This window comes from Semicossyphus pulcher, unplaced genomic scaffold (assembly GCF_022749685.1).
Source record: "Semicossyphus pulcher isolate SPU_LCO1_2020_fin unplaced genomic scaffold, fSemPul1.0.p SCAF_2, whole genome shotgun sequence".
NCBI classification, from domain to species: domain Eukaryota; kingdom Metazoa; phylum Chordata; class Actinopteri; order Labriformes; family Labridae; genus Semicossyphus; species Semicossyphus pulcher.
In genome coordinates this window covers 21,794,559-21,860,277 of record NW_027211693.1, presented here as the reverse complement: position 1 = coordinate 21,860,277, position 65,719 = coordinate 21,794,559, and the positions used below count along the sequence as shown (strand labels likewise).

Genomic DNA, 65,719 nt, shown 5'->3' with positions numbered 1-65,719 from the left:
TGTCTGACAGCCAGTGTGAATGATGAATAGAGGTGTTTAGGCAGATAGTCCTTGATTCAGTGTAATGCAGAAGGTGTCATCACTTCAGTAGTTTCTGAATTTTTCATCACTCAGTTCCTGGTTATAATTCTTGAAATGAGCACCTAGTTGTGGTGAAGAGGGAGGGACCTCCAACTGAAGGAAATAAAACATTAAAAAACCACTGGGGTTTTTTGTTTGGTTATTTGAGTGACAGAAGTCTCCAGAACCTTGACTGATATAACCTGTGTTGCAGGGAACCTGCAGAAGCAGTGGGGACTCGGTTTTCTTTGTGTGTACATGATTCAGAGATGTGGCCTTGAGACTTGGGGACTTGGACTCATGTCAACTTGAGTCACTGTTCTGATGACTTGCGACTTGACGGAAAATAAATGACTTGAGACTCGACTTGGACTTGAGGCACGATTTGGATGACTTGAGTGTGTTCATAAGTTTGAATGTTGTAAAATTCACTGTTGTCAAATTTCTGTCTAACTATCAAGTATGTACGCAGCGCAAACTGGGAATCATGATTGGACGACTCAAAAAGCTCCCCAGTATGTGATTGTCATGATTGGATGACTGGCTGTCAGTCAAACTCCTCGCTATGGCAACACGCAACATCAAAGACCCTCGCTACCTGATGTTTTTTTCCCCAAAGAGAAGCCTCGTCAGTCGTGCTCATTACTGCTCAGAGCAGACCATCATCACAGCTGCGTCTGTGCCAAGATGATACAGATACATTTCACTGTCATACTTTTTGTACAGTTTATATAAATTGGCCAATAATATCATTATTAGACGCGCTACTAACACCTTGTCTTTTCTCTTTATAAAGACCGGATACTACAGGTAAGAGTGCTGTGTCTTGGGTGGAAAAAAGCGACTAGACTTGACTTGCCCATGAAAAAATGACTCAAGACTTGGAGCAAATGAATTGAGACTTGGAATTTGAGTAAAGATGACTTGGTCATGGTTTTTGTATGATTTAAACTTGTTGAATAAAGCAAAAAGAAATGCCAAGTATAGAGAAAAGAGAAACAACAGAAAATGAAAGACTGTTCTCTGCTTTTTTATACATGAGACAGAATGCAAGAATGAAGGAAGTTAAAGTCCCTTGGCAGCACCTTTGGCCTTCCCCTGCTTGATACAGTTTGCTTCCTTGTCGTCTCTGAATATGACCTGGACTCTGAACATTTCTGACTTTAGTGGTCTGAGTAGTTAAACTAGTTTTATGTTGATATAGAATTATTATTCTACAGCAAACTCCTCCTAAATGATGACCAGGAGAGCAGCTTTACAAGTCACAGGAAACAGATACACCCTGATAGACGGTCTATCTCACATGAGATCTCACTCCCGACTGTTGGAATGAGATCATGAGTTAGAAAAACATCAGTTTATACAGAGAAGACACAACTATTGCTTTGACTAATAAATGCTTAAAGCAGATCTATTTATCATTAAGTGGGATACATCAGTCATAAACTCGTTTCAGCTGCATAAACAGGTAACAGAACAAAGATTCATCTGACACTGACGTCACACACTTACTGTAACTTTTACCCTTATCACTGCAATAACTTCTACTGCTTCTCTGTGCTAAGGTCTCAGCAAAGCTCAGATCTGATGCCAGGCATATTCAGAGCAGCAATAAATGATATAAACTCATTTATCTGGAAAGGTTTACAGGGATTTATTGCTTTCACACTACATGCTTATGTGCACAGAGCAGATACTGAGGCAGATTATATTCTTGTATAATCTACGGTTTCATTATCGAAACTGTTTTTGTTGGAATATTAGAGTCGGACACGGTTTGAGACAGCTTATCTCACTTTCTTCCTGTGTCTCATCTTACGGGAAGCTCTTCTCCTCACCTGAAGTACCTTGAACACATCTTGAGTTTCACATGTGATGACCTCTCTCTTCGTGTGTGTAATTATGTGTTTAGGTGTGCTGGGGATGTGCGTGAGTGAGAAGCAGTGACAGAAGCCAAAGAACCACATTCCCCTCCTGGCTTAAAGGATTAATACGTTTAATTGGGTGTGCACCATGACTTTGTTATCCGATGAGATCCACCCCAAAGATCAAAGGTTCCTTAACTACTACAGTGATATAAAATGATGGGCAAGCGGCGAAGTTTGGCACGGCTAATCGAGGAATTTCAGGGAGTTTCGACATTTTAATTCATCTTTACTTTCAGCTCTTGAGCCTTTCATATCTTACTTGTAGTTGTCCAGGTTGTTGTGGTTTAACTTGATTGCTAAGTCAGTGATTCATCCTCTCTAATTAGCGTGTCCATATTATAATTGAACATCCGGTCTTTATGTCTTTATGGCAGGGACAGCATGTCATATTTGTGAGGATACACCCTGAAACACGGGTGCTGTGTGAATGACAGCTGCGACAGTGTTACTACTTCTGGCACTCACATTACATAAACACAAATCTATTAATTGCTGACATTCGTGCAAGAAAAACTTATAAACCATTAATTACAAGCATCAGATGCAATATGCAAATGCAAGGCGTTGGCAGCAGTTGTTGCACGGTTCTCACCTGAATGTTAACACAGGTGTGAAGAGTGAACGAGGAGGTATAAACTGGGCAGTAGATATCGAGGTAGTTCAACTTTGGCTGTATTCCATAAGGACACATTACAGCCTGGACTACGTGATTTAGATTATGAATTATTATGCCCTTTGGCCAGTTGCGCAACACGTGTCACGGGTATTAAATTCATCCCTCGTCCAAGACATGAATCATCTCTCACACTAGTAGGTTTCATTTTCACTCACTTACGCATGCAGTGTGAGAAACGAGCATGTATGTTCTACTTTGACTAGAGAACCGTTTGAGTTCTGAATGTGTCAACCGGATGTGGATCAAGTCAGTTGAGCACCTCCAGCTGACTGCTCAGACCTTGTGGTAGGGGATCTCCCCTTTCACATCTGCTTCATGTTAGAGCCTGGGGGCCGCTACAGAGAGGCCCAACAATACACGCTGCCTCTCTCTCTCTCTCTCTCTCTCTCTGTGTCAGTGGGGGGGATGGCAGGAGAATACCGGATGAAGAGACAGAGGCTGGAAACTGGGGAATATAGATCAGGTGACAGTTTTAGCTCAATTATCTGTAGATTTTTTCCACCCCCAAAAGAGACCAAATCTTAATATACAGACAGAAACATACATGAGAGGCAGAACCAGGAAGGATGCACATCGAGCAAACACAAAAAGATGTATGAATCATATAGTCTAAGAAGTGCACTGCCCTGATTTTTTAACATCATCATTCGGTACTTCTGTTTTTTTCTTTTGTTTTTGTTGGCGAGGTTACGTGCACAGTGGTGCTAAACACAGAGGACTACCATTTCAAGATGACAGTGCTTCTTAGTAACACAGCCACCTATGAAACCATCACATGAGATCCAACTAGCAGCTATAAGAAAAAGGGTTTCCTACATCTACCTGACGCTTGACAATATAATCGACAGAACACTTTACTGCCGTTTGTATCCTGCTGAAGCCATTCCCTGTGGACTCCCATAAGTTCACCAGGAAGGAGCTCCACTCAGACCCAACATCAGCAGCATCAACATATCCAAACACCTATCTACAATCCTAGCCCCCATGGTGAGTAGCACTCCATGAACTCCCAGGATTTTACCAACAAGGTAAGGAACGTCATAGAAGATTCCGACGAGACCTTAGTCTCCTGTGATGTTACCTCCCTTTTCACTGGCATTCCCACCTAGGAGGCAGTCAAGACAATCAAGGAGCGTCTGCTACAGGACACAACCCTACCTAACAGAACCACTCTGACACCGGACCACATCTGTGCCATGCTGGACCTCCGTTTGAACACCACATACTTTCAGTTCAACGAGGGCTTCTACAGACAGAAGCATGGATGTGCTATAGGCTCACCCGTGTCTCCAATAGTGGCTAATATCTACATGGGGGAAGCAGAGAGAAAAGCTCTAACTTCCTTCACAGGAGCTACCCCAAGCCATTGGTTTAGATATGTGGATGACCCCTGGGTCAAAATCCAATCTAAGGGAGTGGAAGCCTTCACTGTACACATCAACGCAGTAGACAACAATTTACCAGAGAAGACGTGAGAGGAAACAGCCTGGCCTTCTTGGACTGTGCCGTGCACATTGACGAGGACAGAAGCCTCAACATTGAAGTTTACAGGAAACCCACCCACACATGCCACCTGCTTTTTGATTCCCAACACCCACTAGAACACACGCTAGGAGTCGATAGAACCCTACACCATAGGGCTGAAAACATACCCACCAGGACAGAGGGGAAGAAGAAGGAACAGGAACATCTCAGGGAGGAACTTCAGATGTGTGGCTACTCAAACTGGGCCTTTCAACGCAAAGAAACACAACTCAAACAGGAAGGGAGAGAACGACAAACGCCACAGCATTGTTATTCCCTACCTGTCTGGAGTATCTGAGAAACTCAGAAGGATTTTCAACAAACAAAATATTCCGGTACACTTCAAACCATCGAACAAACACAGACAGAAGCTTGTCCACCCAAAGGACACACACCTACACATAGGCGCGATGCTATGCTCCGTCTGTAACTTCTGCGACTCCTTGTCATCTCAGTTACAAATTCCGCCCGTCTCCGTCCGAGCAGTGCTTGAACATCGCTCAAAATTTGTCTCCGCCGAGTTTGATAAACAGACTGAATGAGTAATAGATACAATAGAGGCCCAACCACAAGCTCCACAGTTTACTAACCCTGTTTTGGCCACATTTGTGACGTCAGACGGTGACACAGCAGAAAAGAGACTGATACTCCACTGGAAATGGGAAAAGAGACACTTGGCATTCATTACCAGGTCTTCCCGGTTCTGAAAAACCTGCATCAACATGCTAAATTTCACTGGAAAAGAGGTACAAGTTATGCTGAAAACCATCTCTTAACAGAGGTGTAGGCCTAAAACACCACCTATCACCCACTTACAATGCAGTGTTGAACTATCTACCAAAATTCTCGACGAGCTGGGTATTTGAGCTTGCTGTCTCTCCCATAATATGTATATTGTCCTGTACATGGCAGGTGCCAAACAAAACAGATCTAAAATGACAGTAACTTTGTGTGGTTGTGTGTTGCCCGGTGTTGTTATGTGCGTAATGGGAAGACCGCCTTTGTGCACGCACTGTTTGCGTGTGTAGGCAGGGGCCCGTGGCGAGTTTGTGTCCAGGGCCCGTGGTCATGATAATCGGTCTATGACTAGGTCAACAGCTCAGGATAACAACTCACCCTTGATTACACATCTATTAGCATACTAATGACCTATAGGCTTATATTTCACGCTCCGTCCACCAGTCAGTTAAGAACTGAGGAAGCCTTTGGGGTGAGAGGTGAAACGTCCTCAAGAACGTCAAGAACCTAGTCCAGTTGCCTTTTGGATTAAGCTTAGAATAGCTATGACCTGGATGACTGAACCTTCACAGACAAACCTGTTACATCCGTCTGATAGTTTCACATCAGCAACAGAGAGACCCAAACTGACAGATATAGAGCTCAGGAAAAAGAAAGGATAATGTTTTTAGCAAATACTCTACGCCTGTGAGCTTTCAAATGTTACACAGAAGTTTCAATATATGTGTTACTTCCTCTACTTTGAGTCTCAAACATTTGCACATACATTCCCTCCTCACCGCAGCAGCACAAAGATCCAAACACTTTCTGCAGGGGCTCTTCGGGGACACGGCGAAGCTGTTACACAGAATTTATGAGGTACAGCAGTGTGTTATTGCGTAACACACATACGCGCACACAGATTTGATTTGTGTGTGACCCACATCTGCGTTAACGGCCGTCACACTGTAACCCTAAACCCCAGGTAGTGGGCATGATTGATGTTTACTTTCACAGGATACAGTACCTGAACACAGCTATCAGCGTAAGCTAAGGCCCCTGTCCCCCCTCCCTCTCCACCCTCCTCTCAGCTCGGCGGGTTCACCTCCGGGCCAGCTCACTGTGAATCAGCCCCAGATGTGGTTCTGGAGTCAGACGGCACAGCATACGACAACAGTGAACCCGCCCAGCAGCAAACGTCAAAAAGGGACCCCCTTCGAGTCCCTCGTCAGGTCTTGTCACCAGCTGTTTGTCATCGTGTGAATGACTAGATTAAGTCTGAAAAACACCACATTAGTCAAGGCGGTGGCTGCTGACGCTTGCTACACAGACAAGCAGAGAGTTTAAAGGATAAGATAAAACCTGGAAGCTGCAACTCCAGTAATAAAGTCTTTCTCTTGTAGATGGTATCTTATCACAGCAGCTTCCTTAGCGTGATTTTCTTGGTAGATTATAACATCTCATGCTCAGATGATTTTCGAGAAAGCCAACAATGTTCCTCACAGAAGCCTTTAAAAGCGTTTATTGCCACTTTTCTGTAGCCGGGCCCAGAATCTGCTGTTATCTGTTCTTGAATTTATGCACTGATGAGAGATTTTTCCAGCTTTTTTCAGGAGTCACCCTGACATAAAGTGCCTCCACTACTCCTACATGTATCAGATAAAAGTTTCCAAAATGTTTATGCAAACTTGACCTTTATTAAGTGCACATTTAAACATGCTATCAGTAACACACAGAACAGGACCACAGGAGCATGATGATCTGAAAAATATGTTGCGAAACTGGCACTGTTGCTTGTGTTTTTGTAGCCACATCATGGTGGTTCGGCCAAAATTGGCACGTCACAGTTGTGTCATAGGGGCGTGTGGAATTTAAAATAAACTCAGCTGATTAAAAGTCATTGCTTTCTGGTTGTCAAGGAAGGAATTTGGTGCGACTGGTCGGGTGAGTGTGCCGTGTCAGATTGCAGGAGAGGCCACGGTGTTTGTTTGGTGCTTGGTGGTCACTCTGGCAGGGTGGTGCTTGCCATTGCACATCTGTGAGTGAGCTCAATGATCTGTGTGGGATCAGAGCAGAAGAGGGGGCAGGGAGCTGAGAAAAGGGGGGGGGCTGCGCAACCACGTCATGTCGGACCCATAGAGAGAGAGAGCCATCTGTATTATGTCATGGCTGCCGGGGCACTCCACCCTTTGCTCTCTGTTTCCCCGTTCCATGTCTCTCTCCCTCCCAGACTCCCCCACCCACTCTTACGCTCGCCTTGCTTTATTGCTGTGGGTGTTTTTGGCTCATAGTCGCTGACACAGACATCCCTGCCCAGGTGTTTATGTACCATGGTGCATTATTCTAAAAGAAATGGAACCCAGGGCTGAAAAATCTCCATCTGTGTTTGTACTTTTACCAAAAACTTTTCCTCATCCTGTGTTTTCTTTCAGTCTTTCATCTTGTGTCCATCTGTCCATCACTTTATTTTCCTTTAATCACCGTCCACCTCTCCCGTTTGCCTGACAGCTCTTTGTCTAAACTTGCCTGTCTCATTTGATGTCCACCTTCACTCTGGTAGCACCACCTGAAAACCAGACGTGGACACCCAACAGCCTGTAATTACATGAAGGGGTGCTCTCTGTAGAAGCTCCGGCTAATTTCTGAATAAATGAAGGTCAAAGTTGAAAGTTTTATGACAAAGGAATTGAAGGTTTGCCTCAAGTCGAGGCCTTGCTTCTGTAAACTTAAATGACAACTCATTACTGACTTAGAGAGTACATATAGCACATACAGTATATTCAAATAGTATCTGCATCCTGGTATGTTACTGGAAGTAGCAAAATGAGGCCTACAGGCACACCCTGTCATAAATCCACCACACACACACACACTCACACACACAATAGTCAGCTTCAGACAATAACTGCTGAGAGCTAACAAGGGCTGTAAAGTGTTTCAGTAATGGCTAAGCCCACAGGGGAGGGACTCTGCTCCACTGTCTCTACCTGCTGGCTCTTTGTGTGACAGCCTGGATGTTTGCTTTGATGTGGAGCGAGCAGCTTGGGTAGTTCATAATCTCCAGCTAACGTGTGGTATTATACGCAATATAATAGTTCTGACAACAGTAGTAGAACATCATTAAATCAGTGTGTGCAGTGGATGGATTAGTCAACACAGAGGATCATATAATCCTGGTTCTTCCCACCTCCCCGGGCTTCAGGTCTGTGTGGCAGAACTAATTTCCTGATTATCTCGAACAGCTAAATATGATAGCTGCTACATCGTCCGATTTCAGCAAACATGCTTCTGTTTTAAAATGAAAAGAGAGATAAAAGACGCAATAAAACAGGCATACAGTCAAACTAGTGACGAGCATTAAACATATTTTGGAACAATGTTTTACCGCCATCTTCTGGCCAAACACTGTTGCTACAAGTTGGTGTAAAATTATTGACATCACCATTTGGATGAAATTGCACGCTCGTGTGTTGATGTCATGGCGATGGAAAAATTAGGTTGGTGCCACTTCCTTTTTCGATAAAAAATAATCACATCTACATATCTTATTGTCTTTGATATATTATATCGATGTGTATGTCTACATTAATTAAGCTGGTACCTCTGAATCACACAGCAGACTTTTATTTCACTGGTTGATGATAAATTAAAACATAAATGTACATGATAAAAACACCCGACAACATGTAGACACAGGGTGCAAGAGAGTGTTTGGGTTGCTTAGCAACAAAAGTTCAGTTTCAGTTAAGTTGTGGAACTAGTTGAGTTGGTGGAGCAAAAGGTAATCTGTTTTTGATTGTTACTGTTTACTACTATTTGCCGCTTGTGTAACTGTAGTATAACAGCAATATCACACTCGAGGTTGTGATGCGTTACGTAATATCAGCTGTGATGATATTCAGTACATCACCCTCTCTGTGTGATATTGCTTAAAGGGGGGTATTGTGCTGTTTCACATTTTAAAACGTATATACAATGTTACAATGTTGGATGTCCAGACTAAATGTGAGTGAAGTTTCAAATCTGTAGGTAAAAGTGTGTTGGAGTAATCCCCAGGCTTTTCAGTTCAGTCTGCAGGCTGTTTTTTCTACACACTGCACTTTGTGAGTCATAGCAGGCTTCAGAGCGCTGGCCAAACCGAAGAAAGTGGGCTTGTAGGGGCGGGGTTTCCTAAAGGGACAGAGCTGATTGAGTCGTTTCAGGCAGAGGCTGTATGAGACCTGAGTTTTTTTTTAACTGTAAATTATGCTAAGCTACTCCACAGGGTGAAATATGAAGCTTGAAATTAGCATGACACCCCGTTAAATGAATGCCCATTTCATAATGCCTGGGTCAAGGCAGAGTCCCTGATTTGTTCAGCAAGTCAACTATAAAAAGGGAAATTAAATGGCAGTTCAGTGTCATTATTCAGCTCCATATGTTCACATTTCCCTGTGTTTGCATTAGAAAAGAACTCAAGAGAGATGTTGTTGCTTGTAAGTATCAGATTTATTTACAGATATAAGTGGGAGACATCTCCCTTGTGCAATTACTTACTGGAATTCATCAACTTATCAATCAATTATTATTCATCAATATAACAGCAGGGATTTCTCTATTTTGACACAAAAAATGCAGAATTCAAAATGCAAAACTTCAATGTGTTATGTTTTTATGGCAAAGCAAAACTGTGGTGCAATATAAAAATGAGATGAAACCAAGAAACTAACAACTATTTAGAATGAACAATGTTGATTTAAAGCAAACAATCTGAGAATACTTAAGTTGAAATAATAATAATTAAAAAAAAAATCACTTCAGGTCACCAGTCACACTCTCTCACACTATGTAAAATAAGATACTCTTGCACATAAAAAAATCTGAATTTAAATGGCAAAAAGGCCAAAGTTTAGGCACAATATCAGTCATACCACACTATACTCTGCATGCTAACACAGAGAAGCACTACACAACTACAAACCTGTGAGCTTATTTAAAATAAAAAGAAATTATAATACAAATGAGACTGAGCATTAAGAGTTAAAATATCTGGTCAGTACTAATGTGAAAGGACTGACGAGATATTTCAATAGCTTTAATCTCATGCCATCTCTGACAACGGAAGGGGACAGCAAGGCGATGCACGTCAATGCACCAATAACATGACAGAACAATTATACAAAGCAGTACCATCTGTAGGGATGACAAATTAAGTTACTTCATGTTTGTTTTATTTGGACCACTGAACTGAAGAGATAAAGAGATGTTGTGGACCAACAGAAATGAGGAGCAGTTGATCTGAGTGGATCAGCTGGGAGGAGTAACAGTGCGAGGATTTCTCTGGGGCTGGTGATCTAACACTATAGGTGGTCGTCATTACTCTCAAGTTTCAGTGAATGTGCAGGGAGGTGGAGGGAACAGACAAAGACAGACAAACAGATCAGTAACCAGAGAGGAGGAAACATTTAGGGTGTGGTGCAGAGGTGGAACTACAGCACCGGTCTGGCTTCAGAAACCCGAAGGTGTTAAAACATTCATGTCCCGAGGTTTGAGTTTGTGTGGCCGTGGGGGAACCCGCTTGGCCTCAATGCCAGAGATTTCGATTTTGGGGGGCATGAAGTGGGCGGGGTCGTCCACCTTAAAGTTGACCTGGGGGTTGGAGCCATCGATGGTAGTGGACTTCTGCAGGCCGAAATAGGACTGCAGTGAGAAGCCTGCAGGAGAGAGGAGGAAGTGATCAGTGACATAAATGTACCAGCTAAAGGGTGCAGCTTCACGGTCATGATTTTAAAGAGAATATAGGTGTGCTCCAGGACCATGTGACATCACTATTGGGTGTGGTCAGAGGTGAAAGGAGAAGGTTTCAGAAAACATGAGTTGGAGACTTGTTTGTCTAATGTTAGCCTTCGTGCTTAAGCAACATAACACCTCTGCAGTAATACGTAGGCTCACTCTTGTGTCTGGAATTTGGCTGGAGGGCGTCTTTTGTGTGGATCACATAATATGGCTTCAGCACCATGACACGAGAAAAATCCCACTGATTTCAAAAGCTCTACAGTTACAACCAGAGTTCAACTGTGGCAGTGAAACCAATTATTATCAACAGTGATTATAGATGGGGTACGTAAATTATTTGAGAAGTATTTTCAGTCATATTTGTTGAAATTCTACTGTAATCTGTTATTTAAGTCCTCTGACAAAAGACAAAGAAAATCATGGCATGTGTCTCTGTCCCAGGCCAGTAATGAGTCCTTCCAATTGTTCATTAAAACCTAATCTTGGATCCTATCAGCTTTAGTCTGATGACGATATAGCCTCTGGGGACAACAGTGAACATGCCGGGCATTTAGCCAGCATTTAGCCAGCAGTTAGCTATAAATTTCCGTGTGCTGCATTGTTTACAGAAAAAGAAACAATTTTTCTTGTGATTGACTTTAATCAATTAATTTAATGTTTTTGCTGATGCACATTTGTATAAAGTAAAAATGCACCTTTGTCAGGTCTGTTTTCAACAAAATTACTTTTAAAATGCTCGTTTGTTGAACAGAGATCAAATCATTTCTGATGCATTCGAGGAAATCGGGAAATCTGAACGCTGAATGGCTTTCGTGACACAGCGTCAAGGGAATTTATCTCAAGTTGTATTTTAGATTTAGAACGGATTGTTAGCTGAACGTTCTTCAGATATCTGTTTATAGACAAATAAGAAAGCAAATCATTGTCAGATGACCGCTGTCGGGAGCCGGGATGTCGTTAAGGGGCATTAAGTTCCACCTGTTTTTGCTCTCCACGCGGACTGTTTTTCCACACTTGCCATCCCCAAAAGCCACATCCCTGCCTACAGATTCTACATTTCTATGCAGAGTCTGTAAATAGAGATTAATTAAGACCAAATGGAAACTCTCTCTAATGTACTCTTCCTGCACCAGTGGGGGAGGCAGTACACGTTCCCGTGTCTTAGGGGAGTGGCTTTGGCATTTTTGTTTTATTGGATACTTTCAAAATCAAGCTTACTCTTGCTGGTTTTCGACCCCAACTTTCACAATGTAAAAAAGTACTGTAATTCAGCCAAGACCCAGACGCAGGACTGGGTATTTAACTCACCTGTGCCAGTTTCTGAACCTGGATCAGTGGGGGACTTCTGAACCACAGACCGTGTTCCGAAGAAGTTCCACCTCTCTCCTCCTCCTCCCTCATTTCCTCCCATGTCTGTGCTGGAGTTGGGATTGTTGAGCTCTGGGGTGGCAAGAAAAGGCGCAGGACTCAGCTGGAACCAGCTCCTGCATTTCCACCGAGCAAAAGAAAGACATGAGCATACAAGAAACCATAGAAAGAATGCAGTATGTTAATATAACTAAAAGCAAAATACTAAATTTAAAATACAATTTTGGGAAATGCATGTTGTGATTTTTGGTTTCAGTTCCACCCATTCAACAAAACATTTTGTTATGGGTTAAGGTCAAATAACAATATCATCTTACATATTATACATTTTGCATCACACCTACCTGCGACTAACAGCCGGTGATGAGTGGGGACTAACACAGGGGGTGACACTGGGGGTGACGGAGGGGGTGGCACAAGGAGTGCCACTTGGGGTGGATTGTGCTGATGGTGTAAGCCTGTCCTCCTTGAAGTCCCCGCTTGGCATTCTCAACTTCTGCACAGAGAAAATAAAACAAGCAATGAAAAATAGGAAATGAAGAAAAATCTTAAATTCAATATCACAGTTGGCTTTTTTTTTAACGTATGCCGCCCACACAAGCAATACAACTATGACAATTACTTTCCCCCTGTCAGCGTGAGACAAACAGCACGTTTGTGATGTATGTGTCAGAGAGACAGCATTGACCATATTTAGAGAGCAAACACTCCCTGAATACACAAGGTAAAAGGTCAGCAGTGTTTTTCCTGGGCTGCAGATCAAAAATAATAAAGTGCATCAATGAGCCTCTGAGCTTTCACCTGTGCCCGAATAGAATGGGTGGTGAGAGAGAGGGGGAGCCACAGAGAGAACCACTAAAAGCATGGAGATTTGACAATGAGCCACATTATAATTAATCACAATTAAGTTTCACAACATAAGCACTGAGCTGAGAATTGCATTTCAAGGGCATGACTGCAATGAACATAAACTTCATGGACTTCACTCAGAAGCTACTTATTGCTCTACCTGCAACAACAGCAGTGTGAATGTAACCTGCCCTGGTTTTGCATTAGTCCTTATCTAAAGAACACTAACATGTGCAAATGCTTGTTTTAGATTATGATAACTCTAACATACCAACTACAGAACTTTCAACCATACTTGCCTTAATATTTAGGTTAATTTCAGCAATGATATCTTGTATACTAATCATGCTGGATTTCCATCCAATACAGACATATTCCCATCCATGTGTTGAGCATCCTTCAAAGTTCTTATCCTTGCATTTGTGGTCCTGCAGTCTGCTGAGAGCAGCAGCCATGGTGCAAAACGAATAACAGAGAGCATCCCTGTGGCTTTTTATCTGCTGTGTATTATTGGGTCAGTACTCTGCTGGACCTCAGCCAGGCCAGTTTTACTAATATAGACTTTGACTATGAGTTAAACATAACAAATAGTAACTGCATCTAACCGCTCAGGGCAGTTAACCCCAGCAGAAAATGTTTGTCTATCTGAGGTTATAAACTTTATTTTACTAACCCCAACAAAAAATTCAGCGAAGAGTATAACAACAACAACAACAAAAAAAAAACTGAAATGGAAAAAAACATTGAACAGTGTTAGTCCGACCGTTGAAAGGACCATCTAAGACATTCAAAATTTGGTGCTATTGGTCAGCAGGTGTCACTGATTGTTACCATGGTAACATAGGTCTTAGAGCCGAGTTAGACTGGGAGTAAGGCGTCTAATTTTTTTGGATTACAATTAGTCAGTCTTTAATTTCGTGAACAATCTAACTTGCAGTAGACTAATCTTTGACCAAAATTAAGACTGGCTTAACACTGTAGACCAGTCTAAAACATCTGTATGAGACAGGTGTCACAGTTTAACTGGTGTTGAATTAATAGGTGGCTGTCACAGATGTGTGTGGGCGGGGCTTATGAGTCCGTTGTCCACAAACGAGGAAATAAACGCCTCGCTGTTTTATCTCAATCAATCGATGTCTTTCCAGACGTTGTAAGACACACAGTTTGATGAACATTCATTTTTCTGTGGACAACATTACATAACAATGGTGAACCGTACACTCGCCACCGCCAATCGCTACAAACGTGTCGTCTCTGTTTCTGTTTTCTTAAAATAACGCAATGCCACAGAAACATCGAGTAAATAGAGAGGAAAGTCAAATCGGTAAAAGCTTCACAATAACTCAAACTCAATACATCTAAAGCATGAGTCATCTGTGGTGTAAAAGAACACATTAACTGGTCAGCTGAAGTTTGAATTAACTTGGGATGTTCCGCTGTGTGCGGCTGTGGTTGCAAAGGCGATCTCAGAGCTCGTTTTTATGATGCCAGAGCACTGACGTGCACAGATGACAAAAACGTATCCACAAGTAACTGTCAAAAACTGTTGAATTCAGTTTCTACGTTATCTTGCTGCACAGTTTAAGGGAACTCCAGCCTGCAAATCAGTTTTAAACGATGTGTTATGCAAGTGACTGTGTCGATACCTGTTTAATGCTACAATAAACATTGTTCATGTTATCTTTTTTATATTTGTGCCATGACAGCTTTAATGTGTTAATACTTCATACAGAATATATTTAGCACACTGTGTCTGAAGTATAAATGTATGCATGCTTTAAAGCACAGTAGATAGATTGGTAAAGGTGTGTCAAACTGTGGTGATGGGCCCAGGTTAACTTGTGATACAATATCTGTATATTGTTGAAAGCCTGGTGGCTTTCTCCCTTGACAGTTAACTTTTTAGCCTTCAAGAGCACCTGGCATTCACCTGCATGGAGTGTAACACTTTTCTACTTTGAGCATCTGGTGTCCCTCTTTTTTAATACAGACGTTTTATTGTCTCTGTAGCCACAAAAGCTATAGTGGTATGCACATATTAATAGAACGAAACAATCTACTTATTCTGCAAAAATATTCTGAATTGCACATTCGCAAATATTGAAATAGAGGGTGATATGAGACATGCATTGCTTGTGTAGGCTACTATCAAGAGTTAAGCTGGGCGTATCACCACAGTTTGACACACCTTTAACAATCTCCACTACACTTTAAGCTGGGCATACATTTATACTTCAGACTCAGTGTGCTAAATATATTCTGTATGAAAGTATTAACACATTAAAGCTGTCATGGCACAAATATAAAAAAGATAACATGAACAATGTTTATTGTAGCATTAAACAGGTATCGACACAGTCACTTGCATTACACATCGTTTAAAACTGATTTGCAGGCTGGAGTTCCCTTAAACTGTGCAGCAAGATAACGTAGAAACTGAATTCAACAGTTTTTGACAGTTACTTGTGGATACGTTTTTGTCATCTGTGCACGTCAGTGCTCTGGCATCATAAGAACGAGCTCTGAGATCGCCTTTGCAACCACAGTCACACACAGCGGAACATCCCAAGTTAATTCAAACTTCAGCTGACCAGTTAATGTGTTCTTTTACACCACAGATGACTCATGCTTTAGATGTATTGAGTTTGATTTATTTATTGTGAAGCTTTTACCGATTTGAATTTCCTCTCAGCACAGAAAAATTAATGTTCGAGCAAACTGTGTGTCTTACAATGTATCAAAAGACGCCGATTAATTGACTTAAGTAAGCAGCGAAGTACAATCGAGTCGTTTATTTCCTCGTTTGTGTACAACGGCCCATTAGCCACGCCCACACACATCTGTGGCCGCCACCAGTTAATTCAACACCAGTAAAACTGTGACACCGGCCACAGAATACACCAAATCATGACTGGACAACATTTTTTATTTGGTTATGAAAGTTTTAAAGCCACGGAGACAGAAAAAGCCAAACAAAATCATGTTCAATTCTAGACCAACAGGAATAACGGGCAAAAGGGGCTACCTGTGTTTCCATCTCTCTTATAACCATTGAGCTGGATTTGCTTGATAATAATTCACATAAGGGACTAAAGCTGAGGTTGTTCTCCCTCTGGAGGCTGGGGTCAGATAGGGACATAACGGTTTCCTATACGGAGTAGAACAAACACAACCCTAAACAGTCATGGGAGCAGTCTCTAATGATATCTGTAGCTTCTATTTACAATAAGCGTTTTTTAGCAGGCACAAAGCTAACGGTGAAGGGACTGCCACATAACGGCTAACGTAACTGTTTCAAGCTGCACAAATTACCAACGACTCGTTCGTTTACTTAGTAAAGTCAAGTTCAGCCACCTAGCCCCTCAATGATGTATTGGCTGCGCATTAGTTTAATATAAATTGACTCGGACTGATGGTCGATTGATCAGTTAATGTAGAAATTAACAAGCTCGATCCCTGTTTTGCAAGCTAGCATACGATGTTGCTTTGCTAGCGGCCTGCTTTTCGGACGTCACGTAAAATGGCTAAAACCTAAGCATAACATAACATTTCCTTGACGTACCTTTTAATGATAAGATTTCTGTGGCGTTCCACTCCGATAGATTCTTCCATTTTGTCCATAATCAGCTGTTTTAACAAGTTTAAGGGTCTTATTTTTCTCGAAAACACAGACGTTGCCGTCTGCAGTGGGCCTCTAAAAGTTTGTTCTGTTAGGAGCTCGGTGATTGGTCCGTTTGAGACAACAAGGAGGCTCGTTTCATTTAGGGGCGTTGCTTGGCAACACTGCTGATAGAAGCTCCAGTCATTTGAACAAGCACAGAGCGTATTACGTAATTTGTTTACCAAAATGGTGTTCCATATTTAACCCGCAATCACTCAAAAGATTATACTGTGTTGTTATCATACAATTTCTCATTATTTTACTTGTTTATTTTAAGTTAAAGCACAGAAATCATGATTCTTTTACTAATAATATGAGCCTGGCAGTGGGCTCTTATGATCTTATGTATACAGTAACAACACTTTATACTGTTTTTGCACTTCTGACAGGTCAGTCCATAACCCTGGAAAAGTGACCATGGCAGTTTGAGGCAGGAGGCATAGATTTCAGGGAAAATAGACACATCTAGATGGAAAAGAACCTTGTGCTCACAAACATTCACAGGTACTTTGTGGATGCACAGGGTGTATGCACAGTCTGTTAGTGCAAGATATATTTCTAATACCTGACATTTTTTATATATTATTTTTGTTATATATTCCTATTTTCAGTGTTGATCATGAAAACATACTTTCAGAGATTAGTGACAATATAACATTTCAAAATGAAATGTCTTTTATCTGTTGGAATCTTTTAAATTCATCCTAGCAACATTTTACTTGTTGAATGATAAAACTTTTACATTGTCTTTGTTAATCCTGTTGTTTTATGTTTGAGCCTCGGCAGATTCCCTCAGTTATACCTGATAGGATTTATTATGTATATTTGATGAGGATCAGACCTGCAACCTTTCATTTAGACGTTAACTTTGTAAAATAAATCAGCAGTTTTTTCCACTGTTATTTGAGTTGTTCTACCCTCTAACACACCTGTCCCACAAGAGTTACGTATTATAATTTAAGGGCAGAGAGCAGTTTTTCACTGCCACCTGATGCATCAAAACTTCTGCCTCATGTTTGTTCATACTTACTGGCAGTGTGCCATCACAGAGCCGGTGGAATCGTGTCTCCTCAGCAGAGAGCCCTTTGTGGGGGGAGTACCCAGCATCCGTCAGCCCTGCCTGGTGCTCAAACTTCTGCAGGTTCTCGTGGGTCTGCTCTAAGTGAGAACGGGCATACAGTCAGCAGTGGAGACAACATTAGTTGATGTTTTTATATGCTGCACTCCATTAAAGCCTGCTGATACTCTGAAGATTGTTTATCTTTGTTTTGATGCCAAGGCAGCAGCAGATTGGACAATCATTGGCGAAGCTTACATAATCCTGTTAAAAAAACTTAGCATATAGTTAGATATTCATCAAAATAAAAATAAATGATTGATGATGAATTTGATGGAAGAAGGTAGGTATTGAGTTTTTTTTGTTGACTTACTGATCATCAGTGAGCTCATTAAAGAGGTGGCTTTGGCTTTCACAACCGGCACTGGAGACTTGACTGCCGACGGTGCCTCAAAAGTCAGCAACTTTCCCCCGCTCTCGCTTTCCTAGGCGCACAAGTTTACACTGTTAGGATTAACTTACAAACTAGTTACATCACGAATAGGTAAGCAAGTCAAATGTGTGCAGGCATGCACCCTAATGCACCTAACCCTGAGGGACGAGTTGCACACCAGCCAAAATGAACAACGTTTTGTTCAAGTAACGCTTCCCAACAATTTGGATCAGACAGTCAGAACAAACAGGAAAGCACCTCTGCAGTGTTCCTGAACTTGTGCTTTGGGATGACAGGGTCCTTCCACATGATGTTCACAGTCAGGTCTGGAGGTGGGGAATGCATGGGCGCGTCCATGTGCTCGTCATAGCTGATATTGCGCCGAGTCATTCCAATGGGGGACGATAAGGCACCGAAGAGTCCGGATGCATTGCCTGACTCAAGTGCTGAAGGATGGGAGAGAAGAAGAAATGTTAGAACTCAGTTATCATAAAACCAGTTATCACTTCGTCAAAAAAATGAAAAAACTTAAATATCACACGTGTCTAAGTTTATTAATTCGAATCTAACTTCCTACATTACCTGGAATGTCTCCCTGCCTAGAGGCCATTTTAACAACAGATCAGAGGGGCTGACCGCAGGAGACTCTGGAGGGTGACTGTGTGCAGGTCCACTCTGCTTGGCTTCTGTGTCCAAACCTGAACATGTCATCACATGATATCACACAGTGTTATAGGGTCATTACAGACAGAAAGACCTGCTCCTATGGAAGTAATGGCGACTAACAGTATGCATACTAGATGTTATTAGCCTTATCATGGCTTAGCTTAAGGCAGTAGAGATGTGTGTTTACTGTGCAGGGTGCATGGTGTCCTGTCTCTGAGCTGCTCCTAATAGAAGCAAGGAGTCTGGTTACAGCACTGTCATTAATAGGATGTAATGTCAGTCACGCTCGCATGCCATGTCAGAGAAAAAAACAACAATCTGAATTAAAAAAAAAGGAAATGAAACTTATTTTGAAAGAAATAAAAGCTGACCATTTCATATAATGCAGCATGTTCTTCATTTAGTTCCTGATTGTGTAAAATAGAAAGCAGCCACTGTCAGTGCTGTAATGAACCACCTCTGTTATCACTGCTCCTTATCAGCCTTCTCTGAGATCACTTTCCATTGAGATTGGCATGACTCTTCCTCACTTAAATTAATGCTGACATGCAAAATCTAAATCCAAATCGCGGCAGAACTCATATTTTGCAGGGGAAGCTCGGTGCTGTTGTGCAGTCTCGTCTACTTTGCAGACAGCTGACATCAAGGTGCTGTTCACGTCAGCACTGTGGGGAGCCAAAAACAGTGACTTGCAAAAACAGGAACCGGAGTGTCACGCCTCGGACGAGTGGGAATATCAAAAGAGTCTGTAAACTATAATAAGAATTACAAAAACTGAAACTGAACGCGAGTTTTTACACCATTTACGATTGATATGTTACATAATCTCTTCATATATCAATTAGATATGATCATTGTAGCCTTTCATTTCAGTTATGTCACTTTATATTGTTCAGTCGTTTTGCAGCGTTCACATGAAGAACAATAGCTCGTCATGCATGCTACAGGGACATTAACAATTACCTTACCTGTAAATATTTCCTCCCCTGCTGAAATTACTCCACAGCTGCAGTGATTTCTTTGTCACTGTCGCGTCGCTTTGACAGGCTGAATGAACAAATACAATGTGTTTGTTCTTCGGTAGGCTCATCCATGACTTTTGGACATGCACAGGGTAAACACAACGCTGACGTCCACGCAGCTCCAGTGAACGCACCTCTCCCGAGGAGCCGGCGGAAGTGATCATCCGAAACTAGGAACCCTGCACCCTGTCTGGGAATGACTAGTATGGTGCAACATAACGGTATTTGCCATAAGGCACTGTAAGGAAAACACACCATTCAAAAGTCATATTTCAAAATAAAAGTGGGCAGGAAGTAATAATCGAAAATGTTATTCAAAAATGTGGTTCATATTTAACTTTATTTAACTTTATTTTCATGCCAATTTTAACGTCTGCTCGACTACTTATTAGATGACGTCATGTATGTGACTAGTTACCTTATAACTTCAGATTTCTACATATTAACCATATAAAGAGTTTTTAACATGAGATATTTTGTTCAGTTAATACAAGTGCAGCTGAAATGATCAGTGGATTAATAAATTAGTAGACCGACAGGAAGTTCATTTACAAACTAGGCCTATCCTCTTTTTGACAAATGTGAGGATTTTTGCTTTTCATTTATTTTGAATTGATTTTGATACTTTTTTGAATTTTTGGACAAAACTAGTTTTCTGAAGGTGTCACTTTTGGCTCTGGGTATTTTTGATGGCATTTCTCAATATTTTCATCATAAACTACATATAACATAAACTAAACAATCCAACTAACATCTTGTGTTTTACTGCTGCTGCAGACTTTATGTACATTTCCCTGATACATACTTTCAACACAGGATTTTTACTTCTCACAAAATATTTGAAGCCTGTGGTGTTAGTTATGCTGAATACTTCCTGTACCACTGTAGAGGACTAAACTCTGGTCACACAGTCACATATGGGACGCTTAATTTAACTGGGGGTCAAAAAGCTGGTTTTGGTTTACTGAGACTTGTACATTTGGATTAGGTTGTAGAGGTTAGGGTAAATGTCAGTGGAAATACCAATGTGTGTGTGTGTGGGTGTGTGTGTGACAGAGAGAGATGGGTGTAGCAGATTACAGCCTATGAGACTGATCTGTTTCTGAGCCGCCCCTGTCCCAGCAGAGCGGGAACACACAGAGTTGGTTGGTTACTGACCCTGTAATCTAAAGAGCGCCTGCAGCTCTGGTTCCTGGTCACATGTAAATACTTGTAAGACCCATTAATAGTGTCTAGAAGACGCCTGAGAGGGCAGCTCCCCCTGATATTTACCACTCTGCAACCTAATTCTGCAGGAGATCACATGGTGAGGAGAGCTGACACACATTTTGTGCTGCATTGGCAGCCTTTAACCACAAGGTGGCACTGTTGCTATAGAGGACAAAGAATTAGACCGGGAACAGAAAACAAACATTCAATAATCTCCTTCATTTTTTATTTTTATTAAACAAAAACCGCTTTAAAAATCAACCAAAGTAAATAAAACGGAAATGTACAGCAGGTGCACATCAGTATAGATAGGAGAGAAATAGACTCAAGATGAATTCATTTCAGATATTTTTGATCATTCAGATTATTTTTTCACATCTACATGCGCTTTAAGGGGCCTTTGTTGGGGGTCAGAGGTCATCTGAGCTTTTTGATGATCCAAAGAGTTGAAAGAGGAGTTAGAAGTGAGCTGTTTAGGTTCTGTCCGGGCTGGAGGTGGAGGTAGGAGAGGTTTTCTGTTTCCTAATAGAAATGAACATGAAGGACACACATTAGAGATATTACAGCAGAGCAGTGAGGGCATACTGTCCCTCACAACTGTTACATCTATAAGTAAACGAATATTAGTGTGAAGATGAGGCTTAGATTCAGGTCTGTAAATATACTCACATGATGCGTGTCAGGAGTTTTTTCACTGCGGGTGTTGCAGGGTTCAGGCAGAACCGGAGGCCGCTGTTTGCTGTGACACTGTTAAAGTAAAGAGTGCAGGTGAGCTCAGGTAAAGTGTGAACAGATACATGGATGATTCAGGCAGGAAGAAGATATGCCTCTACTGTGCAGGTCATGAAGTCTTAACATGTGATTAAAATAGATTTACTGAAGTGATTTTGGATATTAATTGATGATTTAAGTGTCTCTTACACAATCTCCACTTTGCTACAGAAGCTGGTTGCCGGGTAGATCTGGATGTCCTTTATTTCAGACTTGGAGCGGATTTGGTTTCTGAACCGTTGACACAGACACTGCTGTTCTAATTCATTCTCTAAAGAGAGAAAAAGAAAACATTTAATTTCAATAGCAGCGTTTTCATGGCACAGATTTCTGCTATTTTTCTACACTCATTTTCTGACAACAAAATAAACCCCACGGTGTATATTCATGACAAAGTTGACCAGCAGAGCTTTCGTGACTGAAATTAATTGTTAGTTGTAAAATGACAAAAAAGAAAAAGTCTAAAAACTTACCCTGGGCTTTGGAGATGCAGACCATGGCAGCCAGGAGCAGGAACAACTTGATGATGCTCGACATGGTTGGTTTCCTCTTTGCTGATGGTGCTGACGCTAGAAAAACTCTGCTTCCTTGTGGGTGACAGACAGAAGCTGTAAGAAGTGCAGCTAATGAGGTTTTCTGGAGTCAGATAAAGTGAAGAGTTGGCAGGAGCAGTGTGAAGATCGAGGCTGAGGGGTCGCCTTAAATACTCTCTTTGGACACATTTTCTGGGAAGGGAATTTTCTGAGACTGGGAAGTGAAACCTGAAAAACCACAAAAGAGAAACAAGTTCCACCTCGTTCCATGAGAGTGGGAGGACCCACTCTTATTAGATATACCAATCATTTAACCATATTAGACATCTACAAATACACTTATGTTCTATTTATTAAGATAAGAATGAAAATAAAGTAAGTTGTTTGGAACAGAAAACTCTGACATCAAGCTTCTGCTCACTAGAGATGTCAACTCTCGTTCACTTCAGTGACCCGGATCTTCGGATCTCGTTCAGCTGAACGATTCGTTCATTACATTCGTTCACCAGGTCGTTCAGTGACATTTCCGGTTTACCCGTAACTCACTCACTCTCACTCGTTCACGAAAAATACGGCTCCCATTGCATTACTGGTCTACTTGGCCCAACTTGCCCATTACAAAACCTTCTGATATAATTTCTAAATAAATAAATAAACATAGTTTAGTTTGTGTTCATCTGTCAGTGGTTTACACATCTGTGAATTGACCTGTATACACAGATGCACCTAATCGGGTCGCTCGCTTCGTTCAGTGAACGAGAATGGTCTTCGTTCAGTGAACGAGAGCGAGGGAGAGACAGAGAGAGAGAGAGAGAGAGAGAGAGAGAGAGAGAGAGAGACGATCGGTCAAGCGATACGTTCAGTCGTTCTCCTAACCAATGATGGTGATTTGATACATTAGATGGTTTCCTAAAACAAGAAGTGGGGAGCCGCGAGCGGAGCCAAGTGAACGAAAGGAACGACTTTGATGCATGAAAGTGAACGGATCATTCCGTTCACTGAAAAGATTCGTTCTTTTTGAACGAATTGTTCAGGACCGAAACATCTCTACTGCTCACACTTTTAAACACGTGTTTTTAGATACTAAGAACTAAGATTATAACTAATTTGTTCTGTAATATTATTTTTTTTTTTAAATCTAAATTAGAGATGACATTTGGGTCTCTGTATGGAAGCCCTAAGCGGCTGGTCACTGTGATATTACAGACCACATACCATGCTGTCATTGCCCACACTCATGAGGTAAGTTTTGTGCTTTTGCAACTTTGGGGATTCGAGTTATGGACATCTGATGTTACAGTGTCGTTGTCTCAAGGTAGCCTGAGATCCTGATAAAACAAGACGAAGTTGCACGTTATCACAGGAAAAGAGTGGTCAGCACACTGTTCTTCTTCAACCCCCAAACAGACAGTGACACACACACACACACACACACACACACACACACACAGTCTGTCACACTCAGGATTCTCATCACTCCCACTTCATTGACTCCCTGTTGTTCTGACCTACTTATATATTTGCCATGTACTGTTATATCTTCTGTTATATCTTCATATACTGCACTGCACTTAATACTTACCACAGTTTGAAAGGAAACGCTTTCTGCCGAAAGTGCTGGTGTCAGGTTTATGTCCTCATTCAGTCTTTAGGGCAAAGTTAAATCTCTTCTTCCTACTTTTCCTTCTCTTATTTTAACTAGCCTTCTCCTTTCTTCTGAATTATGATTCTTGAACACTTACTGCACTTAAAATCCTCTTTTCCTGTAATGTGTTGCACAATTTGTAATGATGAGAACCAGTGACCAAAGAGATCAAAGAGAGTGTTAAAGACCAAGGAAGCAGCATGGCTGCTGAACTGATTTGTGTTCTGCAAAAGTTTGAACTCCAGTTTGTTTTACAGGGTTGGTTCTCTTGTGACTCAATACTTTCATGATTAAAAACAAAACTGTCTGCATCGCCACAAGAGGTGATTTTTATCTTCAGCAATGGAGTTGAACAAAGAGTTTAGAAAATTAGAATAAGCTTGTGACTCATACCACCCCCCGCCTTTCTGTCTTGAAATGCAGGCTGCCTCTTGTTGGCCCGTGTCACTTCCTGCATTGGCTCATTCCCCTATTAAGAGTTCCTCTTCTAACTACACAAAAAAATGCAATGAAACATCCTTGAGAATCTGGAATCAGTTCAAACGTTGTTTTGGTCTCCAGACTTACTCTGTGTCAGCCCCAATAACTGCAAATCATGCTTTCCCCCCATCTTTAGTAGATGGTGTGTTCTTTATTTGGTCCAACCTGGGCATTAAATCGTTTAAAGACCTTTATATTGGTAACACCTCCGCGTCTTTTCAACATTTATCTGTAAAACTTGCCCTGCTTAAGCAACACTTCTTCAGGTATCTACAAATTCCTAGTTTTGTTAATAATAAATTTCCTCAATTTCCTGATCTGCCCTGTGATTCACTATTTGATTCATTCCTCAAACCTGTTTCTGTTCAGAAAGGAATGATGTCACATACTGTATCTATAATCAGACACATATCCCTTTCATGCATGAATTATGACAACCTCAGTCAGGATTTTTTTTCCTGAGTGTTTTTGTTACTCTTTAGGCATGAAAAAAAATTTGAACTTCATTTTTTTTAAACATACATTTTTCAGGGAGTTTATGACATGTCCATTAGGGTGGACAACATGCGTTTGAGCTTTCAACTGATGAAATATGTTTTTAACAAAACAATGAATAAAATGACACATCATGTGAACACTATGAAATGCCTCATGTTTAAATGTTGTTTAACTAATGTGTTCACATATTTGAACATATTCTAATACTGTTAAATGCAATGCAAAAACGTTGAACCTCCTGACTCCTCAGCCTTTCCCCTCTTTCTTTCTAACCCTCCTCCTTCCATCCCTCCCATTCCTCCCTCCATCCCTCATTCAGCTCCTTCCTCTTGACTCTTCAGCCCTTCCTACCTCACCCTGTTGAACTGTATATTTTTTCAGTTCACATTTCCTACAAAAATAACAAAAAATATTGCCCATGGCTCTCTAAACATTCTACTGGGCCTTTGGTCTGGTCTGATGGATCCAACCTCTTCAGTTTCCCTAAACCTAGGAGTAGAAGGAGCCATTTCTGGTAGATCCCTGCTAACTTAGAGACCAATGCGAACTTCAACAATAACTTCTCTATCAGTCATGATAAAGGAGCTTAGTCTACTACAAGCTACTGAGGGGTTTGACCCAGGAGCGACTTATCTGACGCGCTTAATTGTCCAAATTTCCTTACTGTGTAAGGTTCAGGAACGAGTCCACACGTCTCCATTGATTGTTCCATCAACCAAGGTTTATTCGTTGCACAACAAAAATGTGAGTCCCTTCATCCAAACATTTGACATTCCAATCTTGTGCCCTAACAGTCAAAAACCGTTTGCCCTTCCGGGGTCACACAACAACTGCCTGCAACAGATTTCCCACTACCTTTATTGCTGTGATCTGAATGACCACAGTGCCACCTACTGTAACAACAAAAAATACAAATTCACCCTGCTTCCCCATAACATTGCATTTGGCTCCTACAAGTCAGTTGACCCGGCAAGCCTGCACAGTACAGTCTGACTGACTCCAACCATAACAATATATCCGCCTACTACGACAAACATTCTCTTTCAAATGTATTAAGTACATCAGTATAGTCTCTTTCTTCTGTTGAAAAAGTCTATCTTTTATGGAAATTGGCAAAGTACCCAGGGCACAAAGCCACAAGACACCGCATGCAGATGTACTTTGTGTTTTTCGTGTGCGCACAGCATCATGGCATCTGTTTGCATGATTTGCTTCGGTGAGCTGGGGCTAGTGGTCTCCAGGACCAAACCTGATCTCAGGGGAGGGCTTGGACACTGCTCTGCGCTTCACAGAACGTGGGGTAGCACTGGGTCTTCCTCTTGTCGGTGTCTGGATGGAACCTGCATCTATTAGTGCACGAGCTACAGATGCCTTGAAATGCAGAAGATCCTTCTTTTCCAATCCAGACATTCTGTAGAGGTGCCAGGCATTCACAGTGGTCACGTCCAAGAAGTGAAAGAACACTCGGATGTACCATCCTTTGTTTTTGCGTCAGTGAGCATACATTGCAACACATTGATCCATGAGATCTACTCCTCCCATATGCTCCCTCAGCAACCTCAGCTCCACTGTCACTACTGCTAGCATTTACTGTTCCTCTTTTTTCTGGTAGCCATTCATCATCACTGCCGCTAACATCATCCTCACTTGACTCGGAGGGTATTTGCTCAACTACCCTGTAGGCCTTTCTATCACGCTCTGCATCTGACCTCTACAAAACATAAAGACATGAATCGTTACTCTCACGATGGAACTAATTTGCACAAAATATTTGTACACTCTAAAAAAACAAAATGTACATTCTAATAACATAGATTAATTGATTCACAGCCAAAAAAGTTACTGCAGATGAAGTATTTTCAAAAACAACAAAGTCGCAGTAATAGTATGAATTGTAGTTAAAATATAGTCAGCGATGCATGATGTCCAATTTAGAGGACAGATGATTAATTGCAATTTCCTCCCAACACAAAATCAATACTTGGAAATTTCAACGATTATATTACTCCTTAGTTGTTACTTGATGTCCCCATATTTTTTTTTACCTGCAAGGCTCTCTTAGAATAGAAGGAATGGACAGATATTCCTTCGCTGCTCTGCACTTCTGGCCTTCTGTCGGCCATCTTGGTTTTGAGAATTTTTTGTTGCACTTACAACGGCTGGCCAGATGGTGGCAGTGTATGAGATGATACACTAGCCTCCACTGTAGTGGCTGATGCGCAACTTTGACATCAAGACTCATGCATATAGAAGAAAACAGCTTTTGAATAGCTGTCCACTGTAGTGACCGCTATGCATGAAAGGGTAGGACACAGAATCAGACCGGGAACAGAAAACAAACATTCAATAATCTCCTTCATTTTTTATTTTTATTATAAAAAACAGAACAAATGCAGAAAAACTTGGTTCACAACATATACATCGCTTTAATAAACAACCAAAGTAAATAAAACGGAAATGTACAGCAGGTGCACATCAGTATAAATAGGAGATAAATAGACCCAAGATTAATTCATTTCAGATATTTTTGTCACATCTACATGCGCTTTAAGGGGCCTTTGTTGGGGGTCAGAGGTCATCTGAGCTTTCTGATGATCCAAAGAGTTGAAAGAGGAGTTAGAAGTGAGCTGTTTGGGTTGTGTCCGGGCTGGAGGTGGAGGTAGGAGAGGTTTTCTGTTTCCTAATAGAAATGAACATGAAGGACACACATTAGAGATATTACAGCAGAGCAGCGAGGGCATACTGTCCCTCACAACTGTTACATCTATAAGTAAACGAATATTAGTGTGAAGATGAGGCTTAGATTCAGGTCTGTAAATATACTCACATGATGCGTGTCAGGAGTTTTTTCACTGCGGGTGTTGCAGGATTCAGGCAGAACCGGAGGCCACTGTTTACTGTGACACTGTTAAAGTAAAGAGTGCAGGTGAGCTCAGGTAAAGTGTGAACAGATACATGGATGATTCAGGCAGGAAGAAGATATGCCTCTACTGTGCAGGTCATGAAGTCTTAACATGTGATTAAAATAGATTTACTGAAGTGATTTTGGATATTAATTGATGATTTAAGTGTCTCTTACACAATCTCCACTTTGCTACAGAAGCTGGTTGCCGGGTAGATCTGGATGTCCTTTACTTCAGACTTGGAGCTGATTTTGTCTCTGAACCGTTGACACAGACAATGCTGTCCTGCTTCATTCTCTAAAGAGAGAAAAAGAAAACATTTAATTTCAATAGCAGCGTTTTCATGGCACAGATTTCTGCTATTTTTCTACACTCATTTTCTGACAACAAAATAAACCCCACGGTGTATATTCATGACAAAGTTGACCAGCAGAGCTTTCATGACTGAAATTAATTGTTAGTTGTAAAATGACAAAAAAGAAAAAGTCTAAAAACTTACGATGGGCTTTGGAGATGCAGACCATGGCAGCCAGGGGCAGGAACAACTTGATGATGCTCGACATGGTTGGTTTCCTCTTTGCTGATGGTGCTGACGCTAGAAAAACTCTGCTTCCTTGTGGGTGACAGACAGAAGCTGTAAGAAGTGCAGCTAATGAGGTTTTCTGGAGTCAGATAAAGTGAAGAGTTGGCAGGAGCAGTGTGAAGATCGAGGCTGAGGGGTCGCCTTAAATACTCTCTTTGGACACATTTTCTGGGAAGGGAATTTTCTGAGACTGGGAAGTGAAACCTGAAAAACCACAAAAGAGAAACAAGTTCCACCTCGTTCCATGAGAGTGGGAGGACCCACTCTTATTAGATATACCAATCATTTAACCACATTAGACATCTACAAATACACTTATGTTCTATTTATTAAGATAAGAATGAAAATAAAGTAAGTTGTTTGGAACAGAAAACTCTGACATCAAGCTTCTGCTCACACTTTTAAACACCTGTTTTTAGATACTAAGAACTAAGATTATAACTAATTTGTTCTGTAATATTATTATTATCTTTTTAAATCTAAGATAGAGATGACATTTGGGTCTCTGTATGGAAGCCCTAAGCGGACATGCATCCAAACATTTTATTGACTTTTCTCGAGACCTTATTAATCTCCTTATCTCGAGATAACGAAGCTGGTTTTCTCGTGATAACAGAATCATGTTCTGGCGATCTGTAACACAACACGTGGCTGGTCACTGTGATATTACAGACCACATGCCATGCTGTCATTGCCCACACTCATGAGGTAAGTTTTGTGCTTTTTGCGTTATCACAGGAAAAGAGTGGCCAGCGCACTGTTCTTCTTCAACCCCCCAACAGACAGTGACACACACACACACACACACACACACACACACACACAGACACACACACACACACACACACACACACACACACACACACACACACACACACACACACACACACATTGTCTGTCACACTCAGGATTCTCATCACTCCCACTTCATTGACTCCCTGTTGTTCTGACCTACTTATATATTTGCCATATACTGTTATATCTTCTGTTATATCTTCATATACTGCACTGCACTTACTACTTACCTCCATATTATACTGCACTATGTTATATTATTTTTATTAGTCACTGTTATATACTATAGTATATTATATCATATTATAGTACACAGTAGTATTCACAACAAATGTGTTCACATCAAACTGTACATTCTGTACCGTACAACATCTTATTACATCCCATATTCTGTCTTTGCGTCTGTAAAATACATTATTACATTATTATGAAATATATATCGTTATTGATACCACATGCTGTATATTATGTTATATTACACTATATTATATTATACCATTATACTATATAATTGCAATTTTATCTTTATACTACTATCGACATCATCATTCTACATTATATACAAATACATACTGTAATATACCATACTGTATCCACTTTTATACTGCACCTTCTATTGTACTCTTATACCTCATATAATGCTGTACTGCTCAATGCTGCTGCTATTAACCATACATGTCACTTTACCCCATCAGAGCCACTTTATGTTGTCACTTTTGTGTACCAGCTGTACATACCTCTTATTTATGTTATCTATTTTTATTTTTGTGTTTCTAATTCTTTCTATTTGAGAATATCAAATAAACACAACAATGACATTACACAAAGATCATGGCTTATTAGTGCTGGAAAAAAGTGGCGTTTGTTAAAATAAAAAACACATTAAATCTCTTATAAACAAATCTCACATAAACATGTTGAAAACTGTTTTTAGAAGGACGAAGTGTGGGCGTGTGATCTTTACATTGTATTAGATGTGGCGTGCAGCTATGGTTAACACTTAACCCCGGCCCCGAATCACTGTGAGAGCGCTCGAAAACAAACACTGAAGGCTAGTATGACCTCATGTGTTTCCACTGCTGCGTGGTGGATAAACCTAATGACATTTGTGGTTTTTAATCAGAATTAGAAGTGTTATTTGATGGAGTCTGACCTTCATTTGCTTATTGTGTTGTGCAGTTGTTTGATATTAACATCACTGTCAGATAGCTGTGGTAGCATCAGCTCTCCTGAGGTCACAGTTTGAAAGGAAACGCTCGGTTTCTGCCGAAAGTGAGAATGGTGTCAGGTTTATGTCCTCATTCAGTCTTTAGGGCAAAGTTAAATCTCTTCTTCCTACTTTTCCTTCTCTTATTTTAACTAGCCTTCTCCTTTCTTCTGAATTATGATTCTTGAACACTTACTGCACTTAAAATCCTCTTTTCCTGTAATGTGTTGCACAATTTGTAATGATGAGAACCAGTGACCAAAGAGATCAAAGAGACATAGTCAGCCATTTAAAATTGCTAAGCAGAAATTCAATTACCTAGGGATTCAGGTAACTGAAAAAGGTTCATTTTGCCCCTCTTTTGAACCGTGTTCAAGAAGACTTTGACCTGTCAAAATGAACACTCTCCCTAAATGTTTACATTTATTTCAGTGTGTACCCAATTTCCTCTCTCAAAACGTTTTCCGTAGAATTGATACCGTTATTAAAGAATTCATTTAGAATTTAAAAAAACCCCAGACCAATACAAAGACTAAAATCTGTGGGAGATATGGCCCTACCATATCTGAGGTTTTCCTGTTATTGAGGTCAGCAAATATTAGAATAAGCTCGGCTACAGTGTGACTCATACCACCCCCCGCCTTTCTGTCTTGAAATGCAGGCTGCCTCTTGTCGGCCCGTGTCACTTCCTGCATTGGCTCATTCCCCTATTAAGAGTTCCTCTTCTAACTACACAAAAAAATGCAATGAAACATCCTTGAGAATCTGGAATCACTTCAAACGTTGTTTTGGTCTCCAGACTTACTCTGTGTCAGCCCCAATAACTGCAGATCATGCTTTCCCCCCATCTTTAGTAGATGGTGTGTTCTTTATTTGGTCCAACCTGGGCATTCAATCAATCAATCAATCAATTTATTATTTAAAGTGCAAAATCACCATGGTACATGGTCTCAATACACTTTACAATAAAATCAAGTACAATAATAACAAACAATAAAACAATATTAAAACACCACAGGAATATGATAAAACAGTTAAGAATTAGTTTAAACCAAAATATTGAGTAAAGAGGTATGTTTTAAGACGGGACTTAAAAGTTGCAGTGGATGTAGCTTCTTTGATACCTAGTGGGAGGCCATTCCATAGAAAAGGAGCACGGTAGGAGAAGGCCCTGCCACCAGCTGACTTTTTATTGATTGGTGGGATGACAAGGAGGTTCGAACTAAGAGAACGAAGAGGACGTGGCGGAATGTAGGGAGAAAGTAGTTCAGTTAAATAAGATGGTGCAAGTCCATTTAATGCCTTATAAGTTAAGAGAAGAACTTTAAAATCGGCTCTAGCCTGAATGGGCAGCCAATGTAATGATGCCAGGACAGGAGTTATGTGACAGAACCTACTTGTTTTTGTTAAAAGTCTGGCGGCTGAATTTTGCACAAGCTGAAGGCTCTTAGTAGTACAGATGGGGAGGCCAGAAAAAAGGACATTACAGTAATCTAAACGGGAAGACACAAGGGCATGGAGAACCACCTCGGCGCTACGCCGGGACAGAGCAGGGTGGATTTTAGCAATGTTACGCAGGTGAAAGAAAGCCGTCCTGGTGATTTCCTTGATGTGAGTCTGGAAAGTCAGGGTTGGATCAAAAATAACACCTAGGTTTCTAATGTGCATGCTTTCAGAGATTGAACAACCATCAATATTAAGACAAAGACTCTCAGAGAAGTACTTATAGTTATTAGGCTTAATCACCAGCAAATCAGTCTTTGCAGTATTAAGCATGAGAAAGTTTTGACTCATCCAGATCTTGATTCGGCTTACACATGTTTCCAGATTTTGTATTTGAGAGGGGTCATTAGGCTGTAGTGGGATGTATAGCTGTGTGTCATCAGCATAGAAATGGAACTGTATACCATATTCGGCAATTATCCTACCTAGAGGGAGCATGTAAATACAAAACAGCAGAGGCCCCAGGACAGACCCCTGGGGCACACCAGCGGTAACCGTAGAGCATTCTGACAAAGAGTTATTGAAACTAACACATTGGGTTCTACTAGATAAGTAGGACTGGAACCATGAGAGCGCCAGCCCGTGAATACCAACGTAATGCTCCAGTCGGTGTAGAAGCACACAATGATCTACGGTATCGAAGGCCGAACTTAAGTCAAGAATTAAAAGTAAGGAGGCTGATCCAGAGTCAGCAGTGACAAGTAGGTCATTAACTACTCTAGTTAGGGCAGTCTCAGTAGAGTGGCAGGAGCGGAAACCAGACTGAAAATTGTCAAAGAGATTATTGGCAGAAAGGTGGACAGTCAGTTGATCAGCAACAATTCTCTCAAGTATTTTAGATAAGAAAGGGAGAGTGGAGACAGGTCAATAATTGGCAAGAACCAGTGGATCGCTATTGGGTTTCTTGAGGAGTGGTTTAATGATAGCAGATTTATAGGTCAAGGGGACACACCCCTCAGAGAGGGAAGTGTTCAAGATGGCACGTATGGGGGCATTCAGAATAGGAAAGAGTTCCTTAAGGAGGTCAGAAGGGATGGGATCTAGTGAACACGTTGTTGGCTTTGAGGCGGCAACCATTGAGGCCAAGGCCTCAGCAGAAATGGGTTTGAACTGAGAGAGTGAACTCGTGGACCAGGACACAGAGCACTGGCTGGACATGGTGCTAGAGAGCTGCTGGCTAATGATATTGTTCCTTATTTGGGAGATTTTATCAGTGAAAAACTCTAGAAAATCATTAGCTGTGAAAGAAGAGCTCAAAACCGGTGAAGAGTGTGTAAGCCTGGCCACAGTATTAAACAGGACCCGATGATTGTTCTTATTGGTTTCGATCAAATTGGAGAAATAAGAAGTTCTGGCAGCTGAAAGTGCATGTTTATAATGTTTAAAGCTAAGAGTCCAGGCGAGGCGTGAGGACTCAGATTTACAGGTACGCCATCTGTCTTCAAGTTTACGACAAGCCCGTTTTAAAGAGCGAGTGAGGTCGGAGAACCAAGGTACAGATTTAGTTCGAGTGCCTCTACTAGTTCTAAGAGGAGCAAAGGACTCGAGCGATTCTGACAGTGCACTGTTTAGGCCATCTGTAAGGTTGTTGACAGACGTGTTGGAAAATGACTCAAGTTTATCGGGCAAATGATCAGCTAGAAGGGACTTAACATGGTTGTTAATAAAACGAAAAAAATGAGTGTTAGATTCAGAGCGAATAGTCAGTGCATGCGTGAGAAGGTTAAAAAAGACACAAGAGTGATCCGAGACCGGGACCTGAAGAATAGAAGGGAGGCCAGCAGTAATATCCTTTGTACAGACTAGATCCAAAGTATTACCGAGATTATGAGTGGGGCCAGTGACATGTTGGATGAAGTTGAGACTAAAAAGAAGATCCAGAAATTCGGTTGCTTTGGAATCCAAAACATCATTAATGTGAAAATTCAGGTCACCGAGCAGAACTATTTTGTCATATTTAATCAAAGCGGTAGATAAAAATTCAGAGAACTCTGTTAAAAAAATGGGATTAAACCTGGGTGGTCTATAAATGAGTAATGCCAGGATATGTTGGCGGTTTCCAATAAGCATGGCCAGGTACTCGAAAGATGTGAAGTCACCGAGTGAACATACTGTACAGGGAAGTTGATTAGAGAAGATAACTGCAATTCCCCCACCCGTTTTGTCTTTCCTAGCGGAGAATAAGAAGCTATAGTCAGGGGGAGACGCCTCAATAAGAACAGCACTGGCAGTGGAGGAAAGCCAACACTCAGTGAGGAAAAATAAATGCAAACCATAGTGAGTAATAAAATCATTAATATAAAATGTCTTGCTGGAGAGTGACCTAATGTTAAGTAAAGCACAACTGAGGTCGACAGGGAGAAGAGCTGGAGGGACAGGAACTGTTTTTATACTAATCAAGTTAGATGTGACCCTCCCACGAGTACTGGAACGATTAACTTTACTGGGATGAGGGTTGTTGCTCTGAGGACAGTGAGAGCGTTTTGACAGGACGCAACGCCTGTCAGTAACTCTAATAGGGATATGAGAGCAGATAGAAGTTGGAATTGACATTGGAAAAGAGGTATGAGGATCAGCTGCAGGTTTTGCTGCTGCAAAAGAACTAGGTGGAGTAAGGGGGCCAGAAGCGGAGACAGTGCAAACACTAAAGATGACAGCAGGACCCGCACTATCAGAGACAGTGTTGTGACAGGAAGACAACATGTGCAGGGCAGAGTCTTGCTGGGAAAAGCATCATTTCAGGCTAAAAGCAATGAAGTTAATAAAATTGCTTGTTAATCTTTCAGACCCTTTCCTATTCAAGTGTAAGCCATCAAATTTGAAGAGATCACGCTCAGTCCAAAAATAGTCAAAATTGCTAATAAAACCCAGGCCTGTTGCAGTGGTGAAGTTCTGCATCCACGTGTGCAGACTAAAAAGTCGACTAAAACGCTCTGAGCTTTTGAGCAGGGTGGGAATAGGGCCAGAGAGAACACACCTCTTCCCGAGGCTTTCAACAGTGTGAATCAGCGACTCAAGATCAAGGTAAAGTTTGCAGGAGCGTCTGGACATGACGTCATTTGTGCCAGTGTGCAACAGAACAGTGTGAACAGACAGATGGAGATCAATGAGGACAGGTATCAGTTCTATGAAGTCAGTAGTAATCGCACCGGAGAGACAGTAAGTGATGGAGCCTGGGAGATGCACATTTCTGATGATAGAATCACCAATTATGAGGATTTCAGGAGGTTGATTCTTGCAGCCATTGTCATAGACCGACAATTTAGAGGACAGAGACAGATAGGAGATGCCAGGGGAATCCGGAACAGTAGAAGAGGGATTAGAGTCACCTGCGCAGATGACGTCATCATTGAGCGTCGAGGGGATCGGACCCACGTTAGGCCGTGGAAGCGATGGCTGCGGGGCAGGGAGAGGAGGCCAGTTTTTTGAGAAGGATACCGATGAAGGGGATGAACACCTTGGACGTTTACCCTGGGACATCAGTGGGCTAGTTGGAGGGATGTGACGCTTTCTGTGTCGGGAGTTTGGCAGGGCTGATTTCTCAGGAGCAGTGCGTGAGCATGTAGCCGGTAGCTCAGTTAACTTCTCCAGTGGGGTGAAGAAATTGGACAACGGGATGGAATTGTCGTCACATTCTTCCATGTCAGGGGAAAACAAGGGGAGAGAGACCGGTCTCCCCTTCCTAACAACGGTCGCCCAGGAGGAAGAGGGAGCATCCGATGTGCCGTGGACAGCGTTGGCCGAGCTGGGGCCATCCTGCTGCAGCGCTTCCACCCGGGCGAGGAGCGAGGATTGGCGCTGGAGGACATCATCCAGGAGGGTCGCAATGGAGCGTAGCTCTGACTTCAAGCTGGACAGCTCATGATCCTCCGGGGTGAGTGGGGACATTCTTGGGATGTTATCCGTCCCGCGGGCCTTGAGTTTGTGACCCCGAAAAAACAGCAAGGATCCCGCACGCCGACGTGTTCAACAGCAGAACAACTTCTCTGTGTTGGACCGAGGTCAACGTTCGTTTGTTTGTGGAACAGACACTTGACAGCAGTCACTGAGATATGAGGACGTGCTATGGGGACACTCAAAGACCCCATCTGCTCAGAGTATTAGAATAAGCTCGGCTACAGTGTGACTCATACCACCCCCGCCTTTCTGTCTTGAAATGCAGGCTGCCTCTTGTTGGCCCGTGTCACTTCCTGCATTGGCTCATTCCCCTATTAAGAGTTCCTCGTCTAACTACACAAAAAAATGCAATGAAACATCCTTGAGAATCTGGAATCAGTTCAAACGTTGTTTTGGTCTCCAGACTTACTCTGTGTCAGCCCCAATAACTGCAAATCATGCTTTCCCCCCATCTTTAGTAGATGGTGTGTTCTTTATTTGGTCCAACCTGGGCATTAAATCGTTTAAAGACCTTTATATTGGTAACACCTCCGCGTCTTTTCAACAGTTATCTGTAAAACTTGCCCTACTTAAGCAACACTTCTTCAGGTATCTACAAATTCCTAGTTTTGTTAATAATAGATTTCCTCAATTTCCTGATCTGCCCTGTGATTCACTATTTGATTCATTCCTCAAACCTGTTTCTGTTCAGAAAGGAATGATGTCACATACAGTGGCTTGCATAAGTATTCATACCCCTTGAACTTTTCCACATTTTGTCACGTTATGAGCACAAACATAAATATATTTTATTGGAATTTTATGTGAAAGACCAACACAAAGTGGCACACAATTGTGAAGTGGAAAGAAAATTATACATGTTTTTAAATTTTTTTTACAAATAAAAAACTGAAAAGTGCGGTGTGCAAAAGTATTCAGCCCCCCTGAGTCAATACTTTGTGGAACCGCCTTTTGCTGCAATTACAGTTGCAAGTCTTTTCGGGTATGTCTCTACCAGCTTTGCACATCTAGAGACTGAAATTTTTGCCTATTCTTCTTTGCAAAACAGCTCAAGCTCAGTCAGATTAGATGGAGAGCGTTTGTGAATGGCAGTTTTCAGATCTTGCCACAGATTCTCGATTGGATTTAGGTCTGGACTTTGACTGGGCCATTCTAACACATGAATATGTTTAATTTGAAACCATTCTATTGTAGCCCTGGCTTTATGTTTAAAGTCGTTGTCTTGCTGGAACGTGAACCTCCGCCCCACTCCCAAGTCTTTTGCAGACTCCAACGGGTTTTCTTCCAAGATTGCCCTTTATTTGGCTCCATCCATCTTTCCATCAACTCTGACCATCCTCCCTGTCCCTGCTGAAGAGAAGCACCCCCAGAGCATGATGCTGCCACCACCATGTTTGACAGTGGGGATGGTGTGTTCAGAGTGATGTGCAGTGTTACTTTTCCGCCACACATAGCTTTTTGCATTTAGGCCAAAAAGTTCAATTTTGGTCTCATCTGACCAGAGCACCTTCTTCCACACGTTTGCTGTGTCCCCCACATGGCTTCTGGCAAACTGCAAACGGGACTTCTTATGGTTTTTTTTTAACAATGGCTTTCTTCTTGCCACTCTTCCATAAAGGCCAGATTTGTGCAGTGCACGACTAATAGTTGTCCGGTGGACAGATTCCCCCACCTGAGCTGTGGATCTCTGCAGTTCGTCCAGAGTCACCATGGGCATCTTGGCTGCATCTCTGATCAGTGCTCTCCTTGTTCGGCTTGTAAGTTTAGGTGGACGGCCGTGTCTTGGTAGGTTTGCAGTTGTGCCATACTCTTTCCATTTTTGGATGATGGATTGAACAGTGCTCCGTGAGATGTTCAAAGCTTGGGAAATCTTTTTATAGCCTAACCCTGCTTTAAACTTCTCCACAACTTTATCCCTGACCTGTCTGGTGTGTTCCTTGGACTTCATGATGCTGTTTGCTCCCCAATATTCTCTTAACAAACCTCTGAGGCCGTCACAGAACAGCTGTATTTGTACTGACATTAGATTACACACAGGTGGACTCTCTTTAGTCATTAGGTCAACATTCGATCATTCAGCAATCATCAGGCAACTTCTGAAGGCAATTGGTTGCACTCAGAGAAATAGGGGCTGAATACTTTTGCACACGGCACTTTTCAGTTTTTTTAATGTAAAAAAAAATGTAAATCATGTATAATTTTCTTTCCACTTCACAATTGTGTGCCACTTTGTGTTGGTCTTTCACATAAAATTCCAATAAAATATATTTATGTTTGTGCTCGTAACGTGACAAAATGTGGAAAAGTTCAAGGGGTATGAATACTTATGCAAGCCACCGTATCTGTAATAAGACACATATCCCTTTCATGCATGAATTATGACAACCTCAGTCAGGATTTTTTTTCCTGAGTGTTTTTGTTACTCTTTAGGCATGAAAAAAAATTTGAACTTCATTTTTTTTAAACATACATTTTTCAGGGAGTTTATGACATGTCCACTAGGGTGGACAACATGCGTTTGAGCTTTCAACTGATGAAATATGTTTTTAACAAAACAATGAATAAAATGACACATCATGTGAACACTATGAAATGCCTCATGTTTAAATGTTGTTTAACTAATGTGTTCACATATTTGAACATATTCTAATACTGTTAAATGCAATGCAAAAACGTTGAACCTCCTGACTCCTCAGCCTTTCCCCTCTTTCTTTCTAACCCTCCTCCTTCCATCCCTCCCATTCCTCCCTCCATCCCTCATTCAGCTCCTTCCTCTTGACTCTTCAGCCCTTCCTACCTCACCCTGTTGAACTGTATATTTTTTCAGTTAACATTTCCTACAAAAATAACAAAAAATATTGCCCATGGCTCTCTAAACATTCTACTGGGCCTTTGGTCTGGTCTGATGGATCCAACCTCTTCAGTTTCCCTAAACCTAGGAGTAGAAGGAGCCATTTCTGGTAGATCCCTGCTAACTTAGAGACCAATGCGAACTTCAACAATAACTTCTCTATCAGTCATGATAAAGGAGCTTAGTCTACTACAAGCTACTGAGGGGTTTGACCCAGGAGCGACTTATCTGACGCGCTTAATTGTCCAAATTTCCTTACTGTGTAAGGTTCAGGAACGAGTCCACACGTCTCCATTGATTGTTCCATCAACCAAGGTTTATTCGTTGCACAACAAAAATGTGAGTCCCTTCATCCAAACATTTGACATTCCAATCTTGTGCCCTAACAGTCAAAAACCGTTTGCCCTTCCGGGGTCACACAACAACTGCCTGCAACAGATTTCCCACTACCTTTATTGCTGTGATCTGAATGACCACAGTGCCACCTACTGTAACAACAAAAAATACAAATTCACCCTGTTTCCCCATAACATTGCATTTGGCTCCTACAAGTCAGTTGACCCGGCAAGCCTGCACAGTACAGTCTGACTGACTCCAACCATAACAATATATCCGCCTACTACGACAAACATTCTCTTTCAAATGTATTAAGAACATCAGTATAGTCTCTTTCTTCTGTTGAAAAAGTCTATCTTTTATGGAAATTGGCAAAGCACCCAGGGCACAAAGCCACAAGACACCGCATGCAGATGTACTTTGTTTTTCCTGTGCGCACAGCATCATGGCATCTATTTGCATGATTTGCTTCGGTGAGCTGGGGCTAGTGGTCTCCAGGACCAAACCTGATCTCAGGGGGGGGCTTGGACACTGCTCTGCGCTTCACAGAACGTGGGGTAGCACTGGGTCTTCCTCTTGTCGGTGTCTGGATGGAACCTGCATCTATTAGTGCACGAGCTACAGATGCCTTGAAATGCAGAAGATCCTTCTTTTCCAATCCAGACATTCTGTAGAGGTGCCAGGCATTCACAGTGGTCACGTCCAAGAAGTGAAAGAACACTCGGATGTACCATCCTTTGTTTTTGCGTCAGTGAGCATACATTGCAACACATTGATCCATGAGATCTACTCCTCCCATATGCTCCCTCAGCAACCTCAGCTCCACTGTCACTACTGCTAGCATTTACTGTTCCTCTTTTTTCTGGTAGCCATTCATCATCACTGCCACTAACATCATCCTCACTTGACTCGGAGGGTATTTGCTCAACTATCCTGTAGGCCTTTCTATCACGCTCTGCATCTGACCTCTACAAAACATAAAGACATGAATCGTTACTCTCACGATGGAACTAATTTGCACAAAATATTGGTACATTCTAAAAAAACAAAATGTACATTCTAATAACATAGATTAATTGATTCACAGCCAAAAAAGTTACTGCAGATGAAGTTTTTTCAAAAACAACAAAGTCGCAGTAATAGTATGAATTGTAGTTAAAATATAGTCAGCGATGCATGATGTCCAATTTAGAGGACAGATGATTAATTGCAATTTCCTCCCAACACAAAATCAATACTTGGAAATTTCAACGATTATATTACTCCTTAGTTGTTACTTGATGTCCCCATATTTTTTTTTACCTGCAAGGCTCTCTTAGAATAGAAGGAATGGACAGATATTCCTTCGCTGCTCTGCACTTCTGGCCTTCTGTCGGCCATCTTGGTTTTGAGAATTTTTTGTTGCACTTACAACGGCTGGCCAGACGGTGGCAGTGTATGAGATGATACACTAGCGTCCACTGTAGTGGCTGATGCGCAACTTTGACATCAAGACTCATGCATATAGAAGAAAACAGCTTTTGAATAGCTGTCCACTGTAGTGACCGCTATGCATGAAAGGGTAGGACACAGAATCAGACCGGGAACAGAAAACAAACATTCAATAATCTCCTTCATTTTTTATTTTTATTATAAAAAACAGAACAAATGCAGAAAAACTTGGTTCACAACATATACATCGCTTTAATAAACAACCAAAGTAAATAAAACGGAAATGTACAGCAGGTGCACATCAGTATAAATAGGAGATAAATAGACTCAAGATGAATTCATTTCAGATATTTTTGATCATTCATATTATTTTTTCACATCTACATGCGCTTTAAGGTGCCTTTGTTGGGGGTCAGAGGTCATCTGAGCTTTCTGATGATCCAAAGAGTTGAAAGAGGAGTTAGAAGTGAGCTGTTTGGGTTCTGTCCGGGCTGGAGGTGGAGGTAGGAGAGGTTTTCTGTTTCCTAATAGAAATGAACATGAAGGACACACATTAGAGATATTACAGCAGAGCAGCGAGGGCATACTGTCCCTCACAACTGTTACATCTATAAGTAAACGAATATTAGTGTGAAGATGAGGCTTAGATTCAGGTCTGTAAATATACTCACATGATGCGTGTCAGGAGTTTTTTCACTGCGGGTGTTGCAGGGTTCAGGCAGAACCGGAGGCCGCTGTTTACTGTGACACTGTTAAAGTAAAGAGTGCAGGTGAGCTCAGGTAAAGTGTGAACAGATACATGGATGATTCAGGCAGGAAGAAGATATGCCTCTACTGTGCAGGTCATGAAGTCTTAACATGTGATTAAAATAGATTTACTGAAGTGATTTTGGATATTAATTGATGATTTAAGTGTCTCTTACACAATCTCCACTTTGCTACAGAAGCTGGTTGCCGGGTAGATCTGGATGTCCTTTACTTCAGACTTGGAGCTGATTTTGTCTCTGAACCGTTGACACAGACAATGCTGTCCTGCTTCATTCTCTAAAGAGAGAAAAAGAAAACATTTAATTTCAATAGCAGCGTTTTCATGGCACAGATTTCTGCTATTTTTCTACACTCATTTTCTGACAACAAAATAAACCCCACGGTGTATATTCATGACAAAGTTGACCAGCAGAGCTTTCGTGACTGAAATTAATTGTTAGTTGTAAAATGACAAAAAAGAAAAAGTCTAAAAACTTACGCTGGGCTTTGGAGATGCAGACCATGGCAGCCAGGAGCAGGAACAACTTGATGATGCTCGACATGTTTGGTTTCCTCTTTGCTGATGGCGCTGACGCTAGAAAAACTCTGCTTCCTTGTGGGTGACAGACAGAAGCTGTAAGAAGTGCAGCTAATGAGGTTTTCTGGAGTCAGATAAAGTGAAGAGTTGGCAGGAGCAGTGTGAAGATCGAGGCTGAGGGGTCGCCTTAAATACTCTCTTTGGACACATACCTCATCTTTAAGGGAATTTCCTGAGACTGGAAAGTGAAACCTGAAAAACCACAAAAGAGAAACAAGTTCCGCCTCGTTCCATGAGAGTGGGAGGACCCACTCTTATTAGATATACCAATCATTTAACCATATTAGAAATTTACAAATACCATTATGTTCTATTTATTAAGATAAGAATGAAAATAAAGTAAGTTGTTTGGAACAGAAAACTCTGACATCAAGCTTCTGCTCACACTTTTAAACACATGTTTTTAGATACTAAGAACTAAGATTATAACTAATTTGTTCTGTAATATTATTATTATCTTTTTAAATCTAAGATAGAGATGACATTTGGGTCTCTGTATGGAAGCCCTAAGCGGACATGCATCCAAACATTTTATTGACTTTTCTCGAGACCTTATTAATCTCCTTATCTCGAGATAACGAAGCTGGTTTTCTCGTGATAACAGAATCATGTTCTGGCGATCTGTAACACAACACGTGGCTGGTCACTGTGATATTACAGACCACATGCCATGCTGTCATTGCCCACACTCATGAGGTAAGTTTTGTGCTTTTTGCGTTATCACAGGAAAAGAGTGGCCAGCGCACTGTTCTTCTTCAACCCCCCAACAGACAGTGACACACACACACACACACACACACACACACACACACACACACACAGACACACGCACACACACACACACAGACACACACACACACACACACACACACACACACACACACACACACACACACACACACACACACATTGTCTGTCACACTCAGGATTCTCATCACTCCCACTTCATTGACTCCCTGTTGTTCTGACCTACTTATATATTTGCCATATACTGTTATATCTTCTGTTATATCTTCATATACTGCACTGCACTTACTACTTACCTCCATATTATACTGCACTATGTTATATTATTTTTATTAGTCACTGTTATATACTATAGTATATTATATCATATTATAGTACACAGTAGTATTCACAACAAATGTGTTCACATCAAACTGTACATTCTGTACCGTACAACATCTTATTACATCCCATATTCTGTCTTTGCGTCTGTAAAATACATTATTACATTATTATGAAATATATATCGTTATTGATACCACATGCTGTATATTATGTTATATTACACTATATTATATTATACCATTATACTATATAATTGCAATTTTATCTTTATACTACTATCGACTTAATAATCTGTCATTCTACATTATATACAAATACATACTGTAATATACCATACTGTATCCACTTTTATACTGCACCTTCTATTGTACTCTTATACCTCATATAATGCTGTACTGCTCAATGCTGCTGCTATTAACCATACATGTCACTTTACCCCATCAGAGCCACTTTATGTTGTCACTTTTGTGTACCAGCTGTACATACCTCTTATTTATGTTATCTATTTTTATTTTTGTGTTTCTAATTCTTTCTATTTGAGAATATCAAATAAACACAACAATGACATTACACAAAGATCATGGCTTATTAGTGCTGGAAAAAAGTGGCGTTTGTTAAAATAAAAAACACATTAAATCTCTTATAAACAAATCTCACATAAACATGTTGAAAACTGTTTTTAGAAGGACGAAGTGTGGGCGTGTGATCTTTACATTGTATTAGATGTGGCGTGCAGCTATGGTTAACACTTAACCCCGGCCCCGAATCACTGTGAGAGCGCTCGAAAACAAACACTGAAGGCTAGTATGACCTCATGTGTTTCCACTGCTGCGTGGTGGATAAACCTAATGACATTTGTGGTTTTTAATCAGAATTAGAAGTGTTATTTGATGGAGTCTGACCTTCATTTGCTTATTGTGTTGTGCAGTTGTTTGATATTAACATCACTGTCAGATAGCTGTGGTAGCATCAGCTCTCCTGAGGTCACAGTTTGAAAGGAAACGCTCGGTTTCTGCCGAAAGTGAGAATGGTGTCAGGTTTATGTCCTCATTCAGTCTTTAGGGCAAAGTTAAATCTCTTCTTCCTACTTTTCCTTCTCTTATTTTAACTAGCCTTCTCCTTTCTTCTGAATTATGATTCTTGAACACTTACTGCACTTAAAATCCTCTTTTCCTGTAATGTGTTGCACAATTTGTAATGATGAGAACCAGTGACCAAAGAGATCAAAGAGACATAGTCAGCCATTTAAAATTGCTAAGCAGAAATTCAATTACCTAGGGATTCAGGTAACTGAAAAAGGTTCATTTTGCCCCTCTTTTGAACCGTGTTCAAGAAGACTTTGACCTGTCAAAATGAACACTCTCCCTAAATGTTTACATTTATTTCAGTGTGTACCCAATTTCCTCTCTCAAAACGTTTTCCGTAGAATTGATACCGTTATTAAAGAATTCATTTAGAATTTAAAAAAACCCCAGACCAATACAAAGACTAAAATCTGTGGGAGATATGGCCCTACCATATCTGAGGTTTTCCTGTTATTGAGGTCAGCAAATATTAGAATAAGCTCGGCTACAGTGTGACTCATACCACCCCCCGCCTTTCTGTCTTGAAATGCAGGCTGCCTCTTGTCGGCCCGTGTCACTTCCTGCATTGGCTCATTCCCCTATTAAGAGTTCCTCTTCTAACTACACAAAAAAATGCAATGAAACATCCTTGAGAATCTGGAATCACTTCAAACGTTGTTTTGGTCTCCAGACTTACTCTGTGTCAGCCCCAATAACTGCAGATCATGCTTTCCCCCCATCTTTAGTAGATGGTGTGTTCTTTATTTGGTCCAACCTGGGCATTCAATCAATCAATCAATCAATTTATTATTTAAAGTGCAAAATCACCATGGTACATGGTCTCAATACACTTTACAATAAAATCAAGTACAATAATAACAAACAATAAAACAATATTAAAACACCACAGGAATATGATAAAACAGTTAAGAATTAGTTTAAACCAAAATATTGAGTAAAGAGGTATGTTTTAAGACGGGACTTAAAAGTTGCAGTGGATGTAGCTTCTTTGATACCTAGTGGGAGGCCATTCCATAGAAAAGGAGCACGGTAGGAGAAGGCCCTGCCACCAGCTGACTTTTTATTGATTGGTGGGATGACAAGGAGGTTCGAACTAAGAGAACGAAGAGGACGTGGCGGAATGTAGGGAGAAAGTAGTTCAGTTAAATAAGATGGTGCAAGTCCATTTAATGCCTTATAAGTTAAGAGAAGAACTTTAAAATCGGCTCTAGCCTGAATGGGCAGCCAATGTAATGATGCCAGGACAGGAGTTATGTGACAGAACCTACTTGTTTTTGTTAAAAGTCTGGCGGCTGAATTTTGCACAAGCTGAAGGCTCTTAGTAGTACAGATGGGGAGGCCAGAAAAAAGGACATTACAGTAATCTAAACGGGAAGACACAAGGGCATGGAGAACCACCTCGGCGCTACGCCGGGACAGAGCAGGGTGGATTTTAGCAATGTTACGCAGGTGAAAGAAAGCCGTCCTGGTGATTTCCTTGATGTGAGTCTGGAAAGTCAGGGTTGGATCAAAAATAACACCTAGGTTTCTAATGTGCATGCTTTCAGAGATTGAACAACCATCAATATTAAGACAAAGACTCTCAGAGAAGTACTTATAGTTATTAGGCTTAATCACCAGCAAATCAGTCTTTGCAGTATTAAGCATGAGAAAGTTTTGACTCATCCAGATCTTGATTCGGCTTACACATGTTTCCAGATTTTGTATTTGAGAGGGGTCATTAGGCTGTAGTGGGATGTATAGCTGTGTGTCATCAGCATAGAAATGGAACTGTATACCATATTCGGCAATTATCCTACCTAGAGGGAGCATGTAAATACAAAACAGCAGAGGCCCCAGGACAGACCCCTGGGGCACACCAGCGGTAACCGTAGAGCATTCTGACAAAGAGTTATTGAAACTAACACATTGGGTTCTACTAGATAAGTAGGACTGGAACCATGAGAGCGCCAGTCCGTGAATACCAACGTAATGCTCCAGTCGGTGTAGAAGCACACAATGATCTACGGTATCGAAGGCCGAACTTAAGTCAAGAATTAAAAGTAAGGAGGCTGATCCAGAGTCAGCAGTGACAAGTAGGTCATTAACTACTCTAGTTAGGGCAGTCTCAGTAGAGTGGCAGGAGCGGAAACCAGACTGAAAATTGTCAAAGAGATTATTGGCAGAAAGGTGGACAGTCAGTTGATCAGCAACAATTCTCTCAAGTATTTTAGATAAGAAAGGGAGAGTGGAGACAGGTCAATAATTGGCAAGAACCAGTGGATCGCTATTGGGTTTCTTGAGGAGTGGTTTAATGATAGCAGATTTATAGGTTAAGGGGACACACCCCTCAGAGAGGGAAGTGTTCAAGATGGCACGTATGGGGGCATTCAGAATAGGAAAGAGTTCCTTAAGGAGGTCAGAAGGGATGAGATCTAGTGAACACGTTGTTGGCTTTGAGGCGGCAACCATTGAGGCCAAGGCCTCAGCAGAAATGGGTTTGAACTGAGAGAGTGAACTCGTGGACCAGGACACAGAGCACTGGCTGGACATGGTGCTAGAGAGCTGCTGGCTAATGATATTGTTCCTTATTTGGGAGATTTTATCAGTGAAAAACTCTAGAAAATCATTAGCTGTGAAAGAAGAGTGTGTAAGCCTGGCCACAGTATTAAACAGGACCCGATGATTGTTCTTATTGGTTTCGATCAAATTGGAGAAATAAGAAGATCTGGCAGCTGAAAGTGCATGTTTATAATGTTTAAAGCTAAGAGTCCAGGCGAGGCGTGAGGACTCAGATTTACAGGTACGCCATCTGTCTTCAAGTTTACGACAAGCCCGTTTTAAAGAGCGAGTGAGGTCGGAGAACCAAGGTACAGATTTAGTTCGAGTGCCTCTACTAGTTCTAAGAGGAGCAAAGGACTCGAGCGATTCTGACAGTGCACTGTTTAGGCCATCTGTAAGGTTGTTGACAGACATAGACGTGTTGGAAAATGACTCAAGTTTATCAGGCAAATGATCAGCTAGAAGGGACTTAACATGGTTGTTAATAAAATGAAAAAAATGAGTGTTAGATTCAGAGCGAATAGTCAGTGCATGCGTGAGAAGGTTAAAAAAGACACAAGAGTGATCCGAGACCGGGACCTGAAGAATAGAAGGGAGGCCAGCAGTAATATCCTTTGTACAGACTAGATCCAAAGTATTACCGAGATTATGAGTGGGGCCAGTGACATGTTGGATGAAGTTGAGACTAAAAAGAAGATCCAGAAATTCGGTTGCTTTGGAATCCAAAACATCATTAATGTGAAAATTCAGGTCACCGAGCAGAACTATTTTGTCATATTTAATCAAAGCGGTAGATAAAAATTCAGAGAACTCTGTTAAAAAAATGGGATTAAACCTGGGTGGTCTATAAATGAGTAATGCCAGGATATGTTGGCGGTTTCCAATAAGCATGGCCAGGTACTCGAAAGATGTGAAGTCACCGAGTGAACATACTGTACAGGGAAGTTGATTAGAGAAGATAACTGCAATTCCCCCACCCGTTTTGTCTTTCCTAGCGGAGAATAAGAAGCTATAGTCAGGGGGAGACGCCTCAATAAGAACAGCACTGGCAGTGGAGGAAAGCCAACACTCAGTGAGGAAAAATAAATGCAAACCATAGTGAGTAATAAAATCATTAATATAAAATGTCTTGCTGGAGAGTGACCTAATGTTAAGTAAAGCACAACTGAGGTCGACAGGGAGAAGAGCTGGAGGGACAGGAACTGTTTTTATACTAATCAGGTTAGATGTGACCCTCCCACGAGTACTGGAACGATTAACTTTACTGGGATGAGGGTTGTTGCTCTGAGGACAGTGAGAGCGTTTTGACAGGACGCAACGCCTGTCAGTAACTCTAATAGGGATATGAGAGCAGATAGAAGTTGGAATTGACATTGGAAAAGAGGTATGAGGATCAGCTGCAGGTTTTGCTGCTGCAAAAGAACTAGGTGGAGTAAGGGGGCCAGAAGCGGAGACAGTGCAAACACTAAAGATGACAGCAGGACCCGCACTATCAGAGACAGTGTTGTGACAGGAAGACAACATGTGCAGGGCAGAGTCTTGCTGGGAAAAGCATCATTTCAGGCTAAAAGCAATGAAGTTAATAAAATTGCTTGTTAATCTTTCAGACCCTTTCCTATTCAAGTGTAAGCCATCAAATTTGAAGAGATCACGCTCAGTCCAAAAATAGTCAAAATTGCTAATAAAACCCAGGCCTGTTGCAGTGGTGAAGTTCTGCATCCACGTGTGCAGACTAAAAAGTCGACTAAAACGCTCTGAGCTTTTGAGCAGGGTGGGAATAAGGCCAGAGAGAACACACCTCTTCCCGAGGCTTTCAACAGTGTGAATCAGCGACTCAAGATCAAGGTAAAGTTTGCAGGAGCGTCTGGACATGACGTCATTTGTGTCGGTGTGCAACAGAACAGTGTGAACAGACAGATGGAGATCAATGAGGACAGGTATCAGTTCTATGAAGTCAGTAGTAATCGCACCGGAGAGACAGTAAGTGATGGAGCCTGGGAGATGCACATTTCTGATGATAGAATCACCAATTATGAGGATTTCAGGAGGTTGATTCTTGCAGCCATTGTCATAGACCGACAATTTAGAGGACAGAGACAGATAGGAGATGCCAGGGGAATCCGGAACAGTAGAAGAGGGATTAGAGTCACCTGCGCAGATGACGTCATCATTGAGCGTCGAGGGGATCGGACCCACGTTAGGCCGTGGAAGCGATGGCTGCGGGGCAGGGAGAGGAGGCCAGTTTTTTGAGAAGGATACCGATGAAGGGGATGAACACCTTGGACGTTTACCCTGGGACATCAGTGGGCTAGTTGGAGGGATGTGACGCTTTCTGTGTCGGGAGTTTGGCAGGGCTGATTTCTCAGGAGCAGTGCGTGAGCATGTAGCCGGTAGCTCAGTTAACTTCTCCAGTGGGGTGAAGAAATTGGACAACGGGATGGAATTGTCGTCACATTCTTCCATGTCAGGGGAAAACAAGGGGAGAGAGACCGGTCTCCCCTTCCTAACAACGGTCGCCCAGGAGGAAGAGGGAGCATCCGATGTGCCGTGGACAGCGTTGGCCGAGCTGGGGCCATCCTGCTGCAGCGCTTCCACCCGGGCGAGGAGCGAGGATTGGCGCTGGAGGACATCATCCAGGAGGGTCGCAATGGAGCGTAGCTCTGACTTCAAGCTGGACAGCTCATGATCCTCCGGGGTGAGTGGGGACATTCTTGGGATGTTATCCGTCCCGCGGGCCTTGAGTTTGTGACCCCGAAAAAACAGCAAGGATCCCGCACGCCGACGTGTTCAACAGCAGAACAACTTCTCTGTGTTGGACCGAGGTCAACGTTCGTTTGTTTGTGGAACAGACACTTGACAGCAGTCACTGAGATATGAGGACGTGCTATGGGGACACTCAAAGACCCCATCTGCTCAGAGTATTAGAATAAGCTCGGCTACAGTGTGACTCATACCACCCCCGCCTTTCTGTCTTGAAATGCAGGCTGCCTCTTGTTGGCCCGTGTCACTTCCTGCATTGGCTCATTCCCCTATTAAGAGTTCCTCGTCTAACTACACAAAAAAATGCAATGAAACATCCTTGAGAATCTGGAATCAGTTCAAACGTTGTTTTGGTCTCCAGACTTACTCTGTGTCAGCCCCAATAACTGCAAATCATGCTTTCCCCCCATCTTTAGTAGATGGTGTGTTCTTTATTTGGTCCAACCTGGGCATTAAATCGTTTAAAGACCTTTATATTGGTAACACCTCCGCGTCTTTTCAACAGTTATCTGTAAAACTTGCCCTACTTAAGCAACACTTCTTCAGGTATCTACAAATTCCTAGTTTTGTTAATAATAGATTTCCTCAATTTCCTGATCTGCCCTGTGATTCACTATTTGATTCATTCCTCAAACCTGTTTCTGTTCAGAAAGGAATGATGTCACATACAGTGGCTTGCATAAGTATTCATACCCCTTGAACTTTTCCACATTTTGTCACGTTATGAGCACAAACATAAATATATTTTATTGGAATTTTATGTGAAAGACCAACACAAAGTGGCACACAATTGTGAAGTGGAAAGAAAATTATACATGTTTTTAAATTTTTTTTACAAATAAAAAACTGAAAAGTGCGGTGTGCAAATGTATTCAGCCCCCCTGAGTCAATACTTTGTGGAACCGCCTTTTGCTGCAATTACAGTTGCAAGTCTTTTCGGGTATGTCTCTACCAGCTTTGCACATCTAGAGACTGAAATTTTTGCCTATTCTTCTTTGCAAAACAGCTCAAGCTCAGTCAGATTAGATGGAGAGCGTTTGTGAATGGCAGTTTTCAGATCTTGCCACAGATTCTCGATTGGATTTAGGTCTGGACTTTGACTGGGCCATTCTAACACATGAATATGTTTAATTTGAAACCATTCTATTGTAGCCCTGGCTTTATGTTTAAAGTCGTTGTCTTGCTGGAACGTGAACCTCCGCCCCACTCCCAAGTCTTTTGCAGACTCCAACGGGTTTTCTTCCAAGATTGCCCTTTATTTGGCTCCATCCATCTTTCCATCAACTCTGACCATCCTCCCTGTCCCTGCTGAAGAGAAGCACCCCCAGAGCATGATGCTGCCACCACCATGTTTGACAGTGGGGATGGTGTGTTCAGAGTGATGTGCAGTGTTACTTTTCCGCCACACATAGCTTTTTGCATTTAGGCCAAAAAGTTCAATTTTGGTCTCATCTGACCAGAGCACCTTCTTCCACACGTTTGCTGTGTCCCCCACATGGCTTCAGGCAAACTGCAAACGGGACTTCTTATGGTTTTTTTTTAACAATGGCTTTCTTCTTGCCACTCTTCCATAAAGGCCAGATTTGTGCAGTGCACGACTAATAGTTGTCCGGTGGACAGATTCCCCCACCTGAGCTGTGGATCTCTGCAGTTCGTCCAGAGTCACCATGGGCATCTTGGCTGCATCTCTGATCAGTGCTCTCCTTGTTCGGCTTGTAAGTTTAGGTGGACGGCCGTGTCTTGGTAGGTTTGCAGTTGTGCCATACTCTTTCCATTTTTGGATGATGGATTGAACAGTGCTCCGTGAGATGTTCAAAGCTTGGGAAATCTTTTTATAGCCTAACCCTGCTTTAAACTTCTCCACAACTTCATGTCTGGTGTGTTCCTTGGACTTCATGATGCTGTTTGCTCCCCAATATTCTCTTAACAAACCTCTGAGGCCGTCACAGAACAGCTGTATTTGTACTGACATTAGATTACACACAGGTGGACTCTCTTTAGTCATTAGGTCAACATTCGATCATTCAGCAATCATCAGGCAACTTCTGAAGGCAATTGGTTGCACTCAGAGAAATAGGGGCTGAATACTTTTGCACACCGCACTTTTCAGTTTTTTATTTGTAAAAAAAATGTAAATCATGTATAATTTTCTTTCCACTTCACAATTGTGTGCCACTTTGTGTTGGTCTTTCACATAAAATTCCAATAAAATATATTTATGTTTGTGCTCGTAACGTGACAAAATGTGGAAAAGTTCAAGGGGTATGAATACTTATGCAAGCCACTGTATCTGTAATCAGACACATATCCCTTTCATGCATGAATTATGACAACCTCAGTCAGGATTTTTTTTCCTGAGTGTTTTTGTTACTCTTTAGGCATGAAAAAAAAATTTGAACTTCATTTTTTTTAAACATACATTTTTCAGGGAGTTTATGACATGTCCACTAGGGTGGACAACATGCGTTTGAGCTTTCAACTGATGAAATATGTTTTTAACAAAACAATGAATAAAATGACACATCATGTGAACACTATGAAATGCCTCATGTTTAAATGTTGTTTAACTAATGTGTTCACATATTTGAACATATTCTAATACTGTTAAATGCAATGCAAAAACGTTGAACCTCCTGACTCCTCAGCCTTTCCCCTCTTTCTTTCTAACCCTCCTCCTTCCATCCCTCCCATTCCTCCCTCCATCCCTCATTCAGCTCCTTCCTCTTGACTCTTCAGCCCTTCCTACCTCACCCTGTTGAACTGTATATTTTTTCAGTTAACATTTCCTACAAAAATAACAAAAAATATTGCCCATGGCTCTCTAAACATTCTACTGGGCCTTTGGTCTGGTCTGATGGATCCAACCTCTTCAGTTTCCCTAAACCTAGGAGTAGAAGGAGCCATTTCTGGTAGATCCCTGCTAACTTAGAGACCAATGCGAACTTCAACAATAACTTCTCTATCAGTCATGATAAAGGAGCTTAGTCTACTACAAGCTACTGAGGGGTTTGACCCAGGAGCGACTTATCTGACGCGCTTAATTGTCCAAATTTCCTTACTGTGTAAGGTTCAGGAACGAGTCCACACGTCTCCATTGATTGTTCCATCAACCAAGGTTTATTCGTTGCACAACAAAAATGTGAGTCCCTTCATCCAAACATTTGACATTCCAATCTTGTGCCCTAACAGTCAAAAACCGTTTGCCCTTCCGGGGTCACACAACAACTGCCTGCAACAGATTTCCCACTACCTTTATTGCTGTGATCTGAATGACCACAGTGCCACCTACTGTAACAACAAAAAATACAAATTCACCCTGCTTCCCCATAACATTGCATTTGGCTCCTACAAGTCAGTTGACCCGGCAAGCCTGCACAGTACAGTCTGACTGACTCCAACCATAACAATATATCCGCCTACTACGACAAACATTCTCTTTCAAATGTATTAAGAACATCAGTATAGTCTCTTTCTTCTGTTGAAAAAGTCTATCTTTTATGGAAATTGGCAAAGTACCCAGGGCACAAAGCCACAAGACACCGCATGCAGATGTACTTTGTTTTTCCTGTGCGCACAGCATCATGGCATCTATTTGCATGATTTGCTTCGGTGAGCTGGGGCTAGTGGTCTCCAGGACCAAACCTGATCTCAGGGGGGGGCTTGGACACTGCTCTGCGCTTCACAGAACGTGGGGTAGCACTGGGTCTTCCTCTTGTTGGTGTCTGGATGGAACCTGCATCTATTAGTGCACGAGCTACAGATGCCTTGAAATGCAGAAGATCCTTCTCAACCTCAGCTCCCTCAGCATCCTCAGCTCCACTGTCACTACTGCTAGCATTTACTGTTCCTCTTTTTTCTGGTAGCCATTCATCATCACTGCCACTAACATCATCCTCACTTGACTCGGAGGGTATTTGCTCAACTATCCTGTAGGCCTTTCTATCACGCTCTGCATCTGACCTCTACAAAACATAAAGACATGAATCGTTACTCTCACGATGGAACTAATTTGCACAAAATATTGGTACATTCTAAAAAAACAAAATGTACATTCTAATAACATAGATTAATTGATTCACAGCCAAAAAAGTTACTGCAGATGAAGTTTTTTCAAAAACAACAAAGTCGCAGTAATAGTATGAATTGTAGTTAAAATATAGTCAGCGATGCATGATGTCCAATTTAGAGGACAGATGATTAATTGCAATTTCCTCCCAACACAAAATCAATACTTGGAAATTTCAACGATTATATTACTCCTTAGTTGTTACTTGATGTCCCCATGTTTTTTTTACCTGCAAGGCTCTCTTAGAATAGAAGGAATGGACAGATATTCCTTCGCTGCTCTGCACTTCTGGCCTTCTGTCGGCCATCTTGGTTTTGAGAATTTTTTGTTGCACTTACAACGGCTGGCCAGATGGTGGCAGTGTATGAGATGATACACTAGCCTCCACTGTAGTGGCTGATGCGCAACTTTGACATCAAGACTCATGCATATAGAAGAAAACAGCTTTTGAATAGCTGTCCACTGTAGTGACCGCTATGCATGAAAGGGTAGGACACAGAATCAGACCGGGAACAGAAAACAAACATTCAATAATCTCCTTCATTTTTTATTTTTATTATAAAAAACAGAACAAATGCAGAAAAACTTGGTTCACAACATATACATCGCTTTAATAAACAACCAAAGTAAATAAAACGGAAATGTACAGCAGGTGCACATCAGTATAAATAGGAGATAAATAGACTCAAGATGAATTCATTTCAGATATTTTTGATCATTCATATTATTTTTTCACATCTACATTAGCTTTAAGGTGCCTTTGTCGGGGGTCAGAGGTCATCTGAGCTTTTTGATGATCCAAAGAGTTGAAAGAGGAGTTAGAAGTGAGCTGTTTGGGTTCTGTCCGGGCTGGAGGTGGAGGTAGGAGAGGTTTTCTGTTTCCTAATAGAAATGAACATGAAGGACACACATTAGAGATATTACAGCAGAGCAGCGAGGGCATACTGTCCCTCACAACTGTTACATCTATAAGTAAACGAATATTAGTGTGAAGATGAGGCTTAGATTCAGGTCTGTAAATATACTCACATGATGCGTGTCAGGAGTTTTTTCACTGCGGGTGTTGCAGGATTCAGGCAGAACCGGAGGCCACTGTTTACTGTGACACTGTTAAAGTAAAGAGTGCAGGTGAGCTCAGGTAAAGTGTGAACAGATACATGGATGATTCAGGCAGGAAGAAGATATGCCTCTACTGTGCAGGTCATGAAGTCTTAACATGTGATTAAAATAGATTTACTGAAGTGATTTTGGATATTAATTGATGATTTAAGTGTCTCTTACACAATCTCCACTTTGCTACAGAAGCTGGTTGCCGGGTAGATCTGGATGTCCTTTATTTCAGACTTGGAGCGGATTTGGTTTCTGAACCGTTGACACAGACAATGCTGTCCTGCTTCATTCACTAAAGAGAGAAAAAGAAAACATTTAATTTCAATAGCAGCGTTTTCATGGCACAGATTTCTGCTATTTTTCTACACTCATTTTCTGACAACAAAATAAACCCCACGGTGTATATTCATGACAAAGTTGACCAGCAGAGCTTTCGTGACTGAAATTAATTGTTAGTTGTAAAATGACAAAAAAGAAAAAGTCTAAAAACTTACGCTGGGCTTTGGAGATGCAGACCATGGCAGCCAGGAGCAGGAACAACTTGATGATGCTCGACATGGTTGGTTTCCTCTTTGCTGATGGCGCTGACGCTAGAAAAACTCTGCTTCCTTGTGGGTGACAGACAGAAGCTGTAAGAAGTGCAGCTAATGAGGTTTTCTGGAGTCAGATAAAGTGAAGAGTTGGCAGGAGCAGTGTGAAGATCGAGGCTGAGGGGTCGCCTTAAATACTCTCTTTGGACACATACCTCATCTTTAAGGGAATTTTCTGAGACTGGAAAGTGAAACCTGAAAAACCACAAAAGAGAAACAAGTTCCACCTCGTTCCATGAGAGTGGGAGGACCCACTCTTATTAGATATACCAATCATTTAACCACATTAGACATCTACAAATACACTTATGTTCTATTTATTAAGATAAGAATGAAAATAAAGTAAGTTGTTTGGAACAGAAAACTCTGACATCAAGCTTCTGCTCACACTTTTAAACACGTGTTTTTAGATACTAAGAACTAAGATTATAACTAATTTGTTCTGTAATATTATTATTATCTTTTTAAATCTAAGATAGAGATGACATTTGGGTCTCTGTATGGAAGCCCTAAGCGGACATGCATCCAAACATTTTATTGACTTTTCTCGAGACCTTATTAATCTCCTTATCTCGAGATAACGAAGCTGGTTTTCTCGTGATAACAGAATCATGTTCTGGCGATCTGTAACACAACACGTGGCTGGTCACTGTGATATTACAGACCACATGCCATGCTGTCATTGCCCACACTCATGAGGTAAGTTTTGTGCTTTTGCAACTTTGGGGATTCGAGTTATGGACATCTGATGTTACAGTGTCGTTGTCTCAAGGTAGCCTGAGATCCTGAGAAAACAAGAGGAAGTTACACGTTATCACAGGAAAAGAGTGGTCAGCACACTGTTCTTCTTCAACCCCCCAACAGACAGTGACACACACACACACACACACACACACACACATGCGCGCGCACACACACACACACACACACACACACACACACATTGTCTGTCACACTCAGGACTCTCATCACTCCCACTTCATTGACTCCCTGTTGTTCTGACTAGGGATAGACCGATTATCGGCCGGGCTGATTATCAGCGCTTATCGGCATTTTGACGCATATCGGCATCTGCCTTTTTTTTCTTTAATTTTTTTGGTTTTTTAGTCCGACGGCCGATAAGAGATCAATTTAAAACTGGGTTATTTTGGCTCTGATGCAGCCGCGCCTCTCTGTCTGCAGTCACTACTCTGTCTCCAGCATTGTCCCACCCACAGCACTGATTGGTTACACACAGAGCCATGGCATGGGTAACAGCCAATCAGCAGTGAAAGCTGTGCATGCAGAGTGCTCACACACGGCGGAGAGGAGAAAAAGTTCATTTCTTTGCAAATTTTATTTAACTCTGTTTTATTTACTTTATAAAACTTCAGGAAGTTATTTATTTATTTAAATTTTCAGTTAACTTTATAAGAGATGCTGCTGACCCTGGGAACTCCCTGCGCTTTTTGTTTGTTTGTTTAATGAACATATGCTTAAAGGCATTTAAACAAAGTTAATTGTTGGAGTTTGTATTATTCAAAATTTTGATGCCAATATTTTCACTTTTACTGCAAATGAATATCGGCTCCAAATATCGGTTATCAGCCTCCTTGACTACTAATAATCGGTATCGGCATCGGCCCTGAAAAAACCATATCGGTCTATCTCTAGTTCTGACCTACTTATATGTTTGCCATATACTGTTTATACTATATAAACATAAACTGTCTTGTTATGTTATGTTATATCTTCATATACTGTACTGCACTTACTACTTACCTCCATATTATACTGCACTATGTTATATTATTTTTATTAGTCACTGTTATATACTATAGTATATTATATAATATTATAGTACACAGAAGTATTCACAACAAATGTGTTCACATCAAACTGTACATTCTGTACCGTACAACATCTTATTACATCCCATATTCTGTCTTTGCGTCTGTAAAATACATTATTACATTATTATGAAATATATATCATTATTGATACCACATGCTGTATATTATGTTATATTACACTATATTATATTATACCATTATACTATATAATTGCAATTTTATCTTTATACTACTATCGACTTAATAATCTGTCATTCTACATTATATACAAATACATACTGTAATATACCATACTGTATCCACTTTTATACTGCACCTTCTATTGTACTCTTATACCTCATATAATGCTGTACTGCTCAATGCTGCTGCTATTAACCATACATGTCACTTTACCCCATCAGAGCCACTTTATGTTGTCACTTTTGTGTACCAGCTGTACATACCTCTTATTTATGTTATCTATTTTTATTTTTGTGTTTCTAATTCTTTCTATTTGAGAATATCAAATAAACACAACAATGACATTACACAAAGATCATGGCTTATTAGTGCTGGAAAAAAGTGGCGTTTGTTAAAATAAAAAACACATTAAATCTCTTATAAACAAATCTCACATAAACATGTTGAAAACTGTTTTTAGAAGGACGAAGTGTGGGCGTGTGATCTTTACATTGTATTAGATGTGGCGTGCAGCTATGGTTAACACTTAACCCCGGCCCCGAATCACTGTGAGAGCGCTCGAAAACAAACACTGAAGGCTAGTATGACCTCATGTGTTTCCACTGCTGCGTGGTGGATAAACCTAATGACATTTGTGGTTTTTAATCAGAATTAGAAGTGTTATTTGATGGAGTCTGACCTTCATTTGCTTATTGTGTTGTGCAGTTGTTTGATATTAACATCACTGTCAGATAGCTGTGGTAGCATCAGCTCTCCTGAGGTCACAGTTTGAAAGGAAACGCTCGGTTTCTGCCGAAAGTGAGAATGGTGTCAGGTTTATGTCCTCATTCAGTCTTTAGGGCAAAGCTAAATCTCTTCTTTTTCTCTTATTTTAACTAGCCTTCTCCTTTCTTCTGAATTATGATTCTTGAACACTTACTGCACTTAAAATCCTCTTTTCCTGTAATGTGTTGCACAATTTGTAATGATGAGAACCAGTGACCAAAGAGATCAAAGAGAGTGTTAAAGACAAAGGAAGCAGCATGGCTGCTGAGCTGATTTGTGTTCTGCAATAGTTTTAACTCCAGTTCGTTTCACAGGGTTGGTTCTCACAAAGGGGAAGGTCACCAAGATTAGTCAGACACCTTTTCACTTACCTGTAACAGATACAATTCATGGAGATAGTTTTGGTTTCACTTTTTGTCTGGGTTTTGGAATATCTGTCTCCTTTCGAATGGAGGGAGAAGTTTTTTGTTTGTGTCTCAAAACTTTCATGATTAAAAAACAAAGCTGTCTGCATCGCCACAAGAGGTGATTTATATCTTCAGCAATGGAGTTGAACAAAGAGTTTCCCTTTATGCTGATGATCTTCTCCTCTATATTTCTACATTTTCAACATCTATCCCTGCGGCTCTCATGATTCTTAATTCATTTGGTGTTATATCTGGATAAAAGTTAAATTTAATTTAAAGTGAATTATTCCCTTTAAATAAGGCAGCACATCAGTACCCACCACATAGTCAGCCATTTAAAATTGCTAAGCAGAAATTCAATTACCTAGGGATTCAGGTAACTGGAAAAGACTTAAAAGGCTAATTTTGCCCCTCTTTTGAACCTTGTTCAAGAAGACTTTGACCGCAGGTCAGTGCTGAATCTGTAGCTGCAAGAATTAACTATCAAAATAAACACTCTCCCTAAATGTTTTGAATTTATTTCAGTTTGTACCCAATTTCCTCTCTCAAAACGTTTTCCGTAGAATTCATACCGTTATTAAAGAATTAATTTAGAATAAAAAAATACCCAGACCAGTACAAAGACTAAAATCTGTGGGAGGTATGGCCCTACCATATCTGAGGTTTTTCTGTTATTGAGGTCAGCAAATATTAGAATAAGCTCGGCTACAGTGTGACTCATACCACCCCCGCCTTTCTGGCTGGAAATGGAGGCTGCCTCTTGTTGGCCCGTGTCACTTCCTGCATTGGCTCATTCCCCTATTAAGAGCGCCTCTTCTAACTACACAAAAAAAATGCAATGAAACATCCTTGAGAATCTGGAATCAGTTCAAACGTTGTTTTGGTCTCCAGACTTACTCTGTGTCAGCCCCAATAACTGCAAATCATGCTTTCCCCCCATCTTTAGTAGATGGTGTGTTCTTTATTTGGTCCAACCTGGGCATTAAATCGTTTAAAGACCTTTATATTGGTAACACCTCCGCGTCTTTTCAACAGTTATCTGTAAAACTTGCCCTACTTAAGCAACACTTCTTCAGGTATCTACAAATTCCTAGTTTTGTTAATAATAGATTTCCTCAATTTCCTGATCTGCCCTGTGATTCACTATTTGATTCATTCCTCAAACCTGTTTCTGTTCAGAAAGGAATGATGTCACATATCTATGAACAGATACATTCTTCACATTTTGTTTCCTTTAACTCCGTTAAAGTACTTTGGGAAGTGGATCTGGGAGAGGATATTACGGAGGAACTTTGGGAGGATGCACTTAGTAATGTATCACCTCACAAAGGTAAAGCTATCTAGAATCTATAAAGATTTTAACCCAACTTGCGACAGGTGTCGCTAAGCACCGGCCAGCCATGTACACATGTTCTGGTCTTGTCCGGCTTTACAATCCTACCGGAAGGATGTCTTTAATGTACTGTCAAAAGGTCCAGGAAAATCACTTGAACCTCATGCTATGATTGCACTGTTAGGTGTGACTCCAGCCACAGTAACACTCTCTTCACCAGAGGCAGCTTTTACAGCCTTTGTTTCCCTACTAGCCAGACGCTTAATATTGCTTAAGTGGAAATCCCCCGGCCCCCACGTCCCATGCGCTGAGGATAAAGGACGTCCTTTATTTTGTGAAGCTAGGGTGAGTCAGACATGTCGTGAGGGGCTCCCTGAGAGACTTTCATAGGATGTGGGACCCCTTCTAAAAGTTTATTTTTTTTGCATGTACTCTTGCATCTTATTTACTTTGTATTATCTTTCAGTCTTGGTCTGAGTAATGCTTTTGTTTTGTTTTTCTCGTCTGAGTGCTGTCTTGATTTTGTGTTGTTTCTGTCTATTAAAACTTCAGTAAACAGATTGCGGGAAAAAAAGAAGTGATTGACTAATGTGGGGGAGCCCACCTTTAAGCACGGTGACCGTGCATCTTAAAGACGGACCAGTGGGCTTTGAAAAGGTTTTACAAGCAAGTGGGAGAACATTATGACACTATTTACATCAAACATCACTGTAGTCCAAGTGTTAACCATGAGTTTCTTTTTACTGTGAAAAGGTTTAGAGTAAAATGTCTTCCTTCTTGTCCCAGCAAACATTTCTTAATCCTCACACTAGTTCTTTAGCAATGTGTGAAAGCCACACTGTGCTAATTTAAGACACTGGGATCTTCCCTGGCAAAAGTAAAAGGGACTTTCAACCACATCTTCTCGTGGTGGGCTAAACAATAGGTCAAGTGGTCAGCAAGAGAGACTTGCCGTCACTAAACAGACCGTATAACACAGATTAAAACACAGATTAAACCCTATGATAAGGTCAAGAATGTGTGTTCATGGTAGATATGAGTCATATCAGGAGCTCAGGTTGACTTTTCGGGGGATTTGGTATTTACAGGGCGGGCTGCCACCTCTCATGAAATATATTTTCATTCTGACAGACACACTACTTAACAGGCTTCAATATTTTATATCTCTCTTCACTTAATATTTCATGGCTCTTTCTTCGTGGGGCCTGGAGAGTGCACAGCAGTGTGGCACAGCTTGTTCCCTCACATTCTGACAGGGTGACTCTGCAGCCTCATACCAGCAGGCTCATGGAAAATACTTCCTGTTTCCAGTTGCCCTATTAGCTGTGTGAATGTGGTAGTGCATACACAAGGGGATTACCGACCACGGCTATCTTTAATATTTCATGTTTCCTTTTCGTGAAGTAGCTCAGCTCTTCACAAAAAGCCAAAGACCGACCCTGACTGAACCGACAGGAAGTCATCACGTCAGCACAGTGCCTTCCTCTGCAGACTGAGGGGGGGCAGCATGATGTGGTTTGCACTTCTCATTTCACTTTAAGAGTGACTCCTATAGTCAAAAGGAAACAATGAGGAATAGTGTGAGAAAGAAAACAAGAAGTTGGATTAAAACGACGGAACCAGTCAGATCTTTTAATTCAATTCAGTTCAAATTCAAATAAATCTGCTTTAAATCCCTTAAGTCAAAGTATAAGCAGCAAAACGAGTCCCAACCATAACAGTACTGCAAAAACAAAGGCCCCTGTCAGGTGCATTATTACATGATTAGATTGTTAATGCCCATTGTGTAAGTAGTATTTTACTGGTGTATCTGCTTGAGACAGTTCAACTGCTTCAAGTTAAGATAAGTGGTTCCAAAAAAGTGGTCTGCCCCCTCAAATTCAAACAACGTAAATCTGGGGGTCTGAGATAATACACAGGTTTGAAAGAACATGAATGCTATCAATGTAAATTAATATACTTTATTAGCGCGCGATCAGACAGAACGTGTTTTAGCAGTTGGGGGCTTTTTTGTCATTGTTTTCAATGAGAGGGACGCTTTTTGCACGCTGCTTTTGCGTTGCAGAGCGCCTCGCGTTATTCCGCTCTGTGCACCTCGTGTTTTGGAGGAAACGCTCCGAGCGCCTTGAGTTGAAAAAAACTTCAGCTCAAAGCAGAAAAGTGCCCGACATCATTGGCATTTTTTTTCATTGTCCAATCAGGTGAATGTAGAAGCGGGCATTCTGTCATTTTACAATAAAACCGTTAGGTTAATGACAGCTAATGATTCGGTAGTTGCCTTAACAACAGTAGAATAAAAAAGGCACAGCGCACTACTCTTTTTTATAACTGTAGGCCTTAAAAGAAAAGGCAGTGTGGTGTGTCTCGCGTTTTACAGCCTGCAAAACGCGCTCTGTCTGATCGGGACCTTACACGGCTGTGTTAAAGGTATAACAAGGAGGATTTTTCCTTGTATTTTGTCAACAACACATTCGAACTGGGCCCCTCCTGCTGGGCTCTTCGTCACCAAAAGCTCACTCCCACTCTCTCGTGCGAGAACACGCCCACCTGGCCGTGCTAACACCAACACCATCACGGTTAGCTTTGCACTAGCATGCTAACCTCCATTTACCGCAACGCTAGCATGCTTACTGCCAGATACTGTTGCGCTAGCATGCTAACTGCTGGTTAGCTTTGCACTAGCATTATTAACCGCCGGTTAGCTTGTCCTACCCAGTTTGAGGCACTTACCTGTCCAACAGAAAGAAGGTCAACTCTTTCTTTCGCCGTGGTCACCGGTCTGAATGGGGCCCAGTTGCTAATTTGAACCACTCCCACACTCACCTCTACGCTGTGATTGGCTCAGGGAACCACAACAGCGCCCCTCCTGAAAACGTCCCGTGCAAAGCAAAACAACAGAATAGATGCAGAGGGAAGGGTCTCACAAGGGTCTGCACACACACTCACCAACACACATGTATAGAGGCCCAAAAGTGATGATTTGTATTATTTTATATTTGTAAAAGTCTATGTTTTATTTTTCTAGGAAAATCCTACTTATTATACCTTTAAATTCTTAGTTATAATTACGGCAGTTCCAGGTGTGTTATTTCTCTATAACAGACCGTTGCTATGAAGAACAGACCGTTGCTAGCGATGAGGCTCTAATTACACAATCCAGAGGACTAACTGTCATCATATCAATCCGGCAAAAGAAGTCAGGTACATTTTTAAATGAATAAAATAATTTCCAAATCAATATATTGTGTCAAATAATTCATTTCCTAAGTAAAAAGCTGTGTAATAAGTAGTAAAGTGAAAGTCTGAAATGTATTTATTATTGTGACAGCTTGATTATAAACGTACTGTACTGTACACCTTAAAGCAGGCTTCTTCTTTAGAAAGTCTGAACTGGTTTTACCTGTTATTTTGTCTTTACTGTTCTTAAACTTTCCATTTGGGCTCAGGGACAGTTATTGTGTTTAATATTGTGTTTTATATCATGTCAGATGTTTGTGATCAGAGATTTACGCCTTCTCATGATTTAATTTGATTTGGTTTCATACAGGTTTGTTTAGTCAACACGTGTCTTCATGAGGTGATGTTTGTGGCAAAAGGCCTCGCCTTGTTTGGGCTGAGGTAAGTGTGAAAGGAGAGTAAATTTAGAGATATGACCACGTGAGAGAATTTCCTGTGAAGACGCTTCTCGTTTACTGGAAGCTTCCAAGTGTTTGTGTCATCCTTTTTCTTTTTCCGACGTCTCACTGATCACATGTTCAATCTTTGTTAGCTTTGTGAGCTTATGTTTCTATGTTGTTACTGTGTGATTGCTATGATGATTACACTTTAAGATGAATAATGTTTGATCTTAAGTGTTCAATTCACCCAACAGAGAAAAATTTAGCTCCAACTGCTTATTAAATCATGGAGTTTGTTGTGTTTGAGTGTTTTTTGGCAGTGCAACTGTTGTGATGTCCGTCTCTGACAGGTCTGCCTCCACTTCAATACAATGGTGGTGAATGCAATTTTGTTTATGGCTCATGCACTTTAAAATCTATATTTGAAACAGCAACAACAGCAGCAGCAGCATTTTCCAGAGTGAGTGTTTAATAATAGATAATAATACCACGCAGCTTTAAAGGGACTGTAAGAAGTGTCTTCAATCAGACTCTGTGTTTGAGTTTAAAAGTAGATGAACATATTGTGTTTAGATTGAGGCTGAAACATCGAGTCAAACTTATGAAATATATTTCTTTATGTGTTAATTTGGGTAAATGTACATTTTTATTCAGATTTCTGAATAAGTGCATCTTATGGCCCTGCATGGCTTAAAGGAGATTTGGTTATTAAATGTGCAACAGGTTGTTTTTGTAAGGAGATATGATCGACATAAGTCCGCCCTCTGGTGGTTCACTTTTAGAACTACAACACAGGCTGCTTTGGGTTTTTTAGCTGATATTTTTCATCCCTCATCTAATTTTTGTATCTTCTTCTCTAAGTATCAACTTAATTTACGTTTATTTGTTGATATGATTACGACACGTGCACTGTCTTTGTTTTGAACACGAACATGTAGGTGTGACGCTACAGAACCAGTTGACCTGCGTCCCGTGTGCGTGGGTTCAGCGGTGTCCTCTCTGTGTTCTTCCACACGCGTGTTTACCACGACAGTTACCATAGAAACGCTTTCTCCTGGAGTTCATTTTCCAGGGATTTACACAGATCATGGCACCGAGAAAAACACTAGATGAGGGTATCAAAAGATTTGTTTCTTTATTCAGACTTTGGTCACAAACAGTGGAAGGGTAAAAAAAAATGCAGATTTGTTTATTATTTGTCTGATCATCAGCGTACATGGAGCATAGGTCGTCATAGTATTAAATAGTGACACTGATGTTACATTACAGATGATTACATGGCAGCGTTTACTTGCCTCTGTATGTTTTATGTGTATTTTATCATATCCCTTATATATGTGTACATATATATCTTCATCGACGCCACTGTCTCATGCACTGACAGACAAAGAGGATGATCTGTAATGAGGAATGTTTCTGTCACAGTGTGTGCACATGTGCGGCCTAAATCTCAGCGATGGCGGGCAGCATGCAGGCCCGAGCACGCGCCTCCCTCCACGCCGACCTGCAGTCAGAGATCCACTGTGAGAGCAGGGACTGTTTGATGGAGGGGTTCTGTCTCTCCCCCTCTGCTCCCCGCTCTGCCGGCCTCCCTCTCCTGGAGGAGCTGACGTGTGTTGGGGAGATGTTCGGGATGATAGTGTTGGTGCCGGTGTGTAACTCGGGACAGCTGCTCTTGCGTTGGCGCGGGACGTCTGGGCTTGAAGAACGAGGGATGCTGTGAGCTCTGGAGCGAGCCCGGCCTTCCCATACGCTCCCATGATGCCTTGCAAACCTCCCCTCGACTAGTGCTGCCCTCAGACCTCCTGAGAGGTCGTTCTGGTGTCCGTAAAGATACTCCAGAGGGTCAGAGTTCCCAAACATCCCCCCACCGTGCAGTTCTTCGCCCTCCCTTTGCTGCATATGGATGTCATGAGCCTCCTCCTTTGGGTTTGACTCAAAGGTGCCTGATGGAGTCTCAGTGATCCGTGACATCCGCAGCCTTTGGTGCACGGCGTCCAGCTGCTGTGAGTGGACGCTGTAGGGGGAAACATCCCTGCTGGGGAAGGTGGGGTGGGCCAAGTGGCAGATGGAGAGGAGGTAGTCCTCTGAGGAGACAGCCTGGCCGTGGCCGGAGATGATGAGCGAGTTGGCCTCATTCAAATCCCTCACCGTCTCCTCTGAGCCCTCTCTGATGGTGGGCAGCAGGAGGCGCCTCTTGGACAATCTGGATCGCGGCCGCATGGCTGAGAGGAAGACAAGAAGAAAGAGGTCACGTTAAGAGCCCAAACATCTGTCAAATGAGCAGGATGTAAGCCTCAGGAAAATGGATTTTCAAATTAAAAGAAGAAGAAATAATTTGTTTTTTTTAATCAGAAAACCAGTGAGCTGTCCGTCCAAGAGAACATTGTTTGATACTACAGCATGTAACATGCTAAAGAACATGTTTGTGCTCTTCACTGTGCATCCAAAGATGAGAAAAACTTTCTGTTTTCAAAAGCTGCAAAAACCTCCTCTGACGAATTTGCTGTGTGAATAATCTGGAATTGTTTACAAGATAAACATCTGTAAATAGACCCGTAGCATTTCTATTTCTGCCCCTGACTGTATGCATCATATTCAGTCCACATGTAAGCCTCCTCTCCTCCTCCTCTCCATTT

The 65,719-nt window shown here is 41.4% G+C and overlaps 5 protein-coding genes and 1 long non-coding RNA gene across 6 annotated transcripts in view; all 6 read right to left on the bottom strand.

The window, feature by feature from the left end:
- Window positions 1-9,379: 9,379 nt before the first annotated feature.
- Window positions 9,380-18,696, bottom strand: LOC138598132 (putative monooxygenase p33MONOX). Its single transcript, XM_069669833.1, has 7 exons — window positions 18,631-18,696; window positions 18,307-18,494; window positions 17,989-18,100; window positions 17,589-17,716; window positions 12,393-12,544; window positions 11,989-12,164; window positions 9,380-10,598 (listed from the first exon to the last, which is right to left on the bottom strand). The coding sequence occupies exons 1-7, from the start codon at window positions 18,656-18,658 to the stop codon at window positions 10,393-10,395; spliced, it is 990 nt and encodes a 329-aa protein (XP_069525934.1). The 5' UTR covers window positions 18,659-18,696; the 3' UTR covers window positions 9,380-10,392.
- A 2,461-nt stretch (window positions 18,697-21,157) lies between these two features.
- LOC138598609 (C-X-C motif chemokine 10-like) lies at window positions 21,158-22,400 on the bottom strand. Its single transcript, XM_069670423.1, has 4 exons — window positions 22,190-22,400; window positions 21,867-21,987; window positions 21,615-21,692; window positions 21,158-21,467 (listed from the first exon to the last, which is right to left on the bottom strand). The coding sequence occupies exons 1-4, from the start codon at window positions 22,251-22,253 to the stop codon at window positions 21,419-21,421; spliced, it is 312 nt and encodes a 103-aa protein (XP_069526524.1). The 5' UTR covers window positions 22,254-22,400; the 3' UTR covers window positions 21,158-21,418.
- A 4,836-nt stretch (window positions 22,401-27,236) lies between these two features.
- Window positions 27,237-28,066, bottom strand: LOC138598643 (uncharacterized). Its single transcript, XR_011308646.1, has 3 exons — window positions 27,952-28,066; window positions 27,700-27,777; window positions 27,237-27,552 (listed from the first exon to the last, which is right to left on the bottom strand). It is a non-coding gene; the product is annotated as an uncharacterized lncRNA (long non-coding RNA).
- Window positions 28,067-40,758: 12,692 nt separating this feature from the next.
- LOC138598660 (C-X-C motif chemokine 10-like) lies at window positions 40,759-41,834 on the bottom strand. The gene is made up of 4 exons (XM_069670488.1): window positions 41,625-41,834; window positions 41,302-41,422; window positions 41,050-41,127; window positions 40,759-40,902 (listed from the first exon to the last, which is right to left on the bottom strand). Exons 1-4 carry the CDS (start codon window positions 41,686-41,688, stop codon window positions 40,839-40,841), a joined length of 327 nt encoding a protein of 108 aa, XP_069526589.1. The 5' UTR covers window positions 41,689-41,834; the 3' UTR covers window positions 40,759-40,838.
- An 11,960-nt stretch (window positions 41,835-53,794) lies between these two features.
- LOC138598642 (C-X-C motif chemokine 10-like) lies at window positions 53,795-55,063 on the bottom strand. Its single transcript, XM_069670467.1, has 4 exons — window positions 54,851-55,063; window positions 54,528-54,648; window positions 54,276-54,353; window positions 53,795-54,128 (listed from the first exon to the last, which is right to left on the bottom strand). The coding sequence occupies exons 1-4, from the start codon at window positions 54,912-54,914 to the stop codon at window positions 54,065-54,067; spliced, it is 327 nt and encodes a 108-aa protein (XP_069526568.1). The 5' UTR covers window positions 54,915-55,063; the 3' UTR covers window positions 53,795-54,064.
- Window positions 55,064-64,190: 9,127 nt separating this feature from the next.
- LOC138598679 (uncharacterized) overlaps window positions 64,191-65,719 on the bottom strand; it is a 2,160-nt gene continuing 631 nt past the window's right edge. The window contains exon 2 of the mRNA XM_069670503.1: window positions 64,191-65,305. Within this exon, the coding sequence (XP_069526604.1) occupies window positions 64,524-65,303 (780 nt within the window). The 5' untranslated portion in view covers window positions 65,304-65,305 and the 3' untranslated portion in view covers window positions 64,191-64,523. The remainder of the gene's footprint in view (window positions 65,306-65,719) is intronic.

Bases quoted from the DNA above. Each gene is read 5' to 3' on its own strand.
- LOC138598132 (XM_069669833.1), bottom strand. From the start codon at position 18,658: ATGGCCTCTAGGCAGGGAGACATTCCAG. The intron at 17,717-17,988 runs GTAAGTCAACAA...GTTCTCACTTAG, and splicing joins AATGAGCTCACTGATGATCA to AGCAGACCCACGAGAACCTG. The intron at 12,165-12,392 runs GTAGGTGTGATG...GTGGAAATGCAG, and splicing joins TCACCGGCTGTTAGTCGCAG to GAGCTGGTTCCAGCTGAGTC.
- LOC138598609 (XM_069670423.1), bottom strand. From the start codon at position 22,253: ATGTCGAGCATCATCAAGTTGTTCCTGCTCCTGGCTGCCATGGTCTGC. The intron at 21,693-21,866 runs GTAAGAGACACT...TTACTTTAACAG, and splicing joins TGTAGCAAAGTGGAGATTGT to TGTCACAGCAAACAGCGGCC. The intron at 21,468-21,614 runs GTGAGTATATTT...CATTTCTATTAG, and splicing joins AAACTCCTGACACGCATCAT to GAAACAGAAAACCTCTCCTA.
- LOC138598660 (XM_069670488.1), bottom strand. From the start codon at position 41,688: ATGTCGAGCATCATCAAGTTGTTCCTGCTCCTGGCTGCCATGGTCTGC. The intron at 41,128-41,301 runs GTAAGAGACACT...TTACTTTAACAG, and splicing joins TGTAGCAAAGTGGAGATTGT to TGTCACAGTAAACAGCGGCC. The intron at 40,903-41,049 runs GTGAGTATATTT...CATTTCTATTAG, and splicing joins AAACTCCTGACACGCATCAT to GAAACAGAAAACCTCTCCTA.
- LOC138598642 (XM_069670467.1), bottom strand. From the start codon at position 54,914: ATGTCGAGCATCATCAAGTTGTTCCTGCTCCTGGCTGCCATGGTCTGC. The intron at 54,649-54,850 runs GTAAGTTTTTAG...TTCTCTCTTTAG, and splicing joins CTGCATCTCCAAAGCCCAGC to TGAATGAAGCAGGACAGCAT. The intron at 54,354-54,527 runs GTAAGAGACACT...TTACTTTAACAG, and splicing joins TGTAGCAAAGTGGAGATTGT to TGTCACAGTAAACAGTGGCC.